The sequence below is a fragment of the Cynocephalus volans genome, chromosome X (genome assembly GCF_027409185.1).
Source record: "Cynocephalus volans isolate mCynVol1 chromosome X, mCynVol1.pri, whole genome shotgun sequence".
NCBI classification, from domain to species: Eukaryota; Metazoa; Chordata; class Mammalia; order Dermoptera; family Cynocephalidae; genus Cynocephalus; species Cynocephalus volans.
This window is the reverse complement of record NC_084478.1, coordinates 68174461-68246549: the sequence shown is the minus strand read 5'-3', so window position 1 is coordinate 68246549 and position 72089 is coordinate 68174461. Positions and strand designations below refer to the sequence as shown.

The following is a 72089-nucleotide window of genomic DNA, read 5'->3' as shown; positions in this document are numbered from 1 at the left end:
TGTATACTGCCATGTCATGAAAATTATTAACCAGCTCTAAGAGTTTTTTGACAGAGTCCTTAGGTTTTTCTATATATAGGATCATGTCATCTGCAGAGAGAGACAGTTTGACTTAGTCTTTTCCAATCTGGATGCCCTTTATATTTTTCTCTTGCCTGATTGCTCTGGCTAGTACCTCCAGTACTATGTTAAACAGGAAGTGGTTTGGCCCATTTTTTAATAGGGTTGTTTCTTTTCTTCATGTTCAGTTTTAGGAGTTACTTATGCATTTTGGATAACAGTTCTTTATCAGATATGCCTTTTGCAAGTATTTTCTCTCAATTTATGGCTTGTTTTTTCATTCTCCTGTAAGTGTCTTTCACAGAGCAGAAAATTTTAACTTAAATGAAGTCCAGCTTATCAATTTTTTTCAATGCATTGTGCTTTTGGTGTTTTATCTAAAAAGTCATCACCAAACCCAGGGTTGATTTTCTTATTCCACTTTAATTTAATTTTTTAAAAATTTTATCATTGCACAGTGTAAACATTTTTTGTGTCCCTTTACCACTTTCTCCATAACTCCCCACCTCTCCCCCTATCCCACTTCTGCTGGTCTCAGCTGTATTCTCTCTTTTTGAAAGCTCAAGGAATTATTACGATTGTTGTATCTTTCTTTCTTTTCCCAGCTCCCACTTATGAGTGAGGACATGCAGTATTTCTCTTTCTGTGCCTGCCTTATTTCACTTAACATAATTTTCTCTAAGTTCATCCATGTTGTTGTGAATGGCAGAATTTCATACCTTTTTATGGCAGAGTAGTATTCCATTGTGTATATATACCACATTTTATAATTCCATTTTCTTTCCTTTCTTTGCATATCAATTATACTTTTTTTTAATGGTTGCCGGAGAGTTTGCAATATATGTTTACAAGTAATCCAAGTCCCCTCTTAAATATCACTATACCACTTCATGGGTAGTATCAGTACTTTATAATTTTAAAATAATCCTAATTCTTCTCTCTGGTCCCTTGTATAGTTGGTGTCATTCATTTATCTTATACTTAAGAATATATACATGAGAATACATAATTGAATACATTGTTGCTATTATTGTTTTGAACAAAATGTTGTCTGTTACATTAATTAAGAATAAAAAAAATAAAAGTTATTTCACAGACTTGGATGAATAAAAGTTATTTTACTTATTCGTGAGTCATCCAAGTCTGTGAAATAACTTTTACTCACCTTCACTTATTCCTTCTCCAATGTTCTTCCTTTTTTATGTAGATCAGAGTTTCCAAACCTGAGAGAAATATGAGAGGAGTTCAGTGAAGCCTTGAGGGATCACAGTCCAAGTGCATTGTTGTTTGTTCCACGTGAAAGCAAAAAGACAGTGGAAGTCAGCATAAGGAAACACTAAAGAAAGCTGAACAGAGATCTACTACTATGCTGAATTTGGAGGTAGAAAAGCCAGGATAATATTTGGGTTGAGGACCACAGGGAAACATTATGTGATTCATAGCCCTTAAATCATATAAATTTACTCACATCATTCAGACATTTTACTGGAAGATAGGAATGCTACAGAGACTAGTACAAAGAATGAGTAAGCCCTTAGCTATAAAATCTGCAACAATGGGTTGTAGTCCCTCACATGCTCTGGGTTACAGGGGATATTGGGGCCATTTAGGTGGAAGGATTATACTGTTAATATTAGCTTATAAGGCTTCAATATTACTTATATACCCGATATCTATAGATGATATGGACCAGAAAATATGGGGCACTAAAAAAATAAATCATAAATTTATGATAATTCTAAGGGTAAGAGAGTTGGGCCCACAAGAGTGCAGGGTAGTCAAGGGAAGCCATCGTAACACTGGGTACTGGGTCATCCAAGTCTGTGAAATTAAAAAAAAAAAAAGTCTTTCAAGTATGCACCTAACAGTGGCTCCTCATTGAGCCAAAAGGTTTCATCCTGATAGGTTAGTAGGGGTGGAAGTAATGAGGAGAAAGCCCTGTTGAGAAGTTAATGGGCTCAAAGAGATAAGCAGAGCAGTAGAGAGAGAGAATGTATTCAGTTCATAAGCCCCAACACTAAAATCTCTTTATTACTTAATGGAAAGTTGGAAGAAAATTGAGAGGAATTATTGGTGGAGACTGTGTCTCCAATGTCTACAAAAAATTAAATTGGTGACTGTGATGGTTAATTTTATGTGTCAACTTGGCTAGGCCACAGAAACACTACTTCACATGTTGCTGTGAAGGTATTTTTTTCTATGAAATGAATATTTAAATCAGTGAACTTTGAATGAAGCAGATTACCTTCTATAATGTGGGTGGGCCTCATCCAATCAGATGAAGGCCTTAAGAGATAAAAAACCTGACATTCCCCAAGGAAGAGAAAATTCTACCAGCAGACAGCCTTTAGATATGAGCTGCAAGATCAACTCTTCCCTGGGTCTCCAGCCTGCTGGCCTACCTGCAATTTTGGACTTACCATCCTCCACAATCATGTGTCAGTTTCTTAAAATACACACACACACACAGAGTATTGGTTCTGTTTCTCTGGAGAACCCTGACTAATACAATAACCATATACTAATCTGGTTACTTCCCCTGGCTAAACCAAAGGTAACCAGGGATACTGAAGAGTACCTTCCTCGGAAGGGAGTCATTTTGTTTCTAATTCAGCTGCTTTTTGGGGGCTGCTTGGGTCCCAGCCAAAGCAATACCATTGTAGGTCCAATGACTCCCTCCCAATACATGCAAGTATCCTTATCTAGTTGTATTGTATTTGTGGAGGGAGGGCCTTTTGTTTCCTCAAGTTGTTTGAGTTGTTGTGCTATAAGTTTGTGCATGTAGTTTTATCTTTATTTTTCAGGCTATCCTCAAAATGCTGGGTAATTGATGTAACTCATAGATGGACATGGTCTGTCAGCCTATTTTCTGTTTCTGAACAGCAGCTACTATTTCAGACTTAGGGCTATTAACAAAGAAAAAGTGTAGATCTCAATGGTGGTTTTAGCATTAATGTCCAACTCTGGGCATTCTTTAAAGAGGTTCATCCTGCCCCTGTCAACAGAACTGGATTGTTCCCCAGTTAATTGTGAGAGGGTTAAACTACAAGATACCATTTAAAAGACTTTCTCCTATCTCTAGGGCTTTAGCAGATACAGGGGGTGTTATTTCTATCAGAGTTAGCTAAATCCTCATTTATGGTTACCCATTTGGCCTTGTCACACCACGTTCTGGCACCTCCTGTTTCTACTAAAAGGTATGCTAACTGATATAGATCTGAGAGCCATTTCACTCAGTCTCTTTGTGGGAAATCCTCTCAGATTTTGATAAGTAGCTGGAAGCCAATTGTAACTCTGTGGTTACTGTGAATTCTCATTTGTTTTTGGTCTTCAAGGCATTTTAGTGGGGAATGTAGTCTGGGGCCTGGAAGCACAACATATAGATATAAAAATAAGTAAGAGGACAAGTGGGTTGCGAAGATTTTTCAGCTTTATACCAAAGAATGAAGTTATGTATGAAAAGATGAGAAGAATTGGCTACCTAAAAATAACATTACCTATGCATCTGAAAACCACAAACACATATAAAAAGCAAAAACCAGGAAAAGTACTTGCAACAAATGTGATAGAATGAGGGGAGGGAGGTCAGTATATTCACATATAAATGTTAAAATTAATAAAATTATTTTCATAGCATTAATAAATGCTCTCTGCCATAAAAAAGAATGAAATACTCCCATTTGCAACGACATGGATGAATCTGGAGAAACTTATGTTAAGTGAAATAAGCAAAGCACAGAGGGATAAATACCGCATGTGCTCACTCATATGCAGAGCTAAGAGAGAAAGAAGGAAGGAAAGACCACACTAGTGCATTGGTCTTGCAGAGGGAGAGAACATTCCTTAGGCTACAAAGTGGAGTGGCGGGGGGAGGCTGGGGATAATTGGGTGGGGGACACGGGGTACAAATGCAATTACTAGTAATGGGTATGCTGCCAGTATGAATCTGGCCTTCACATCATGGGCACGAGGGGTGACAATTAGCTTTGTATCTAATGAATACTGATAAAAAAATTAATAAATGCTGATGAGGGTATGAAAAAACAAGAATTGCCACAGAATGTCAGTGGCGATACAAATGGCTGTTAAGTTTTTTGCAATATACACCAAAAGAATTAAAAACGTTCACGCCTTACAATCCAGTAAATCTACTTGTGAAAATCTGTTATAAACAATAAGATGGTGAAAAATACGTACTTGCAAAAATATTCTTTTTATTTAATGGAGGGATAAACTTTGAGGAAGTGTCAAAGTTTATCCCTCCATTAAAAAGTACATTGAAAGTGTACTCTCGTCCTGCACATTTCCTTGACTGAATTTCCATAGAAATTACTAGTGTGAGTTTTCTACCAGAGTACGAAATGGGAAGTTGAAGAAAAAACATCTGCTGTAAATAAATCTAAAGACTACATTTTATCAAACTCAGTCTCATGGCTTGAAAATCTGTACCTAATACATATGTTATAGCAAATATTGGAGATAACAACAACGATAATTATATGATATCTACAATCACCAGGAACGAAGTAAGAACCTGTTGTGTTATTCATGGTGACCACTACGCCGTGAAGCAGATGTTTCATTTATACATGTGGAAACTGTAGTACAGAAAGAAGCAGTAAATTGCCAGGGGTCTCAAAGAGGGCACCAAAGTTCATGTCCCTGGTCTGTTAGTTTCTAGATTACACAATGGTTCACAGGATGCTTTCCTGACCCCAGTACAAGAGTGAATATGACACACTGGGGAAGAGTGTAAAACAGCCAGCAAAACTTTTATAAGAATTATAATAACAAAGTTATTGCTCACAATAAAGTGCCACATGAAAGGGAAAAAAGCCTCATAGGTTCGTACAGCACCATCCCAATATTATGAAAAAATACACTATATTTACAAAGATAACCTAGACATTGTTTCGTTGGTGGGCCAAAAATGCAGTGGTGAGTAAAAACAAAGTAAAATAATCATGGCTCCTGTCCTTAGCAAGTTTACATTATACTTATCTTTCAGATGGGGGTCAAGGGTTATTTCTGCTTTCCATCTCAGTTACTAAATAAATTTCTATTCTTCTAGACTATGTGTAGTTTTAGGAATACAAAAATTAAGAAATCGTCAATCTTTTTTCAAATTATTTTTAAGACAGGATAACTCATGCCAAAAATCTGAGTTAAAAAAAAAAAAAGATTTTGAAGTCAGGATGCAATTATGAACCTCATTGTATTTAAACTACACCTTAATGGAAAAACCTCTAAGGAAATTTATCACAAAATATTATTAATGGTAATCGCTGGGTGACGGGACTGTGTTAAGATTGCCTTTCTTTATTACATCTCATCCAGCTTCCAAAATTTCTACAGTGGGGTTCAGCAGCTTCTATCATGAAAGAATATACTGTATTGAAATAAAACCAGGTCCATAAAACCCAGTACAACGTGGGAAAGAAGGACAAATCCATTCACAGAAACAGAAATAAAAGTTGCTAAGGGGTCCATTTGGCTGTGAGTTTTCGCAATGGAACCCCTCAGAAAGGAACCAGCCCCAGGACCTGGAGGGCACAGCAGAATCTGCCTCTTTTCTAGAAAAAGGCTCCGAGCGGTTTTTTCGAGCACAAAGGGCGGGGCGAGAGGCAGGCACGCCGTTCCACGCAGCAGCACTGCCATCTACCGGCCAGCGAAACTGAGCGCCAGCAAACGCGGAAGAAAATCCATTTCTTCCGTGGCCTTTCTGCCCAGAGCCCCGGAGATCTCGGCGGGGGAAGCCACGGGGAGTGAAGGCGAGGACCAGAAAATGGACTAGTACCGGGCTGAACGGCCCCGGAGAACCGACCCCTGCCCGGAAGCATTTCCTAGATCCGCCCTCGGAACCATGGCAACAGCAGCAGGACGCCCCTGCGCAACCGGAAGAACCCGGCCCGGGGGCGGTGCCGGCCTAGGATTGGCGGGTTCTGGTGCCGCGCGTGGGAGTCCAGAGAGGTCGCTGCTAGTCTCCGTGGCGGTGTCGGCCGGAGGTTTCCTTCCCAACGCCGTTGTGAACTGTGGGCTAAGGGGTGGGACCGCTGAGTTCCAGGACCCGCTGCCCGACTGCGCCTGCGACCCACCCCAGCCTTTGAACACGGTTCGCACGTGGCACCCTCACGGTCTTCCTCTCAGCCCTCACTTTACTGACCCTTCCTCGTGAGCTCAGCGCCCGCGAGGCCATCCCGGCCACCACCAGAGCCTCTCCGTCCCCAGGGAGGTTCTCCTCCTTCCCAGGTAAGTCTCCCCTGCCCGCACTCATGCCCTGGACGGCGGGAAGACAAAGCCCTCCTCCACGTCCATTACTTGCATCCCCCTCTCGTCACCACCACCACCACCTCCTGTTCTTCCAGCTCCCGCTCTCTAATGCCCCTGCGCTCACAGCCTTCAACCTCACGGAGGTCTCCAGTCCACCCGCCACCGCGTGTTCCTCACTGTCCACCAGGCCTTTCTTTACCCAGCTTACCCAGACTATAAACTCTCCCCCTAAAACACATCTCTTCTGCCCCTTTCTCCTTCCTCCCTACTCTCCAGACAACACCCCAATAATGGATAAGCTATCTGTGCCCTTCACACCTTCCTTTTCCTACACTATCCCTCTACAAGCACCAGCACCTACCCTTTTCATGTTATCTACTAGTCATTCATTGGGAAAACAAAAGCCATCAGATAGGACCTCTAACCACTTCCCAAGGACACTAATCTCTGCTGCCCCTCTGGAAGAAGTCACAGGATCCTACTTGAGGCCAGGCCCTCCACCTGGGTCCTATGCCTTCCACCTTCTCAAGGAGTAGGCTTTTGTAACGATCATTCCTTTTTCTCAAATTGTCACATTCCTCATTTCTTCTGGATTGTTCTGTTGTCTACAAACATGTTCTTCTTTCTCACCCCTTATAAGAAATGAAATAAAACATAATGCCGTCCCTTATCCCATATGGCTTCTAGGTACTGCTGCAATTTCCTGATGCTCCAAACAGCAAGTCTGTCTCCTCTTCTCATCACAAACCACTTCAGTGGAGCTTCTACCTGCTCACCGCCTCCCAACAGAAAAATGCGCTCATCAAGGGCACCAATGGCCTTCATACTGCCTGACCCTATGATCACATCCTCATCCTCTTCCTGCTGTATCTCCAGATGCCTTTAGTACATTTCATGGTTCCCTCCTTCTCTAAGCCTAACGCCTTCCTCCTTCCTTCCTTTCCTCCCTCCCTCCCCTCATTCATCCATCCATCCATCCATCCCTTCCTGCCTTCTCCCCTCTCTTTTTCATGTTATATTTTAAATTTTTGGATTTGTGAGCATAACTCTCCTGGTGTACCTCCAACTGTATCAGCCCCTCCACTCATTAGTATCCATTGCTTGCTCCTCTGTTTCTGCTCGGAGTTCAACCAGTCCCCCTCTCAGGCTACACTCTCCCCCTGGGTTATTTCTTCCATGTTGCCATCATACAGCAGTTTCCTTATCAGTCTTAGGGTTTCTGCTTCATTATTACCTTCTCAGAGAAGCTTTCCCTGACCACCCTGTGTAAAGTAGTTAAGTTTCTAGACTAGCACCTAGATTATTTTCTTCTTAACACAGTCTGCCCTTATTTATTCGTTGCTTGATCTTCTCTTGCTCCCCAGGTCAGTGCTAAATTACCTGCTCATACAAGAGTACCAAACACCTGTTAAGAGAGGTTCCATACATATTTGGTTAATGCCAAGTAAAGGGTCATCTGAGACTTACTGCTTCGTCCAGTGTGGGGCCATTACTGAAGAATCTCTCTTCAACTCTACAAGTAATTTTGCAACGTATATTACCCCACAATAACTCTAGAAGTGTGCATTGAAGCCTTAAGGAATACCTTGCCCTGCCTTGTTTTTCTTCTCAATCCTAAAATTATCGTATTGCTATTTTGAGTGACGCATCCATGATAAACTTGAGGGAAAAGGGGGAAGATGTCAGCTAATCAAAAGGCCACCTAGGCCTCCAGGAAGTTTCAGGACGGATACAGACATGAGCACACACCCAAGCTTGCCCCCATAACTCCTAGAATACATCACAAGCTTCAGGATAATTCATCTCTGCTGCTCAAGTATGTGTAAGATTTACCAGACAATGGTGGAGAGTTTGCTGAGGAATGAAGCTGTGTTAAGAAAGCTGACTGTTTCTTATACGAAATGAGTGTGTATGTCCTGTGATGGAGGTGGAGGGTAACTTCCCACGTTCTGTCAGTGCAAAGATTTAACAGCTGTTGCTGTCACGACACCATTATTTATGATTAGGAGGACGTTAGAGACATTGTGCGTAAAGTACATGACATGTGGACACCACTTAAGGAGAATCTGCTACTAGAGGCAGAAGAGAATGCTGTTTTAGGTCAGGACACCTAGAGTCAGAAAGTGCAGTGTGTGAATCCAGGCTTTGCCATGGACTCGCGGTGGGATTCTGGGCGAGTTGTCTAACCCCTTGGTACCTAGGTCTCCTTATCCACTGGTCTATTAACAGAATCAGAGTTGAATGTGGGCTGTTGCAGTCATTCAAAGGGGAGAGTGTCTGGAAGGAGGTCATGAAGGATCAGCTGGGCCCAGGGGCAGAAAGTCCCTGGAAAAGGAGGCCTCAGCGTGCCCCGCCCTGCAGTGTGGGGAGAGGTAGGCGTTGCTTGATCAGCTTTGGACACGATCCTGCAGGTGGCTCAGAGGTCCCTGGGGGATGGGATGGGTTCCCCCAGCCCACAGGACATGCACAGGGAGGATTAGCTCACTGAGACTGAGTGTACTCTGAAAATCTAGTCTTTCCTCAGCACCTTGTGGGGACCACATTTCTTTCAGGGACCATGCAGGTGGGGTCTTTGCTTAGCTTTTGCCACCTTTGTGCCCGCAGTGGCTTCTGCTGTCACTGACACTGCTGTGGAATAAGGCACAGCCAGCGGTTATGAACAGGAGCCCTGGGGCTAGACTGACATGGGTGTGACTACTGGCTCTGGTGAGCTTGAGTAACTTAGTTAGTTGATGCACACACAGTACCTCAGTTTACTCATCTGTAAAATGGTGATTACTAATAATAACCCTCTCTCAGAGATGTTATCAGTATTAAAAGAGTTAACCGATGATTAAAATAGAGCATCTCTGGAAAAAATAATAATGACGAAAACAATAAAAATACTGGGTAATGTTCATGTCACCTTTATTCTGTGCCAGTTCCCCATGAGAACTCTTACTGGGGTCATCTCATTTACTCTTCACTATAGCCTGTTAGGACTGACACTATTTCACAATGGAAACAACTGAGGCACAGAGAGGGTAAGGGACTGATCCCTAGTCACACAGCTGATATGAAGATCAGTTGGGATTTGCACTCAGGGAAACAGCAGAAGCCAAGCTCCTGACCACTAACGGGGTGGGAGGAGTGGAGCGTGGAGGGGTCCATCCCAGTGGGGGCTCTGCTGGGGCTGAAAACTGAGAGGAGTCAGAGTAGTCTGCTGTGGGCAGTGGGTACTGGGAAGACACACCAAGTGGAGGGAAGGGGCCGGAGGGCAGGTGATGATACCTACCAGGTGGTGGGGATTGGAGTGTTGATCCCTAGGATCAGAAGAGAAAGAGGCCCAGGGGACAGCACTGGCTGAGAATAGGAATGCTTCTGCAGGTCTGGATTAATTCATTAAAAAGGCATTTCCAGACCTTCTGCTCTCTTCCAAAAGGGCTCCAGAAGGGTTTCTGATAGACCTGCCTCAGAAAGAAGCCCCCAGACACAATCCCACTCCCAGACATATTGTTTTATATGGCTTATACAGAGGTGGACTGAACCACAATTTTTGTCAATTTAATTTGTTTCTATCATTTAAAAAACATGGGAGATGACAAGAACCCAGGCTTCCACCTTCTCTGGGAAAATCACAAGTCCTGGCTATGCGGGGATCTCATTCCTACACAAGAATAGGGGGCACTAGGGGCCGAGCCCGTGGCACCCTCGGGAGAGTGCGGCGCTGGGAGCGCAGCGACGCTCCCGCCCCGGGTTCGGATCCTATATAGGAATGGCCGGTGCACTCACTGGCTGAGTACTGGTCATGAAAAAGACAAAAAAAAAAAAAAAAGAATAGGGGGCACTAGCTGCACTGCAGATGGCCCCGCAGATGGGGTGTGGGGTCTGGAGTCTGCACCAGCCTCATCTCTACTAGTACCCACTCCAGAGGCTGATTGGCAGGGGACATTTATCCTACCATTGTGTTGCTCTTCCTCACCTTGAGAGTAACTGGGTTCTCTTATGCACATTCACTGTCTGGCCCCCGGGGAATGTAAATTTGAGAATCTCCTTCCTGAGCACTCCAGATACCCTCACGCGAAAGTGCTCTGTGGTGTGGGTATTGTTTTCATCACATGACTTTGCTTTATAAAGAGTTACTCAGATAATACATGAATATGGGCCTGGGGCAAAACATCAGTGTAGAGACAATGCAGACCATCCCCTTCCTGAACGTGCTCTCCCTCCCCAGTTTACCGCTGGGGTAAGATCTGGGCATTTTCTTGTTTTCTTTCAAGCATATTTCTCTGTATTTCTCAGTATTCTCACACACACAAACACACACACACCCCGGGGTCCACCATGAGCATCTTCCCCTTGATTCCCCCTCCCCCCATGTGAACAGCATGTCATAAAGAAGATCCCTTTGGTCAGCACAGACTGGTCCCCTCAGTCTGTTCCGTGGCCAGTAGGTGCTCCGTAGTACAACATGAATCCCTCATGATTCATTTACCATCCAATGATCATTGACTCTTAATGGACATTTAGGAGTTTTCCCCAATTGTTTGCTACTACCTTCCTTTTACACACAGCTCTGCACATGTGTGTCTTCCTTTATTATACACTCTTTTAAGTGGAATTGCTGGATCAAAGAGTTTAGTCATTCAACAATCATCCAGTGAGCGCCTACTATGTACTGGGCACTGGAGAAACTGAGGAAACTGGACAGAAAAATGTCCCTACCCTCATGGACCTAACATCCTAAGGGCTTAAATCTAAGGATTTTTCATTTTGATAGACGCTGCCACGATGCTGTCCATCAGTGGTGCAGGAGAGGAAAAGCTTATTTACTGGCGTCCTATTACTACTCATGGGGCAGGAGCTCTGTGGCAGTGGGCTGGATGCTTAGACCTTTACTCCCTTGAAAATATTCAGGGTCTACCGATAGACAGTTCCTCTGGGTGCTTTGGGGGTGAGGGAGGGAGGGAAAGATGGTCCGCTGGTAATAAGGTGGAGGGGGATGGGAATAAGTCCACAGTTGTGTGAGAGGGAGGCTGGGCATGGTTAGAAATGCAAATTGTTGGGCCCCACCGCAGACCCCCTGAATCAGAAACTCTGGGAGGTGGGGCCCAGCAGTTGGCCATTTAACAAACTCTCTACATGATTCTGGCGCACAGTAAAGTTTGAGAACCACCAGAGAGGAGGTGTGGCAGCTGCCACCAGGAGAGGGAGTTTGGAGAAAGGACGGGGAGGTTCAGAGGGTACCTAATGGGGGTTGCCGTAGGCAGTGTGAAGGGAAGACCTCTCCTCTCTCTCTGTGATCCAGTACTGCACAGTGACTGCTGAGAGACGGCGGAAATGACTGGCTCCATGGGTCTCCTCCTGTGTTCTGAGATTCACTCTGAAGCCTCCATGGGGCAGGACACAAAAGTCTCCATGACCAGAGGTGACTAGGGTTGGTCAGATGATGGCCATTCCTAGGACCCAGGTACGCGAGCTCACTCTCAGAACCCCTCAGTCCCAGAGGGTCCTCCCCATCCCTGGTGTGAACCTGCCTTCCTCATGGCAACACGGTGGTGACTGCAGTCAGTGGGGAATTGCAAGACACGAGATCTCTCCCCAACAGGCTTGGATGGCACAGAGACCAGTGTCACTGCCCACACAGCAGCCCCGAGCTGAATATTGGTGGGTCCGTGTCCCTGGGTGCAGCCTGCAAGCTCTTTGGGGGTTGGTGTATGAGGTCTCTGAGCTGTTGGGGAGCTGTTACCTTACAGGTAGGAATTCTCTGAGCTGGTTGGGGATCTGTGTCCTCAGGTGTGGCATCTTTGAGCTGTTTGGTGGTTGGTGTCTAAGGTGACAGGTCTCTGAACTGTTTGTGGGTCTCTGTCCCAGGACATGAGGTCTCTGAACTATTTGGAGGGTCTTTGTCCAGAGAGTTAGGTCTCTGAGCTGTTCATGTATTTGCATCCCAGGATGTTTTCGTGAGAAAGGCAGGATGGACCTTTCTCTCCCAGGGCCTAGAACGAAGCCTGTGATGTCACATTTGATGTGATTGCTCCCATTCCTGGCTTGGTAACACCGCGGTGAAAACACAGGATCCTCATCCTGATGGAGGACAAGTCCTCAGTCATGTGCAGCACGTAGGAGCCTGTGGTGGATTGAATTATGTCCCCCTAAAACTCATTGCAGCTTGAGTTATATCCCCCAAGTTTCATGTATTAGAAACCTGGCCCCCACTGTGACTGTTAAGAGGGTGGGAAATCCTATTATGGTAATTGAAAGGTGGAGCCTTGAAGAGGTGATTGGACTGAGGGACCCCGCAGTAGTGAACAGATTAAAAATGGTGGTCGGGCTTGGTTCTGAGGGCTTTCAAAGAAGAGGAGAGTCTGTCTCTCTTGCTCTCTCTGCTCCACCATTTTTGCAATGTGATACCCTGCTGTCACTGTCGCCACCACCAAAGAAGGCCTTCACTAGATGTGTTCCCTGGACTTTGGACTTCCTAGCCTCTGAAACCGTAAGCAATAAATTTCATTTTCTTACGAAGTACCCAGTTCCGTGTATTTTGTTATAAACAACAGAAATGGACTAATATAGAGCCCGTGGTAAAAATGCTAATAACAATAACAATATCTGCTGACACCAACCCCATCCCTGCTCGGAGCCAAGCCCCGTGACAAACTATGTACATATATTAATTCAATTAATCTTCCCAACACTCTTTGAGGAGGTCACCATTTGCAAATAAGGAGGCTGAAGCCAAGTGAGGACAGGTGATATGCTCACAAGCCTCAGCTCATGAAGAGAGGAGGAACTGGATGTAAACTTGGACTCCCCGGAGGAGTCAGGGGACGGCTCAGGCATAGCCAAGGACAGGCGAGGGATGACAAGGAAGGGGGAAAGGGAAAGGTTCGCCCAGGGCCACAAATACCTTGTAACTGCCTCACTATCAGGCTGTCTGTCTCTCTGTCTCTCTCACACACCCTGCTTGGTACTTGATGGACAGAATGCATGCCTCACGTTACCTAATGGAGGTGGTGGCATTAGGTAGAGAGAAAGAGCCTCCACACGGGTGAGGACATACCTCAGATTCATCCATTTGCACGGGCTCCACAGCAAATGTAGGGATCCCTGCCTTCCCTTCCCCCTTTAAAGACTCTCTGGGCACTGAGAGTCAGCAGGAGAGCAGTCAAGGGCTTGAGGGGTTGTGGGAGACTCTGTGTAGAGCATGAGCCTCCCCATAACCAGAATGTGTCCTTGTCCTGATGAGTAGAGGGTCCCAGTGTGTGACAAGGCAGTGAGGAGGGCTTCCTTCATGACTGAGGCCCTGGGTAAGAGCAGCTGAGTCAGCCCCTAGACACGGTCCCTGGGGAGGGGCTTCCTTTCCCCTGTAGAGACAGGCAGAGCACCCAATACCGTGGATGGGGGCCAGAGCTGTGGGTGCTAATGCAGCGGGGACAGTGGGCTGCCACAAGCAGTCTCTCTATCCCTGTCTCCCTACTGCTGTCTCTCTTTCTCTGTCTTCTCTGTGTCTGTTACTTTGTCTCTCTCACACGTGGGGCTGGGTGTGACCTCATTTATGCTATGAGGGTCCTTGCTCAGCTTCTCCTAATGGTGTCATTTGTCCTCTGACATAGATTTTCATGAGGAGCAGTTGCGGGGGGGGGGCGGGGATCTCCCTGAGTCTAAGGGGTTGTCCAGGGAAGGCATGATCACCTTCAGGGGGGCTGGGGAAGGGGTCCTTCCTTGGAGAAAACCAGGATCTCCTGACTCTATGCATCAGGTGACCTGGGCCTCTGGCCTCGGAAAGAGGCATAGGGGCTTCTCTGCTAAAAACCCTCTGATGGGCCACTCAGTAGGTCAAAATCTTCACCATGGCCCTACATGATCTGGTCCTCATTAGTTTTCTGACCTCATATCCTACCCCTCTCTCCTTTTGTCATGCTGTCCCAGCCACACTGGCGTCCTCGCTGTTCCTCATGCATGTTGCATTAGTCTGTTTTCATTGCTTATAACAAAATACGTGGAACTGGGTAATTTATAAGAAAATCAAAAAGTATTGCTTAGTTTCTGAGGCTGGGAAGTCCAAAGTCCATCTGGTGGTGGCAACAGTGACACAGGGGTCTCACATTGCAAGATGGTGGAGGCAGAGAGAGCAGGGAGAGAGACAGATAGATTCTCTTCTTCTTTTAAAGCCCTCAGAACCACACCCCTGACCACCATTTTTAATCCATTCACTACTGCACTGTCCTACAATCCAATCACCTCTTCAAGGCTCCACCTTTCAATTGCCATAATAGGATTTCCCTCCCTCTTAACAATTGCAGTGGGGGCTAAGTTTCCAATACATAAAGCTCGGGGGACACAATTCAAGCTTCAGTGAGTCTTCGGGGGACAAAACGCAATCCACTACACACGCCAAGCAGAATTCCACCCCAGCACCTTTACACTGGCTCTTACCTCTACCTAGAATGTTTTTCTCCCAGATATTCAGCTCTTACAGGTTTCTAATCAGATGTCACATTTTCACAGAGACCTTCTTTGACCACTGTTTCTGGAAATGCTCCTGCCCTTTCTATTTTGTTATCCTGACAATTTCCATTACAGTGATTACCACCACCTGACAAATTACCTACTTACATTTTTGTGCTGTATGATCCCAATAGATTGTACACTCCATGAGGGCAGAGGTTTTTGTCTCTTTCCACACAGCTGTATTCCTAACACCCATAGCACTGCCTGGCTCATAACTTGGGCAAAATGAATGAATGAGCAAATAAATAAACAAATGCAAAGTTGTGGTGAGGGACGTGGCTATACAGGTCGAGGATTCTACTAGGACATATGTTCAGGAGTGACAGGATTTCTTTGACCCACTCAGTGTCCTTGGGGCCCCCAGAAGATGGACCTGTCCCTAACCAAATCTGAAGGTCCTGCTGTCTCTCTCACCCACCACTGGCAGTCAAGGCCAGAGGCCTGGCCCACACCAGGCATTCTTGACTCCAGTCGGGAGCTCCATCCTTCCTGCCCCTTGGGGGACTCTGGCTGGGTTCCCAAGACGGCAGGTCCCCCATTAGACCTATTCTGCATTATCCAGCCTGGCACAAGTGAGTACAATGCCCGGGGCTTAGTAAGCATTTCATAACTCTCCCTATTACAGTGGTGAGCACTGCAGGGAGGTGAAAATCAGCTTAGGAAGCCTTTTCCTCGCGTTCAAGACTGCAGCGAGCATGCAGTCAAGGTTTTTGTCCTGACCTTGCCCTCCCACTCTCTGGGGACCTGCCTGGAATGGTCCATGGGCATCTGCATCAACCAGCTGTTCCCTGTTTGCACCACCAAGGGGCGCGCGGGATGGAACAGCTCTATCCTGGGACGTACCACTGAGGGGCGCACAGGTAGGACAGTGCACTCTGGGAACTACCACTAAGGGTCTCCTTAAACCCGTGTGGGGCATCAACCACAGTTCCCAACGGTGGTACTAATGGCGCCGTCCTGTCCGTCCCTACTCCCACCATTCGGTTCTCCTGGCCCATGAGCCCGCTGCAGCCATCACATTCACTTCTCCAACTGCACCCCTTCGTTTCTCCATAGTCAAATCCAGCTGGCGACCGCAGAGGGACAAGTGATTGGCTCTGGGATGCGGAGGGCGGGGCCAAGGACCATCCTGGGCGGTGATTGGTCACCGCGAGAGTGCCCGACTGAGCTTTTCTGGTGTGCAGAGCGGCTCCGGATGGACCCCCAGTCCCTGCCTCCCTCTTAGCCTTCCTAGGCCTCTTTGGCCGTCTGTTTGGGCATGCGTGATGGTAGCAGAGCTGGAGTTCAGGCAGCGGGATGAGGGGTGTGTGCGGCTTTTCAGACTGTAGAATTCTCTGGACTCCCCACCAACTGTCGCCAAGGGGCTGAAGATGCGACCCCGGCAAGTTTCGCCGTCATCACTTGCTTGTAGCCGGAGTCTGACGCTGTGTGCACGGGACGGCGGGTGCTTTCTTCACGTGAGCTCTTCCAGTCGGGTTTACCTGCAACTCAGTTACAAGCCTAGTCAAGGCGCTTTGGGCGCCGCACCATCCTTCCTACAGACGCATTCAATTAATGTCCAGGGGCGCGTTCTCTGAGCTTGTTTGGGGTCTCGCCTAGGAAGTAAAGTGTGTAAGGCAGTTTTGGGGATGTGAATCGCTAGGTGTGACACCTCAGGTGCTGTTTGGGTATATCGGATCACTCTGAGCCCTTTGGGGGATTGTGTCTGAGTGGGATATTTTATCTGAGTGGATTTTGGATGGCACGGTATGAGATCTCTTAGGCCTTGTGTGCCTGTGTATGTAGGTGTGCATTTTCTGAGCGTTTTCGGCATTTGTGTCCCTGGGTGTGAGATCTCCATGTAGGCGTTTGTACCGCAGGTGGGAAGTCTCTGCACCTGCGCTGCTTGGTGGGGAGGAGGGGAGGGCGACTTTGTCTTCTGGTGTAAAGTATCTGAGCTTTTGGGGGGGCGGGGTGTCTTTGTCCAGGGAGTAGGTTCTCTGATTTGTCTGGGGACTTTATCTTAAGGTTAGGTGATGTTTCTGAGTTATTTGAACACATGTTTCTGTTTAGGGGGCGTTTGTATGAGGTTGGGAAGTATCTGAGTGGTTTGGGGGGTCTGTCTCTAGGGTGTGCGGTATCTAAACAGTTTTAGTTTGCTTCCCAGGAGAGAGAACTTTGGTGTATTGTATATGGGGTGGGGGGGAGTGTCTTTGTTGTAGTGTGTGTGGTCTCTGTTCTGTTTGGGGGTCTGTGGTTGAAGCTGTGAGGTTTCTGTGCAGGCATTTTTGGAGTCTGTCTTAGGTTCTGAGTTCAGTGAGCTGATTTTGGTGTTTCTGGGTATCTGAGATGTTTGAGGGTCTGTGTCTCAGGAGTGAAATATCTTACCTTTTTGGTTGTGAGGCCTCTGTCCAGAAACTGTGGGTTTTGGCGACTGGCAGAGATAATTTCAAAGCCTGGAGCCCCTAAGTGCTGATTGTGTGGTGTTGGGCAAGCCGCTTGTCTTCTTGAGCCTCAGTATGTATCACAATCAATAAAATGGGGCCAATACCCATCTTGAAAGGTGTCTGTGCATCTTAGCAATGTGGGTAAAGGCCCCCACTCCCAGCCATCCTTCAACAAGAATCTTCTGAGCTCCTGCTATGTGCCCGAGTACTGTTCTAGGTTCTGGGGATACAAAGAGAACAAAACCGACAACGTTCCTGATTTCATTGAGTTGGTCAGTAAATATATAGCACATCACAGGGTGACAAGCTCTGCATAGAAATTTCAGGCGGGGTCAGGGGAAGGGTCAGTGGACAGGATGTTGTTACTTTATACAGGGAAGGCCTCCCTGAACAGGTGATGACTGAGCAGAGCCCTGGAGGAAGTGAGGAAGCAGGCTGTGCGATTGATGACGTGGGGGAAGAGCATTCCAGACAGAAGTCACAGCACCCGCCAGGCAGAAGCCACAGCACATGCCACAGCCCTGGGGGGCGGGGGGTGGGTGGGTGGGAGCGTTTGGTGCGTTCCTGGATATCAAAGCGTCCTGTAGTACCGGGAAAACCTCGTCCTAAGTTTTGGCGTGTGGTGCTCATTGAAGAGTGTCTGGTGTCCCCATTTCTATTTGTCCCACAACCTGTGAGGGAAGTGGGGTTATTCCCATGTTGCAGATGAAGGGCCTGAGGCTCAGAGAAGAGCCTTGAGCTTGCTCCCCTGCTCACACCCGAAATTCCTAAAACATGGGCTACCTTCTCCTGGCGTTATGGGAGACAGAGGGCTCGAGCATCACGGCTAGAGGGAGAATGCCATCCACACTGAATGTCAGCCAACTAGCCGGTGTCAATGATAAATTATAATACGGGAACCACAGCCATCAGAACATTTCTACTTTTTTCCATTTTACTGAATTTATTTTTTCTTAATAGACACATAATAATTGTATATATTTTGGGGCACATCGTGATATTTGGGTATGTGTGTACAATGTGCAATGATCAAATCAGGATAATTAGCATATCCGTCACCTCAAACATTTGTCATTTCTTTGTGTTGGCTTTGAATCAAGTTAGGCGATGTTCAGAGCCAAATGGTGATAAGAATCCATGAGAAGGGTGAGGTAGACTAGATGCCCCCCGCCCCCCCCCCCCCCCCCCCCCGCCCAATGAGGCTTAATCCCCACTGTTAACTGTTGAGGGTGGGAAATCCTATTATGGTAAATGAAAGACGGGGCCTTGAAAAGATAGATTAGATTGTGGGACCATGCCACAGTGAATGGATTAAAATAGTGTCCAGGGGTGTGGTTCTGAGGGCTTTCAAAGGACAGTGCATGAGGAGCTATCTCTCTGCTCTACCATTTTCTACAAAGTGAAACCCTGCTGTCACCATTGCCACCACCAAGGCCTTCACCAGCTGTATTCCCTGGACTTTGGACTTCTAGCCTCAGAAACTAACCCTCTCTTCTAGCTGTTTGAAATTACACAGTAAACTGTTGTTAACTGTAGTCTCCTGACAGTGCTATAGAATTGATAGGAAGAATCAGTCATAATATTTCTACTTTTAATAGAAGGCAGGACTTTAGGTTTGAGAAAGGGACTAGGGTGGAAGAGAGAGGCAGAGAGAAGATGGGAACAGTGAGGAGAAACATACTGACTTCATGATATTGCCTGGATTTGGCCCAATTCACCTTAATAAACTGATCCTTTTAAGATATAGTCACTCTTTCCCTTTCCCTGCGCTTTCTTCCCCTTCCCCTCCTTTTTGTGCTGGAGCAATGCACACCTAAAGCCATTAGGTGAGGCAAGTGCATGTGTGTAGGGGCATCCCAAGTTGGGCAGTCAGAGCCCAGGCACAGTGAGGAGGGGATCTTTATACAGGGAGAGCCTGGAGTGGGTGTCATAGCCCAAGACAGTAAGGAGGTGATGGAGTTTGGCTGTATTGTCCTCCCAGAACTCATGTGGAAAGTTGATCCTCAGTGTGGCAGTGTTGGAAGCTGCTTGAGTCATGGGGGTGGATCCCTCATGAATGGATTAGTGCTGTCCCTGGGGGGTGGGGGTGTAGTGAGTGAGTTTTTGCTCTATTAGTTCCCTCGAGAGCTGATTGTTTAAAAGACCCTGGCGCCTCCCCACCCCTTGCTTCCTCTCGCCATGTGATCTGCTTGTACCCACCAGCTTCCTGCCACTTTCCACCACAAGTAGAAGCAGCCTGAGGCCCACGCCACACACAGCTGTCCTAAAATCGTAAACCAAATAAACCTCTGTTCTTTACAAATTACCCAGTCTCAGGTATTCTGTTAATAGAAACACAAAAACAGACTAATACAGGAAGATGTCCCTGAAGGTTGGGTGTGGGGAGGGCTAACTGGCTTAGGGAGTCAAGGCTGAATGGGGTGTGGAGGTCAAGGGTGTGGGAGAGTTTGGCAGAGCCTGTGCGGAAGACTTCTGTGTGGGGGAGGGAGGGATGGCTTATATATAGTGGGATTCATCAATGAGGTAAATGTATTAAGAATAACAGGAGCTAGGTCTCTCACATTTGGAAAAGGGAGTTTCAGATATGGAAAGGAAGAAAATTAGAGCTCTGAGGTGTTATACCGGAATTGGAGGTCTCCAGGTGAACTCAGTACACACGTGTGTACCGTTGGCCCTCTGTATCTGCGGGTTCTAAATCTGCAGATTCAACTAACTGCAGATCAAAAATATTTTTTGAAAAAACAACAATTAAAAAATGCAAATAAATGACAATACAGTATTGCAACGACTTACATTGCATTTACATTGTATCAGGTATTATAAGTAGTCTAGACATGATTTAAAGTACACAGGAGTTGGTGGGTAGGTTACATGCAAACGCTGTGTTATTTCATATCAGAGACTTGAGCATCTGTGGATTTTGGTGGAGTTCTGGAACCAACCCCCCGTGGATACCGAGAGACAACTGTATGTGTAGGTAGACTGATAGATATGGATGTGCATGTGTACATTTGTGTGTGTACATACATGTATTCCAAAGTTGCTGGAGAAAGCAATACCTCAGCAGCAGTAGGCACACCTAGCCCCCACATCTTGGTCTCTAAGTGCCATTACCCAGTAAGGGGAACCAGGACTCCTTTGAGAAATGATTGGTTCCAGGGTTGGGGGAGGGAAAGGATAAGATGAACCTGGAACAACTTGTGGTGCCAGTTATTACTGGACATGTAAGAAGGACACAGCAACTAGCTCGAAGGGACTCCTGCTGGCCAAACAGGGGACACTTTTAGATTAGATCAAAATAAATAATGGTAGTAATGAGTTCTAGCCCATTGAATAAAATAAGAAACCCTTAGTCCATATCGATACAAATTGATTACAGGATTGATGAAGAATGGAATACTTAAATGATTTCAAATGACTTCCCTGTAAAATACTTCTTAATCACAGATGGGAAAAGTATAACTTTATAGGCAGACACTACCTCAATGAAGTGATCAGAAACGGGACAAATGAAAATCATGCACCACATGATAGCAATCAGTGAGAAGAGCAGAGCATCGCTTATGTGACATTCCTGCCAAAGAGGCATCACCTGAACCTCGTCACAAGGAAACACGGGAGAAACCCAAACTGAGGGGCATTGTACAAAATAACTGGCCTATAGTTTCCCAAAATGCCAAGGCCGTGAAAGTCAAGGAAAGACGGAAGAACTATTCCAGATCGAAGAACACTACGGCGATATGATAACTAAATGCAACACGTGATTCAGGAGTGGATCCTTGTGCTGCATATAAACTGCATTACTGGGAAAATTACTAAATTTTAATGGGTCTGAGGGTCCGATGGCAGTACCGTGTCAATGGTAATTCCTGATTTTGATGGTGGTATGTGATCATGTAGGAGAATGTCCTTGGTTGTAGGAGTGACAGGGCATCTTGATGGCATCTTCCCCTCCAATGGCTCAGGAGAAAAAAAAAAAAAAAGGTCTTTGCTACTTCACTATGAGATATCGATTCAGCACAAAGATTATGGAAAAATGATATATTTTCCTTTGGAGAAACATACGTGTTTGTAAGAATATGGCCTTTGAACCAGTGAGAGATGCTAAGGATGGTTTGGATGACATTTTATATGTTTTATAGTTGAATTTCTTTACAAAAGAAGATAACTCCATAAAAATTTATTAATTGAGCCATTACGGAAATGGACTTGTTATTTTTTCCTTTTTGTCAGCTGTCCGGGAAGGGGATCTGAACCTTGACGTTGGTGTTAGCACACGTTCAACACCTTGCTCTAACCAACTGAGCTAACTGGCCAGTCCACTAGTAGACTTTAGAACAGTGAAACATAAAAAAGCTTATCCTCCGCTCCCGAGGTGTTTCTTAGATGTATTTTTCTGTATCGGCAGAATAAGACTCATCACCCTGGTCCACCAGCTCCCAGTTGATAGAACATAAGCTTCTCTAGCTCCTGTCCCCCATAAGCCGTATAAGTTCCAGCAGTTCCTCTGCTCTGCCCCAGACTTGTGGGGCTCTTGTTTCCTTTAAGCACTCACATTCATTCTCACTTTGCACACGATTTCTCAATCAATGGTATCTCTGAGAACTGTTTAATCACCTCCTGGAAGTCCGTGGGATGAAGTAGAGAAAGCAAATGTGGTTTGGAGTCAGGCCGATCTCGGTTCAAATGCTGGCTCTGCCATTTTACAGCTGTGTCACCTTGGGCAAGTCACCTGTCCTCTCTGAGCCTCAGTTTCTCCTTCATAACAGGGTGCTGATGCCCACCAGGTAGGGTAGTCGTGGGCTTTGGGAAGACACACCTAGAGTCCCGTCCTACGACCCCACATTCGCTGCTCTAGTAGCCGAGGCAGTGTGGCAGGGCCGGCTAGCTCAGGGCTGGCGTGCCATGGTCCAGGACGGAAGTGCCCCCATGTCACGCCATGGGCTCGTTCCTTCAGCAATCTGTGCCTCCCTTTGATCATGAGTCTTCAGGGGCAATAACGTACCCCCATAATGGGCTAATGCGCAAGTGAAATGAGATGACACGTCTGTCACCGAGAGCAGAGCCTGGCACAGAGCAAGACCGAGGACATGTCGGCTGTTACTGCCCTTGCCAGAATAGGTTCTGGGGATTGGGACATGGATGTGTTTGGGGAGCCATTATTCTTCCTACCACACTCACCCTCCCTTGGCTAGACTTTGTGGTGACTTCCACTGTCCCCACACTGGGCCCACAGAGGTGGACAGATGGGACTTACCCTCAAAGGGAGCGAGACGCCTATCCTGTAGAAGAGAGCAGCATGCCAACAGTCAGTTAACAGAGGGATTCCTGTTCCACTATTGTGATGGTCAATTTTAGATGACGACTTGACTGGGTTAAGAGATACCCAGATTGCTGATCAAGCATGATTTCGGAGTATGTCTGTGAGGGTGTTCCCAGAAGAGGTTGGCATTTGAATCAGTGGACTGAGTGAGGAAGACCCGCCCTCACCCAATGTGGGAGGGCATCACCTGGTCCCCTGACCGTCTGGGTAGAACAAAAAGGCAGAGGAAAGGCGAATTTGCTCTCTCTTCTCGAGTTGGGACACCCATCCTCTTTTGCTCTTGGCCATCAGAGCTCCAGCTTCATGGGACTTGGGACTCCAGCACTTACACAATTGGCTCCCTTGGTTCTCAGGCCTTTGGACTCAGACTGAATTCCACCACTGGCTTCCCAGGTTCTCAAGCTTGCAGATGGCAGATCGTGGGACTTCTCAGCCTCCATAATTACACGAGCCAGTTCCCTTAACGAATCCCCTCATATGTATATATCTATATCTCTCTCTCCTATTGGGTCTGTTTCTCTGGAGAACGCTGACTAGTACAACTGTCTATAACAGTAGTGTCAGCATTTACCTCATCATGGTTCTGTACTGGACACTGGCTGAGCACTTTGCATGAATCATGCTTTTCCCACAACTCCATGGGTATAAATTGTGCTGTTTCCACGAGTTTACAGATGAAGAAACTGAGGCCCTGAGGGCCTTCTGTGTTCTCATCATCTCTGAGCACAGTCCTTTGCAGGGGGCCTTCCAGATCTTTCTCTCCTTACTCTTCCTTGTTACTAGGCCCAGCATCTTAATCTCACAGTGGCCCCTGCTCTGTGTGTTCTCAGCCCTCAGCCCAGCTGTCACCTGACCACATCGTACAACCTCTCCACTTCCCCTGTAGTTGTCTTGTCCATGGTCTAGGGTGAGGCCAGGTCCAAACCTGAGCTTCTCTGCTAAGTCAAAGTGACTTTTCCTTTCGTTCAGGAAAGCCTGACTGAAGCGTTTGGTCCCATGGTAAAGTCTTGGTGACACCAGGCACAGCTAAGCCATGGACTGTCCACGTTACAGTGATACCTGCCTTTTCCTTGCTGGGGTGTCTCATCTCTGAAAAGAAAGCCTCAGAGAAGACCGAGGAGGGAAAGAGAGTTAAACGTTCACTCCTCGTGAAGGGGGGATGGGGGGGAGGCGGCCATAGGTCTCAGGGGACATGACCCCAGGCTGGGGTGTCCTTTGGGTCGTCCCTCTCTGCATGTGGACAGGTGAGGGCAGCCTAGGGCCGGCTTTCCCTCCCTCCTGAAGAGCCCGGGTTTTAGCCAGTGCTGTTCGGTGTCTTCTGCAGATGGCCCTGCTCCGCCTCCTCCTCTGCCTCTTGCCAGGAGCTCATTTTTGTGGTTAAAGGGAAGTTCTCATATTTTACATATTCTTTTTCAAGCTTAAAGGCTGCAGTATATGCGTTTTCCACAAGATTCACTGGCTCTCCGGCCTGGACCCTGGTCAGGTTAGGTACAGCTTGGCCAGTCCTGAGGCGCAGGTCTGGTTTCTGAAGGCACTGGGGATAATCCCAACAGAGCCTGGGGTTTAGGAAAAGGCCACCAACCCCCCAGGCAGATCCCGGCCAGCTGCCAGCTCTGCCTCCACCCAGTCCCCTCCTATGGCCTCAATGTTGGATCTGGAACCCCTACTTGGAACGAGTAGATGCCCTGCCCCAGGCCTGGTGGTTGGTGGGAGGCACACTTCAGGAGGGCTCCTCAGAGGAGGCGGCAGCAGAAAATCTCCACGTGGCTTGAGGGCATGTACGGCTGTGCAGTAAGGGGCGGCCAACCCCCACCTGCCCACTGGGCTGCCGGGCAGCTGCAGACCCAGCTCCTGCCCTCTGTGGGCCTCAGCCTCCTCACCTGCACGGTGGGCATAATTACACTCCCAGCGTGCAGGGGATGCTCACGAATGGAGGGGAGCTGAAGTGATGAGAAAGCAGATTTGGCCCAAGAGGAGGAGGAGCCAGTCAGAGTCACTGGGGAAGGACTTACTTGGACCACCTCAGGCACAGCCAGGGACTGCCTTCCTGGAAGAGCTCAGGGCACTCAGGCCCTGCAAAGCTCTGAGGCGACTGGACCCCTGGCCCAGGGACCAAGTGAGTTCATCTCTGTAGCTCTCTGGGGCGGCCATCCACCAGTGTCACCGGCTCCTTCCTGTTTGTCCTCATCTCTGCTCCTGGGGACGTCTGAGATGAACCCAGTGAGTGCACTGTTCCACTGGTGGCTGGGGCCCACATGCAGTCATGAGCCATGAGCCATTGCAACAGCCACCCGGTTAACACTTGTGTAAGTTATCCAACAGTGGCTCACACATTCTAAGATGCTTTGGATGATATGCCATTATTTAATACAGCTAGTGCATCCAGTCATTCTCCTACTGCGTGGTTAGTGTTTGCTTTACTTTCTGGCCATCATAAACTATTTGTGGTGAGCATTCTTGTAATACCTAGTGTTCATATAGTAACCCTATTTGTAATAGCTAAAAACTGGAAACAACCCAATTATATACCAATAGAAAATGCAGAAATAAATTGTGTCAGATACACACTATGAATGACTGCACAGTTATGAGAAAGAAGAAATGAAACCACATAGTGTTAAGTGAAAAAAGACGTAATGTTAAGTGAAAAAAGCAAGACACAGAAGAAGATATGCTATATGATTCCCTTTATATGTGGCTCAAAAGCAAACAAAAGGAGTGTTTAGGCATTCATACACCTGTGTTCAAACAGTTTTACAGAAAACAAGGATTCTCACCTAATAGGCAAGATTTATAATTTTTTAAATCAAGTATTAAAATTGACATTTGGGGCATAGTTCTACAAATTTCAACACATTATATAGATTTATATAACCACCACCACAACCAGTATGCAGAATGTTTGCCTCAGCCCAAAGAACCCCTTGTGTTCCTTGTGCTGCCCCTGTACTACCACTGCCTTTCCTCATTCCAACCCCTGGAAACTACCGATCTGTTTTCTGTTACTATGCTATCGTCTTTTCAAGAATATCATGTAAATGGAATATTACAACCTGTAATCTTCTGAGACTGGCTTCCTTACTCAGTGTAGTCTTTGAGCTTCATCCAAGTTGTAGAGTGTATCAATAGTTCATTCTTTTTATTCTGAACAATATTCCATTGTATGAATGTATCAAATTTTGTTTCTCCATTCACCCACTGAAGGACACTTGGGTTATTTCTAGTTCTTGGTGATTATGAATAGAGCTGTCATAAGCATTTGTGCATGGTTTCTTGTGTGACCATAAAATTTCATTCTTCTAGGATAAAAATCCTAGATGTCCAATTTTTTCGTCACCATTTGATGAAAAACACTGTCCTCTTTCTACTGATTTCCAAACGTGGCCAACTGATTTTTTACAAAGGCGTGTCTACCTCTTGGCTGTGTATGACGTTGTCACAATTATTCTAGTATTATAATAATTCCTGAATTTTGTTCTTTTAAAGAATTATTTTGGTTGTTCTAATTCCTTTGCTTTTACACATAGATTTTTGAATTGGTTACTTTGTATCTACAAAAAATCCTGCTGGGATTTTGATTGGAATTGCATTTAATCTGTACCTCACTTTGAGGGCAATTGACATCTTACCTATGTGGATTCTATCGATCCATGAACACATGTCCTTCTCTTTATTTAGGTCTTCTATTATTTCTTCCATTAGTTTCTGATGGTTTTCAGCATAGGAATCCTGCACGTTTTGTTAGATTTTTAATTAAACTATTTGGAACTCAGTGCTTTCTGGAAGTCCCTCTGAAACCAAAGACACAAATGGATTGTTTGGACTGGATGGGGAAACCTAGAGTGAAAGTTCCCACGGTGGGAGGCCACACGGGGGTCCCTGGTCAGCTGTCCTACCTGAGGAATGCATGTCCTGCGCCGGTGCCCTAACAATCGTAAACACTTGGTTTCCAGGGGGTCTCACGTGTGCCCCCTAGGACTGTACTTGGGTCTGCACCCTGACTATCTGACACTACCTCAGCCCTGGAAGGCATTCAGATCAGCTTCCACGTACTGGCCAGAGTTGTGCTCAGCCTCCCCTGGTGACTTGGGCCAGGCAGAAACGGTTAATACAGAAACTTAAGTAGGAAGTCACCTGCCTTTCTAGGACAGAACTTCGGGTTAATAGGATTTGTATCAGCTGACTGTGATGGTTAATTTTATGTGCCAACTTGGCAGGGCCACAGTACACATGTATTTGTTCAAACACCAGGCTATATGTGTCTGAGAAGGTATCGTTTAGGTGAGACTAGCATTTAAATCAGTAGACACTGGGCAAAGCAGATTGCCCTCCATACTGTGGGTGGGCCTCATCCAATCTGTTGAAGACCTTAAGAGAAAAAAGACTGAGGTTCCCCCGGGAAGACAAAATTTTTCCTGCAGTCTGCCTTCGGATTCCAGCTTCAACATCATTTCTTCCCACGGTCTCCAGCCTGACCTCCTGCTCTGCCAAGTTTGGACTTGCCAGCCCCCAGAGTTACTGAGTGAGTTCCTCAAAATCGATCCCCCTCCCTCTCTCTGTCTCTATCTATCCACACATACAGGTATACGTATGTATATACATATACACACACACAGTCACATGTTGCTTAGCAATGGCGATATACTCTGATAAATGGGTCATTAGGCAATTGCTTCTTTATGTGAAAACCTCAGAATGTACAAACCTAGAGAGTATAGCCTACTACACACCTAGGCTTTATGGTATAGCCATTAGTCTTATTGGATCACTGTTCTACATGTGACCCATTGTTGACTGAAATGTCCTTATGGAGAGCATGATTATTGGACTATATATGTATATATACACATATACACATACACAAGGTATTTCAAAAATTCACTGAAATATTTCTGTGAAATATGTACACTCACACACACGTACGCACACACACACACGCACACACACACGCACACACGCACGCACACACGCAAACCCGAGGGCCCTGACTGGAAACAGTTCTGTGAAATATGTGTGTACACACACACACACACACACACACACACGAGAGCCCTGACTAATATATTAGCTAAATCTAGGACCCTTAAAGGGCATAACTGAGATCAATACTGCAGATTGGTCTCACTCTGCTGCGTGGGTCCTAAGACAGAGACCTGTGGCATTCGCCTCCCACCCTCTGCAGACTGTACACAGACGTTCCTGTGGCTCATTATGATGCTGGTTTTGGTCTTATAACCATTTAAAGCTTATGTCAGTTCCAGAAGTGTTGGCTAGCCCCCTACTGTGTGTCAGGTTGTCTGCTCTATCATGGGGACGTAGGGATATACTGGGCATGTTTCCAATATTCCAGGAAGGACCTAAGAGTCTGGTGAGGAAGACAGACATGGAAACAGAACATCAGGGCAGTAATAGCAGTGGGCATAGCTGGTTTTGTCCATCTACTCATGAGACATCACACTACGAACATCTCCCACCTCATTTTCCTTTTCAGTTAAGAGCTAATCCTGGAACAGAACCATCTGGTCGTTAAGCTGGATTCTCTTGCTTCAGTTTCCTCCAGGCATGCACAGCTACAGAGTAAACTGATGCTGCCGTGTTGTATCACACTGGAATCCAGGCATAGAATCGCCTTCGGTGATGCGATTTTCCACAGTGGTCAATAAGTCTTTGTATGTTTCCAGGTGAAGCAACATACAAGTTTCCTCAGTTTACAGGGAGTTAACTAGAATGTATGGAAAATGCAGTTTCTTTAAGTCTCTGCAAGAAAAAGTTTGCATTCCTGTAACCCTGAACCCCCAGATGCCAGTATCCCCCTCCAATCATTCCGACAACCAAAACTACGCTCCGAAATTTCCAAAATGCCACAAAGTGGGTGGTATTGTACTGGCTACAGACCACAAGTTTAGTTTTTAAAAAAATGCCTCCTCTCATTTTATTCACATCAGATGGACGGGAACGTGGCCCTCGGTGCGAGGATCCGGTGCCGTGAAAACAACAGAGCAGCGTGGAGGAGGACACAACATTCCCCAGGTAGCACCGTGGGCACCTTCTTCCTCTGCTTCTCTTTCTGTGCTATGAAAACGGCACAGGACAGCAGGGCTGTGCGGTGAAGCTTCATTTCAAAGGTCAGCTGCTGCCACGGGACATGGTGCTCAGGACGGTTCTGTGGTAGGCATGACTCTTGGCTCCTGGGACAGGTGTCCTTCTCCTCGGCGAGGACAGCCATCTCCAGGCTAGGTCACCAGAGTAAGGGGCCGTGCTGCGCCTTGAAGCTACCAGGGAAAGCTGTCTGGTGTGGGATAGCAGAGGAGGTCAGGAGAAGAACCGCTGAAAGGTGAAAGGAGGACGATCCCCTCGGGTGAGGGGCAGGTTTCTGTCGGGTGAAGGGGACACGTTTGCCCTAAGTCCTGGCATTGCTCTAGGCTTGCGTGGAATGGCATGGTGGTGCAAGAAAGACACAAAGGCTGTTGGGAGGCAGGGATGGTAGATGGCCTCACCTCACCTCATTTGTGGTAAATGGTCCCTGAGAAATGCCCATGCCCTGTGGGGATCAAAAAGGTCATCTCCTGTCACCACCTCCATCCACTGCCCAAGAAGAGAAGGGACTCGAGGTAAACTGAAGCCTTCGATGCGAAGGTCCAGACAGGCCGTGATGTCTTCTTAAAAGAGCCACTGCCATGCCCTGCCCTCCCCTTCTTCTGACTCTCACGCTGTGTTCTGTTTTGTCGTCCAGCGTGTTTTGAGGTTGATTTTGTCAACTGCATGTCTGTCCCAGGAAGAGTCACTATCTTGGAGTCAGTCTTGCTACCAAAGGGATCTAATAAATCCCTGAAAGTTTCCTCATCAAGGCACTACAAAGCGCAGATTCTAGGGCACCATTGTGGCCGCACCAAATGAATGTCGGTGGGTGTGAATCATGGAATCCACGTTTTAAAAAAATTTACCTGGTTCCAACCTATATGGAAAGTTGTCTGAGAACTACTCGAGCGAGGGATTAGTCTCATCTTCCCAGCTACCAGGCTTCTTTCTCCATTGTGAGGGTGTAGACGTGGCAAAGGTTTGATGTTCTTTGATGCACAACCTCAAGACCTTCAGGTTAGGAGACTGACATGTAGCCTGTCATGTATACTAAAGAGGCTCTCAGATCATAGTCTCCAAGTAATATGCAGATTCCAATCCTTTCAAGTCTCTGTCTCTAAAAGGTTTCTGAAGAAATCAAATTTCTCTTAACTGTGCAGTCCCGTGCTGTAAAATTGCAAATATTCTGCAATCGCCTTTGCATCTTAACCTTGATTGAATAAACACACTAGAATTTTCTACAGTGCCTCTGACCTGTGGTTCCAGCACTTAACTGCTGGGTGACACTGAGCAAGTTACTTAACATCTCTGTGACTCATTTCTCCCTTAGTAAAATGAAAGTACTGCTAGTAAATCCGTCTACTTCTTGGGGGAAGTTTAGAGCACTGACTATGTTAAGACATGTAAAGTTGTGCCTGGCACATGCATCCCAATCAATTCTATCTGTTATTGTTTTGTGTGTGTGTGTGTGTTTTTCGGTGGATGGCCGGTGAGGGGATCTGAACCTTTGGCCTTGGTGTTAACAGCCCCGCACTCTAACTGTGAGCTTCCAGAGAGACAACGTGAGGACTACCTTTGACTTGTTGGATAGTCTTTGGACTATCACTTCAGCTCTTCAGGGACTCAAGAACTAAATCTCTGGGGCATATTTTTATTAGCATAATGAATATTCAACTCTCCTTTTAGGGTTCTTGTGAAGCCTAAATGCAAAGCTGATGTTTCATGGAAAATTCGAATGGAAACATTCCTAGGAAATTAGAACTCTAACGACCTCTTCATATGATTTTTGTAATGCTTAGAAAAGTAAGTGGTCGCTGGATAATGATAGACCATAAATATATAAAGCTTTTTCTTTCTTTTTCTTTTCTTTTATCTTTTCGTTTATTTTTTCTTTTTGTAAGTATATAAATTTTTAAAAACATTCTGAAGATTGAAATTTCAAGGCCAAGAGAACCTCGATATATGGCCTATGGCTTCTTTTATTGTCTGTATCAAATTGTGAAGATCTGAATGTGATGAAGATAAGTTTCAGTTAGCAGTCAAATCTTACATCAGTGACAATTTATTTTTTGTGTAGTTCTCACATTGTCAGATTTAACTGGTGGTGATTTCTTTCTCTTTTTTGTGACCGACCAGTACAGGCCTCCGAACCCTTGACCTTGGTGTCATAACACCACACTCTAACCAACTGAGCTAACCAGCCGGCCTGTGTAGTGATGTTCTTCTCCCATTAACATTTATTGTTGATCTAATAAAAGACTGATGGTATTGATATTTTCTCAGCTAAATCATAAGGAGTTGGTAAACCATGTTTTTTTCAGATTAAGAGTCTGAGGAACAGGGCAGAGCGGAGGCTGAGAGGGGGAGGTGAAGGTGTTGGGGAAGCCGGGAGGCAGGTCTGAGGGGGCAAAAGGAAGGGAAGAATAATGGGGAAAAGCAGTTAAGAGGCGTGAGAATTAAAGGTCACACTTGCCTGTACTTACTATAGGCCAGACATTGCTTTTAGCTCTCCCTATAGACATATAATGTTAAAAGTCATTTAGTGCTATGAGGTAAGTATTATTAATGTTATCATCCCATTTTACAGATGAGGAAACTGAGACACACAGAGGTTAAGAGGTCAAGTAAGTTGCCCAAAGTCACCTAGCCAGCAAGGGCAGAGTCAGGTTTGTACCCAGGCTAGAGAGAAACATAAGGAGATGTAGAATCTGACCCCAAAACCCTAGACTGCACTGCAGTGTCAAATGTCCTCTGGATCAAAAGGCAGGTGAAAATATCCAGCAACATAGATCAGATTGTATGTGCGTATGGAGTGAACATGATGTGCCTAGAGTGTATTAAATAACGTGGGACAATGAGTCAATACGTGGAAAGCACAGAGAGCGGTTTCATATCAAGCTTTACATATGTGTTTGCTACCGTCGACATCAGCAGCAACAACCTTGTCATTGCCATTATGGAAAATACCTTTGGTATAATGTTAAACGCAACAACAGATGCAATATTATAAAGATACTACCTCCCCCTCCAATCTCGTAATTTTAAAAGATTCATAGAAAAAAGCCCAGATGGGAATACACCACATAGGAAGTGTTTTTCTCTAAGTGTCGAACTCTAGATAATTTTCAAATAACATTTTTTTCACTGTTTTATTTGGTTTTTCTTCATTATTATTACTCAGCCAGTGTTTCTATTACAATTTTTTAAACGTTTTTTCTGAAGACTCATTCTCTTAGGTGTCTTGATGTTTCAGGATGAAAAACTGTTTTGATATCCTTTTCAGTGACCAGAGGTAGCATTTAAAACAGAAGACAGATTTGAGGTACAGTAGAAAGGAGCAGTGGGGGAAGCAGAGTGGCCCAGATGGAAGGTTCGCTGAAATCTGCAGGCATCCTGAAAAGTGCCACCATCCATGCAGGTAAACAAAACAAAACAACCACACAAACACCCTGCATGTCCATAAGAAGAGACTGTTGTTCTGTCGAGATAAATATCTCTATTAAGTCTCTTAGACCTTTCCTCTCTTTTGGCTCCGGTATTGCAGTTGGGTAGCACATGGTACTGGTGAGACAGAACTGCTTGTGGGCTATGCTGAGCCTGAGTCCCAGACTCGCCTACAGCATCATTCCTTCTGTTCGTGATCTGGAGCACTTTTCTTGATGTCTGGAAACCTACAGATTCAGAAAGGGAAAACAGAAAGAAAATACACAGTGCAATAGTTAGGCCCAACTGTCCCCCAATAAATCCATAAATAGAAAGGGAGATGCAGATACAGGTTGTTGTAGTAATTAGTTCAGAATTAGCAAGGCCAGATTGGGTCACTCAAAGAAGAAAGTGGAAGTGAACGCAAATTGATAAAGTACATGAAGAGTGAGTAAACAGCTAAAATTCAGTTTTCTGGACTTGTTTTTCTGCTAAGAAGATAGAGTGCTTCATCAGTGTGGTGAGAAGCCTCCCTGGTCTGAGGCCTGTGAGGGAATTAATGGCACTTAGTGATAGCATTCTGAGGATTTGCCATAAACTGTGGCAAGGGGGCGCTGAGCATATGAAGGTACGAAGAAGGTTCCTGTCCCTCAACGTGTTGCACGTACCCAGAAAGCTTTTTTATTTTTAAATATACAACATTGGTTTTAATAGCAAAAATTTAGAGACCATTCAAATGCTCATCAATAAAAGAATGTCCCAAACACTTATGAACAACTCTACAGAATACATCACACAGCCATTCAAAAGAAATGACTATCTTGTTCATTAACATTACATGTAATTACCAGTAAATGTGACATTGTTTTAACCATTTTCAACCAATTTGACATACTTACTCTTTTTTTTCATTTTTTATTAGCATATTCATTATTACAAACCGTAATTATTCTCTCTGCCCCTCACCCAACCAATTCCTCCCCAGCCCCCCTCCCTCACCCCCCATCTCCAGTATCCTTATGTTTATTCTCTCCTTCTGAAAGATCAACGTATTATTGTGGTTTTCCCTCCCTCCCTCCCTCCCTCCCTCCCTCCCTTTCTCCCTCCCTCCCTCCCTCCCTCTCTCCCTCTCTCCCTCCCTCCCTCCCTCCATCCCTCCCTCCCTCCCTCCCTCCCACCATCCTTCCCTCCCTCCATCCCTCCCTCCCTCCCACCATCCCTCCATCCCTCCCTCCCTCCCTCCCTCCCTCCCTCCCTCCATCCCTCCCTCCCTTCCTTCTCTCCTCCCTTTCTCCATCCCTCCCTCCTAGCACCTCGTTATGAGGGAGAACATGTGCTACTTCTCTGTCCTTTTCTGGCTTATTTCACTTAACATAATTTTCTCCAGGCTCATCCATTGCCTTCAAATGGCATAATTTCATTCTTTTTTTTATGGCTGAATAGTATTCCACTGTGTATACCACATTGCCCTTATCCAGTCATCCATCGATGGACACTTACGTTGGTTCCATATTTTGGCTACTGTAAATAGAGCTGCAGTGAACATGGGAGTGCAGGTATCTCTTCAGCATGATGATTTCCATTCCTTTGGTTATATACCCAGTAGTGGAATTGCAAGGTCATTTGGTAGGTCTATCTGCAGTTCTTTGAGGAACCTCCATACTGTTTTCCACAATGGCTGTACTAATTTACAGTCCCACCAAGAGTGTACAAGTGTTCCCCTTTCCCCGCATCCTCGCCAGCATTTGTTATTCTTGGTCTTTTTAATAATGGCCAGTCTAACTAAGGTGAGATGATATCTCATTGTGGTTTTGATTTGCATTTCCCTGATTAGTGATGTTGAGCATTTTTTATGTGTACCTGTTAACCATTTTTATGTCTTCCTTTGAAAAATGTCTCAACTCCTTTGCCCATTTTTTAATTGGAATATTTGTTTTGTTACTGCAAAGTTGTTTGAGTTTCTTATATATACTAGATATTAATCCCTTGTCAGATTTATACTTTGCAGTATTTTCTCCCATTCCATAGATTGTCTTTCGGCTCAGATTGTTTCCTTTGTTGTGCAGAAGATTTTTAGTTTGATATAATCCCACTTACTTATTTTTTCTGTTGTTGCTTGTGCTTTGGGAGTTTTATTCATAAAGTCCTAGCCCAGTCCCACTTCCTGAAGTGTTTATATTATGTTTTGTTTTAGTAATTTTATGATTTCAAATCCTATATTTAGGTCTTTAATCTGCTTTGAGTTGATTTTGGTGTATGCTGAGAGGTGCAGGTCCAGTTTCATTCTTCTGTGTATGGATATCCAATTTTCCCAGCAACATTTATTGAAGAGGCAGTCTTGTCTACGGCCATACCACCCTGAGCGCGCCCGATCTCATCTGAAGAGGCAGTCTTTTCCACAGTGTATGTTCTCGCTGCGTTTGTCAAAGATCAGTTGGCTGTAAGTATGTGGGTTGATTCCTGGGTTTTCTATTCTCTTCCATTGGTCCGAGTGTCCGTTTTGTGCCAGTACCATGCTGTTTTTGTTACTATAGCTTTGTACTATAATTTGAAGTTGTGTAGTATTATGCCTCCATCTTCATTTTATTTTATTTTATTTTTTTGCTCAGGATTACTTTGGCTATTTGGGGTCTTTTGTTGTTCCATATGAATGTGAGGATTGTTTTTTCTATTTCTGTGAAGAATGTCACTGGTATTCTGATGGGGATTGTGCTGAACCTGTAGTTGTCTTTGAGTACTATGGACATTTTCACGATGTTAATCCTTCCAATCCAAGAGCATGGAGTGTCTTTCCAACTTTTTATGTCCTCTTTAATTTCTTTGTGTGTCTGTGTGATTTTTTTTATTGCTTATGAATATTCATGAGATACAAAGATGATTGTCACCCCTCATGCCCATGATGTGAGGGCCAGATTCATACTGGCAGCATACCCATTACCAAAAATTGCATTTGTACCCTGTGTCCCCCACCCAATTTTCCCCAACCTCTCTCTCCCTCTCCCTTTCCACCCCACTTCCCATTTCCCCCCCACTCCACTTTGTAGCCCAAGGAATGTTTTCTCCCTCTGCAAGTCCAACGCACCACTGTGGTCTTTCTTTCCTTCCTTCTCTCTCTTAGCTCCCACATGTGAGTGAGTACATGCAGTATTTATCCCTCTGTGCTTTGCTTATTTCACTGAACATAAGTTTCTCCAGGTTCATCCGTGTTGTTTCAAATGGGAGAATTTCATTCTTTTTACTGGCAGAGTAGTATTCCATGGTGTATATATGCCACAGTTTCCTTATCCAGTCATCCATCGATGGACATTTAGGTTGGCTCCATGTCTTGGCTATTCTAAACAGAGCTGTGATGAACACAGGACTGCAGGTATCCCTTTGACATGATGATTTCCATTCCTCTGGGTATATACCCAGAAGTGGGATTGCTGGATCGTGTGGAAGATCTATCTGTAGTTGTTTGCGAAACCTCCATACTGTTTTCCATAGTGGTTGTACTAATTTACAGTCCCACCAACAGTGTAGAAGTGTTCCATTCTCTCCATACCCTCACCGGCATTTGTTATTCACCATCTTTTTGATTATAGCCAGTCTAACTGGGATGAGGTGGTACCTCCATGTAGTTTTAATTTGCATTTCTCTGTCGACTAGTGACATTGAGCATTTTTTCATGTACCTGTGAGCCATTTATATGTCTTCCTTTGAAGAATGTCTATTCAGCTCCCTGCCAATTTTTAAATTGGGTTATTTGGTTTTTTACTGTATAATTGCTTGAGTTCCTTGGATATTATGGATATCGACCCCTCATTGGATGCATAGTTAGCAAAAATTTTCTCCCACTCTGTAGGTTGTTGTTTCACTCTGTTGATTGTTTGCTTTGCTGTGCAGATATAGTCCCATTCATTTATTTTTTTCTTTTACTGCTGGTGCTTTTGAGCTCATGTTCATAAAGTCTGTGTCCAGACCTAGTTGCTGAAGTGTTTCACCTATATCTTCCCTTAGTAATGTTACAGTTTCAGGTCTTATACTTAAGTCTTTAATCCATTTTGAGTTGATTCTAGTGTATGGTGAGAGGTGCATATCTAGCTTCATTCTTCTGCACATGGATATCCAGTTTTCCCAGCACCAGTTGTTGAAGACGCAGTCTTTTCCCCAATGTAGATTTTTGTTGCCTTTGTCCAATATCAGATGGCTGTAAGCCTGAGGGGTGATTTCTGGGTTCTCAATTCTACTCTCCACTGGCCTGAATGTCTATTTTTATACCAGTACCATGCTGTTTTTGTTACAATAGCTCCGTAGTATAATTTTTTTTTTAAGCAGGAATTCAAATAGGTTATTTGTACACCACTGTTCACAGTGGTATTATTCACAATAGCCAAAAGGTGGCAACAACCCATATGTCCATCAGTGGATAAAAGGATAAACAAAACATGGTATATACATACAATGCAATGTTATTCAGCCTTAAAAAGGAATGACATTATGATGCATGCTACAGCATGAATGAACCATGAAGACATTACAGAAAGTGAAAGAAGTCAATCACAAAAGGACAAACATTGTACGATTCCATTTATATGAGGCACCTAGAACAGTCAAATTCATAGAGACAGAAGATAGAATGGTGATTGGCAGGGACTACCAGGAGGGAGAAATGGGACTTACTGTTTAATGGGTATGGTTTTAGTTTGGGATGATGGAAATGTTCTGAAGGTGGACAGTGGTGATGGTTGTACCACTTCTAAATACGCATCATTTTGTTATGCATATTTAACCACAATAAAAATGTTTTTTTAAAACAAGCAAAAAATGGGAGAAACTCTTTGTTGGCCCACTGCAGAAGTATGGTCTGGTAGAAAGACACCCTCACGTTCTACTCTATGTTAAAGATGCATTAGAATATACCCCCTTTACTTAAGAAGCTTCCCAGGGAGGGGTAATCATTAGGAAAAGCCAAGTTTTCATCAAGGTGAGGTATTCTCAAAAAGACTGAGGCTATAATTAAATATAGAAACACAAAAGGAGTTTTAAACTACACAGTGTGAAAGAATGTCTGGGTTGAACAATATGGGGATGAGAATACATGACTGGTGACTTGGAGAATTCAACTGGGAAGTGGGGGAGCAAGACTGACAATCAAGAAGAGGAGAGAGGAAAAGAAGCTGGTGGGAGAATTGACCCTTAACAGCCTGAGGACTCCAAATGGACTTGCTTTATAAATTATAAGTAGAGAAAAACTTTTATATGTTAACTTCTATTCTAAGCATTTTACATGTATTACAAAAGAGGCTTTGGAGATGGAAACTGCCTGCAACTAAACTCCCCCTCACCACCAGCCCATGAAATGGCTAACTTCATTTTTATATAGTAAATAGTTGTGTCTAGGTCTGGGATTTCTGAAACCAACTGCTCTCAGGTATTTGAGAAGGGAGCTTTTCTGTTACACAGTTAATTCCTTTTCCTTCAACTACATCCCTCCAATATCACACCATATTCATACACAAATACATAAAAACTGCATTTGAATAGTGGAATAAGGAGATAATCGCACACTAATTCTTGGTTGTCCAGCCCTAGAATTAGAGTGTTTTCATTTCTAGTCCTTCTCCCATCACCAACCCCTGACTTCTGACTCCAAACTAAAATAACCTTATTGGTTTTTTGGATCATTAAAAAAAAGATGTATGCTATCATTAAAAAATATATACAAAATATTAAAAAACCTAAAAGTTGCCTCAAATGTTTAATAGTTAATGTAAATGAAAAAATCATGGTATGGACTACCCCCAGATAACTTAAAAAGCCATGCAAATTAAGCAATAAATGATATACTAACTGTATTAGCCCATTTCTGTTGCTTATTACAAAATACTTGGAACTAGGTAATTTATAAAGAAAATGAAATGTATTTCTTACAATTTTGGAGGCTAGTCAGGGCCCCACCTGGGGGCTTGGGGCATGGAGCTGAAGACCGGACCCCCCACAGCCCACACCCAGGCACACCGCCAGTGCCTTGGGGCTTTGCCCGGGGGCCCAGGGCATCAAGCCGGGGACCGGACCCACCCCCCACCCACAACCAGGCACACCACCAGCACCAAGGAGCATGCCAAAAACATCACATCCATGTGGGTGGCCCACCACAGCCACCACAGTAACCACGGCTGCCACGAAAGTGGCTAAATATCACAACCACCACACAGATGGTTTACCAGCCACTGGAGTGCATCGACACAAGAAGAGTCACCAGTAGAGACCAAAGAAAAGAGAAGGATGTCTCTCTCCACAAAGCCCATTCCAGAGTGACAGAAGAAGCATCTGCTCTATGATAATATTGGGGGACCTGAACACACCTCTCAGCATTGAACAGATCGTCTAGGCAACAAATCAACGAGTAACCATTACTCTTTCAGAGGGAGAAAAGAAATCTACAGTTATCAGTGATGGGAGGGGAGAGGGAGTGGGGGACAGAGAGAGATTGGACTAGGGGCATAAAGAATAAGTACAATTTGTAACAATATACATACTTGTAATACTGATTCGATCAACATATGTCAATACTATATCCCCAAAATATGTATCATCAATTATGACTCAATAAGAAAAAAAAAAAAAAAAAAACAGTTTTGGAGGCTGGGAAGTCCAAAGTCCGGGGAACACATTTGGTGAAGGCCTTGGTGGTGGTGACAGCGACCCAGGGGTCTCATGTGGCAGAAAATGGTGCAGCAGAGAGAGACTAACCTCTCATGTGCTCTTCTTTTAAAGCTCTCAGAACCACACCCCTGAACACCATTATTCATCCATTCACTACAGCATCGTCCTACAATCTAATCACCTCTTCAAGACACCACCTTTCAATTACTATAATAGGATTTCCCACCTTCGACAGTTAAAGTGGGAATTAAGCTTCTAATATATGAACTTTGGGGGACACAGTCAAGCCACAGCATTCTGTCCCTGGCCCCCAAAGTTCATGTCTTTCTCACAGGTAAACACATTTATTCCATCCCAAAGTCTTAACTTATTTCAACTCAAAAGGTCCCATCTGTGAAATCAAAATGAGTTATCTACTGCCAAGATACAATGGTGAGACAAGCAGAGGATATATATACCCATTCAAAAAGTGAGAAATAGGCCAAAAGAAAGGTGTAATAGGTCCCAAAAAAGTCCAAAACCCAGCAGGGCAGGCATTAAGTCTTATAGCTGGTGAATCATGTACCTTGACTCCATGTTCAATGACCTCTGCATGCTGGCTCAGGGGGTATGTCCATAAGTCTTCAGGCAGTTCCACTTCTATGGCTTTCCTGGCCTCAGGTGATGCTTTAGCTCTTGCAAGCTGGTACTGCACGCTGGTAGCTCCAAATACTGGGTCTCCATGGTGGTTCTGCTCCTACAGCTCCACTAGGCATAATGCTGCTGAGGTTTTGCTATGCAACTCTGACCCCATGTTTCTGCTCGGCATTGCTCAAGCAAAGGCTATCTGTAGCCCTTGCGACAGATCTCTTCCTGGGCCCCCAGGCATTTCCACACATCCTTTGAAATCAGGGTGGAGGCTCTGCCAAGCCTTCACAGCTCTGGCATTCTGCAAGCCTGTAGACTAAACAACATGTGGACATTGCCAAGGCTTCTGGTGCAGGACCAGCCAAACCTGAGGCCAATTTAGGCACAACTGGGGCAGCCAAAGCAGCTGGGGTGCTGGTGTGGGGAGCAGCATTCCAAGGTGGCCCTGGGCAGTTAGCCCATGGAGGGCACCTCGGGCCTGTTCCCATAAGACCATTCTGTCTCCCTAGAACTCTGGGTATGTAACGAAGGTACAGCTTCTCAAGATCTCTGAAATGTCTTCAAGGTCTTTTTTTATCCCTTCTTTTCATAATCCCTTTCTTCTGTACTGATCTCTTTAGCAAACAGTCCCTGGGCTACACCATTGAATCGTTCTCCTGAAAATGCTCTCTGCTTCTCTATCCCATAGCCAGGATGCAAATTTTCCAGATCTTTACACTGTTTTTCTTTTAAATTCCTGCTTTGTGTCATGACTTTGCCGCCATAACTCAGCATAGGTTGTTACAAGTAGCCATGCAGGTTCCTTAATGCTTTGCTGCTTAGAAGTTTCTTCTGCTAAATACCCTGGGGTCAGCACCTTGAAGTTCCACATTCCACAAAACTTTTGGGAATGAACAGAATGCAGCTAAGTTCCATGCCAGCTCATAGCAAAGGTGATCTTTGCCCCAATTTCCAATAAATTCCTTATTTCTATCTGAGACCTTATTAGAACGGTCTTTATAGTCCATTTTTCCATAAGCTTTCTGGTCGTCACCATTTAACCAGTCTCGAAAACATTCCAAACCTTCCTGGGTTTTCTTGTCCTCTAAATGTTCACCAGCATCTAAGATTTTGCTAGCCTGTTCCTCCAAATTCATCCAGCCTCTGCTCAACATCCAGTTCCAAAGCCACTTCCACATTTCCAATTATTTGTTATAAGCACCACCCACTTCTCTGGTACCTATTTTCTGTATTAGCTCATTTCTGTTGCTTAAAATATAAATACCCAGAACTGGGTGACTTGTAAGAAAATGAAATTTATTGCTTACAGTTTTGGAGGCTGGGAAGTCCAAAGTCCAGGGAACATATCTGGTCAGGGTCTTTTCCTGGTGGTGACTTTACAGCAATGCAGGGGTCTCACATGGCAGAAAATGGTGGGGCAGAGAGAGGGTAGTATAATTTGAAGTCAGTTAGTGTTATGCCTCCGGCTTTATTTTTTTTCCTCAGGATCGCTTTGGCTATTTGGGGTCTTTTGTTGTTCCATAGGAAGAGTGACATTGTTTTTTCCATTTCTGTGAAGAATGTCATTGGTATTTTCATGGGGATTGCACTGAATCTGTAGATCACTTTGGGTAGTACAGACATTTTCCCGATATTAATTCTTCCAATCCAAGAGCATGGAATATCTTTCCATCTTTTTATGTCTTCTCTAATTTCTTTCACTAGTCATTTGTAGTTCTCATTGTAGATGTCTTTCACCTCCTTGGTTAAACTGATTCCTAGGTATTTTATTTTTTCATTGACTATTGTAAATGGGCTTACTTTCTTGATTTCTTTTTCTGCTAGTTCATCATTAGAGAGTAAAAATGCTACTGATTTCTGGGTGTTGATTTTGTATCCTGCAACCTTACTGAAATTGTTAATCATCTCTAAGAGTTTTTATGGTAGAGGCTTTAGGTTTTTCTATATTAGGATCATGACCTGGAAAGCTTTTTAGCCTGGCTGGGAGGAGTGCTGTGGCACCTTTGGGAAGCTGCAAAGCCACCCTCTAACTAAAGTATCAGTGCTCCTCAACCTCCTAATCTAGGTCAGGGTGGCTGCCCAGAAACTTCTCATTGATCTAAATAAGTAGGATGGTAATATGTGTGTGCAAGCACATGCATGAGTGTGTTTAACAAAGAGGGAGGGAGAGATTTTATTCATTTAACAATGATTTACCACACTCCAACTATGTTCTAGGCTCTGTGCTGGGTGACTAGGAGTTACAATTAAAAACAAAGAAGACATATCTCTGCCCTCATGGAGTTTATGTCAAGTTGTAAGACAATGGTTAATATAACAATCCCACAGATAAATGTAAAAATTACTGCCAGACTTCAAGTAATATTCTACCACTTCATATATACCATACGAATCTTACAACCGTATACTTCCATTGTCTTTCTCCCATTCCTTGTGCTATTGCTGTCTTACATTACCTGTCTGCATATGTCAACACCCCACAATACATTGTTACTATTTGACAGTCAATGTTCTTTCAAAGAGATTAGCTGTAAGAAAAATTTTGTATTTTCTGAAAATTTTGTTTCCAGCACTATTCAAATCTTTGTGTAGATCCAGGTTTTTTTCTGACATTTTCCTTCTGCCCAAAAACTTCCTTGAATGTTCTGTAGGGCACAGTTACTGGCAATGACTTTTCTCAGCTATTTTGTTTGTTTACTTGCTTGTTTAAATGTTTTTATTTCACCATCATTCAAAATTTGTTTCTGCTCATTAGAAAATTCTGGGTTGCATAGATGCTTTTTGTTTAATTCAAAATATTTTAACATTTACTTGTACTTATTTGTGGGGTACAGTATGTTGTTTCAATACATGCATATGCTGCACAATGATTCACTTAGGGTAGGTGGCATAATTTTGTACCCGTCATCCCACCACATTTCCTCCTCCGGTAAGGGCTGCATAGATTCTGATGAGAAGTCTGATGAATTTGTTTCCATGTATGTAACGTGTCTTTTTTGCTTTTCTTATTCTTTCAGGGCATCAGTGTTAGTGTTTAATATATGTGCTGCCGACGTGAGCACTACAGTGTTAGTGTTTGAATCAATCTTTTCAGTAGTTGAGCTGGGCTTCAGTTCTGTTGTTGCTATAGTTATTTTCAATACAATACAAGATTCAGGTTGCAAAATATAAGATCAGTATATAAAAATCAATTGTATTTCTGTACACTAGCAATGAATAATAGAAACAAGATATTAAGAAAATTTCAGCTATAAAAGAATCAAAAGAATAAAATACATAGATATTATATATATGTGTGTGTGTGTGTGTATAATTTTTTTTTTTTTGGCAACAGGCCAGTACAAACATCTGAACCCTTGACCTTGATGTTATAATACCGTTCTCTAACCAACTGAGCTAACCGGCCAGCCCCCCGTAGGAATTAATTTAATGAAGGAAGTGCAAGAGTTGTACACTGAAAATTACAAAACATTGTTGAAAGAAATGAAAGAAGACTTAAATAGATGGAAAGACATCCTGTGTTCACGGATTGGAAGACTTAATATTGTTAAGATGGCAATAGTCCCCCAATTGATTGACACATTCAATACAGTCACTATCAAAATTCCAACTGCAGTTTTTACAGAAATTGACAAGCTGGTTCTAAAGTTCATATGGAAATTCTAGGAACCCAAAACAGCCTAAATAATCTTGAAAAAGAAAACCAAAGTGGAAAGATTCACACTTTCCAATTTCAAAACTTATTACAAAGCTACAGTAACCAAGACGGTGTGGCACTGGCATAAAGATAGACCTATAGACCTATATAGATGTACAGATTTATAATAGAATCGAGAGTCCAGAAATAAACCCATACATATATGGTGAATTAATTTTTGACAAGGATGCCAAGACAGTTGAATGGGAAAAGAAGAGTATTTTCAGGAAAAGTTGCTGGGACAACTGCATACCCAGACACAAAAGAATGAATTTGAACCTCAACCTCGTATCACAGACAAAAATGAAGTAAAAACGAATCAAAATCCAAATGTCAGAGCTAAAGCCATAAAACTCCTATAAGCGAGCATAGGAGTAAATCTTTGTGACTTTGGATCAGGCCATAGATTCTTAGATATGACACGAAAAGCACAAGCAATAAATGAAAAAATTAGATAAAACTGACTTCATCAAAACAACAGAAAATTGTGCTTTATTTTTTACCTTAAGAAAATGAGGGAAATGGCCCACAGAATGGGAGAAAATATTTGTGACTCATGTATCTGAGAAGGGCCTGGTATCCAGAATGTGTAGAGAACTCTTACGACCTAACAATAAAAAGACAAATAACCCAATTTTAAATGGACTAAGCATTTGAACAGACATTTCTGTAAAGAAGATATGCAAAGAGCCAGAAAGCACATGAAAAGATGTTCAAAAATATTAGTCATTAGGGAAGTAAAAATTGAAAACATAATGAATTACCACCTCACTCCTACTAGTATGGACAACATTTTTTAAAATGACAAGTAATAAGTGTTGGGGAAGATGTGGAGAAATTGGAACCCTCTTACATTGCTGGTGGGAATGTAAAATGGTAAAGCTTCTGTGGAAAACAGTTTGGCATTTCCTCAAAAAGTTAAACATAAAGTTACCATATGACCTAGCTATTCCACTCCTAGGTATATACCAAAGAGAACTGAAAACGTATAAGTCCTCACAAAAACGCGTATACGAATGTTCACGGCAGTATTATTCATAATAGCCAAAGTGTACAAACAACCCAAATGTCCATCAACTAATGAATATATGAACCAAACGTGGTGATACATCCATACGATGGAATATTATTCAGACATAAAAAGAATGAAGTCCTGATGTATACTATAAGGTGGACGAAACTTGAAAATCATTATGCTAAGTGAAAGAAGCCAGACACAAAAGGCCACATATTGTATGATTCTATTTATATGAAATATCCAAAATGGGCAGATCCATAGAGAGAGAAAGCAGGTCAGTGAATGCCAGGGCCTGGGGGGTCGGGTGGGGGGGATTGAGAGGGACTGCTAACGGTGTGGGGTATATTCTGGAATTAGATATTGGTGATGGTTACACGACCTTGTGAATATACTAGAAACCACTGAACTGTACAATTCAAACGGTGAATATTTCAGTATGTGAGTTATAGCTCAATAAAGTGAAATGTTAACAAAAGGAAGAGCACACACGATTGGACGTATTTGTGGCAAGTACACTCTACTACTCTCCAATGACATAATAAACAGTCCGAATCTTGCCCCCATCAGTACAATTATCAGAGGAGACCCTTGTAGTGGGTTGTGGTGTTTCCATGTCATTGTTTTCTGCATTTACACACTTCACATGCAATACACACACAAAGACACACAGTTGGTGAGTATGAGAACTTCCTACTTGCTAGCCCCCATTAGCAGCCTGTCATGGAGAAATGCTCTGTGGCCAGTACAAACTGGTTCCCCTCATTCTGTTTCAAGGGTAGAGGGTGCTCCATGGCATAATATGAACACTTCGTCTCTCGTTAACCTTCCTATGGTCGGTGGCTATTAATGGGCATTTACCTCTTGTCCCCCCAGTAGTTTCTTCCTACGATTACTGTACACACAGCTCTGTGCATGTGTGGGTGTTTCTTTAGGACACATTCTTAGCAGTGGACTTCCTAGGTCAAAGGATTCTTTCCTTCAACAAACATCAATGGAGTGCCTACTGTATGCGTGACATTGTCCGAAGTGCTGAGGAGAAATCATACAATGGGACCGACAAATATCCATTTCTACTGAGGGGGAGGTGGTAAGAATTTTAATTATGATAGGTGCTGCCCCAGAGCCCTGCAAAGTTGTTTTTACCAATTCACACTTCCATCAGCAGGGCAGGGACTCTAGGCGGGAGGTGGGACTCTTTATCCTAGACTTTCTTGAAGATCATCAGATCTGCATGTGGAACTATCTATCAGGGGATTTGGGGAGAAGTGAGAAGAGGATGGAACAGTCCCCTGAGGTGTGTCAGGGTCATGAAGGCAATACCCACAAAGATGTATTGGGCGGGGAGGGGTGGAGCTGGGCATGAAATAACCGACTGGAAATAGCCGTGCAACTGTCCCACCTGGGTGAATCACCAGAGACTGTAGCCGATACAGGGGAGGGGGGATGTCAGTCCATTCCAGCTGCAATAACAGAATAACATAGACTGGGTGGCTTCAACAACAGAAATTAAATTCTCACAGTTCTGGAGGCTGGAAAGTCCAAGATCAAGGTACCAGCAGATCCTGTGTCTGGTGAGGGCCCACTTCCTTGTTTGTACATGGCTGCGTTCTCATTATATCCTCACGGGGCAGAGGGCAGAGAGAGAAAGCAAGCTCTCTCCTGTCTTTTTAAAAGGGTACTAATCCCATTCATGAGGACTCCACCTTCACAAACTAAAGAACTCCCAACGGCCCTACCTCCTAGTACCATCACATTGGGGGTTAGGAATTCAACATACACGTTTTGGGGGGACACAAACATTCAGTCCGTAGTAAGGGGAGAGATTGGATGAGGAGTGGTGGGTGGTACCTTCCTCTACTGGAATGTACCATGAGAGGTCCAGAGAAAGCTGTCTGCTCCGTGAGGTACCCCTGGGAAGGGGAGCCTTGTATTTCAAAACAAATCATCCATCGTGTGCTGGGCGCGGGGGGCTCCCCACCACGCGGGGACCTCCACGCTCCACTCTCAGGGTGAGGCCTCCACCTCCCCTGAGGTCAGCGTCATCGCATTTCTGGCCCTAGCCCTTCAGCTCTACAGATTCGAGTCAAGTGGGAGCTGGGGATGAGGGCAAAGGAGAACGCGAATGGCTCCAGGATGCATGAGCAGGGCAGATGTTAAGAATGACAGGAAAAATCTGTGGTCTAGAGGGGATTGCCTACCCAGGATCTCCCAGGGTAGAGAACTCTCATTGGCTGGGGAAGGGTGTGTGTGTCCTGCTTTGGGAGTTGATACTTATAGACCTGGGGCTTCAAATAGTGGAGGTGGAGGTGGAAGTGGAGAGTTCAGAATCCTGCCCAGGAACTGCAGCCGACTAACCAGTCAAAGAGGCTGAAGATGCTGCCAGGGCAGTGGGATCACTGGCTTGTTCTATTTTGTCTTCTGCTGTATTCATTTTAAAAAATGCTTCTTGGATCCCTTCGTATTGACTTCAGACACCAATAATGGTTCACAAACGCACTGAGTTCACAAACGTTCGTCTGGCGTCTGTCCACCAGAATACCCGGGGTTCCAGATGGGCAGAGACCATTCAAAGAGGTTTCCTGACGCTTCCCCAGCCCAGATTCCTCCAGGGAGGTAGTGATCTGCTCAACAAACAGAAATAAACGATTAAATGACGGGATTTTAGGCATCACACAGGGGGAGATGTTTGGGTGAGCGTGAATAAGTAGGAAGTAGGTGAATTCTCAAGCCAGAGAACTTCTCACCAAACATTTATTAAGTAAGCCCTGACTGTGTTCAGAGCTCTGCAGGAAATGCTGGAGATGGGAGACCGGGTTCCTGTTGCCCTGGGAGAATGCAAATCCACCAGAGCATCAGAGATGGGCTGGTGTGCGTGTGCCTCCAGGAGGACATCAGCCTCAGTCCCCAACTCCCACAGCTTTGCCACGGTTTTGCTGCTGTGCCTCCTGGATCCACAGGCTCAGGAGGCTGCAGCAGCGTTGTTCAGGGTGAATAGGATGTCGCCCAGCAGTCCGTGCGGCTGTGGAAGGCCTGGCCTCGGCAGCCTCCAGCACGGCTAGGAGCAGCACAGGACCGTCCTGTTCCACCTGGACACAGACTCGACTTCCCCACACGGAGGCAGCGGCTCCCCTGCAGAAGGGCCTTGAGGATGGCATGAGCCTTCCAAACCTGCAACGCATCCCCACATACCCATTGCAGGGGGAAGAGGGCTAAACTGGGTGTCAGGACCGGGTGCTTTTCTCCTGGGTGTGGCCTGGGCCCATTGTAGCGGAGTCACTGTCCAGGAACAGCCTCTGATGGCAGAAGCTGGGGGTCTTCCTTTCCCTGGAAGACAAGGGGAGGTTACTCAGATGCCCGGACCGGGTTCCTGAGGTAGGGACTAACTCAGTGGAGACAGCAGGTCTCCAGAAATGGCCTCCCTAATTCTCATTATCTCCCCCTGCCCCAGCCCAGCTCTCTCATTCTGTCTCTCCCTAGGTCTGTTTCTCGGAGTCTCACTCATGAGGCCAGATGATGCCTCACGGTGGCTCTATCTGACGTGTGTCCCGTATGGGGTGACTTTTGGGGTGTCTGAGGCAAGATGTCATTTCTCTGAGCTGTTTTGGGGTCTGCGTCCAGATTGCGAGATCTGTGCCACAGGCCATGAGGTCTCTGAGCTGTTTCGGGGTCTGCGTCCAGGACACGAGGCCTCCGAGCTGTGGGAGGCTTGAGTCCAGGCAGAGAGTTCTCTGGGCCCCTCAGGGGTCTCTCTCCCAGTGTGTGAGCTATCTGCTCTGTTCCAGGTGCTGTGTCTAGAATGTAAAGTATCTGAGCATTTCTCATTCTGTCATTCAGGAATTAGGGTTTGAGCTCTCCTGAGGGTCTGTGTTGAGGATGTGATATATTTGAGTCCCTTGGGGTTCTGCAATGTAGTTCGTGAGACCACAGAGGTTATTTGAAACACAGAACAGGAGGTGTCTGACCCTTTTGGGGTTCTGCAACCTGAGTGCGACCTCTCTGACCTGGTTATCACTCTGCGTCCCAGGGACTGAAGTTGCTGACGTTTTGAGGGGTTGACCGTGTCTCACGTTGTGAACTCTGGGCTGTATGGGAATTTGTGTAGCACACTCCGAGGTCTCTTAGATGTCTGTTGCACGTAACATTGTGCGGGAGGTCTCTGTGTTCCCCGTACCAGTCCTCTCAGCTGTTTATGTGTCTGCGTCCCCGGGTGTGCCCTCTATGATTCTGTGGGATTGTGTGTCCAGGGTGGGAGGTCTGTGAGCTATCTGGGTTTCTATGTCACAGGTTAAGAAGTTGCTAAAATGCATGTGGGTCTGTATTTTAGAAGTTGACGTCTCTGAGCCGTTTTTGTGTCTCTGTTGTCACTGAGTTCTCTGAGGAGTTTGAGTTCTGTGACTTGTTCAGTGTCGTGTGTCCAAAGTTCTAAGGTCTGACCGCTCCTTCCTGGGTTGGTGTCTGGGTTCTGTATGTTGTTGGGGCATTTTGGGCTTTGCTACCCACAGTGTGAGGTCCCTGAGGTATTTGGGAGTCTGTGTCCAGGCTGTGATGTTTCAGAGCTGGTGGGAGATCCGTGTCCCAGAGTGAAGTCTGGCCTGTCTTTGCTTTTGTGTTCCAGGGTTTGAAACATCTGAGCTATCTGGAGTTTGTCTCTAGGATGAGAGACACTGTCACACAGCAAAGTTCAGACATGAGGTGTTTGTGACCTCCTCCTGCTTCGGTCTGACAACTCTCCAGAAAGACAATGAGAGTTTGTCCCAAGTTGACTGTCTGTGAACTTGTCCACTCCAGCTCTGAACAGCCCGGCCTCCTTCTCTAGACCCTGGAGTTTAGGTGGTCGGCGTGTTTCAAACCCGCCGCCCCGCCCCACCCCCAGGTCGTAATCATGCCACTGTTTTGAAAGTCACAGGGTCTTCCTTGGCCGGCCCCAATTGTGGAATCCCATCCTGGGGAGGAGTTTATTCTGCATCTCTAACAAAAGACACAGAGCAAGGATGCCCTCTCTCTCTCTCTCTCAGGGGTGGATGGGATCTGCCCATCTTGTCCTCAGATGTTGTGGTCTGTCTGCTCTCAGGCCTCACTGATCACAGACAATAACCTGGACACGTCCATGTTGCAGCTCTCCAGGCGGCACATATGGACGGACCCCTGGGCCCTGGCGGGATAGCAGGAGATTCTAGCTCTTTGGGGTTTTTTAAAATATATATTTAAATATATATACTTTATTTATCTATTTGTGTCCTTCTTGGTAAGCTCTTTGCATCACCTTTCATACCTTAACTTGACCATTACCTGATGAGGTTTTACAGAACCCTATCTCAGCCCCTTCTCCAATCACACACATCTTCTGACAGCAGAATTCAGGGTTGGGGGAAGCAAAGGGATGCAGGTAGATACCATCTCTGGCCAGCGGGAACGTGTGGGCCTGAGACTCTCTCAGTGGATTGTAGGAGAAATGTGCACAGACCATTTGAAAGAAATGTGTGTGGGGTTGAAGAAAGGAAACTACCCCTAGAATGTTATCTCTGTCACTTCTAAGACACACATGCGTTAATGCTATTATTTTCTGGGACCTCTGTGATAACACTCTGCACCATGAGTCAAGGATTCAGAGTGAGAAAACCCACTGTTCCTTTTCTGGAAACTTACAACCTGGTGACAAGACAGACAGGTTTGTAACTTTCCTGGCTATTGCAAAAACTGCGCACGTTGGGATCACATGGCAGGTGGAGGTGAGCTTCTCTTCAACCACCGGGGCTAGTGTTTCCGGCCGATGTCAACAGAGCAGGAAGCTTTGCCCTCCCTACTGAGGGCCATTTTCTAATATACCCTCTGTCTGATGTCAAGCAGCCTCTCCCTTCATCTTCACGTGTTCCCAAACCTGGAAAGGATCGACACCTCTGTGGCAAGGCTGTCAGACAAGAGTACCACTGTCTACGCAGTGCTGGGGAAACTTCCCTGTCGCTGCCTCTGAGACCTGCTTGCTGTCGTGGGCCTCACTGCTCAGTTCTCTGGCGGGGTGAAGTCTGGGGAGGTCTTCTCACCAGACGAGGCAGGGGAAAGGGAGGTCACACCCCAAGAGGAAGATGTCAGGAAGTCAGGGCAGTTCTAACTTTTCCCGACATTCTCTCTAATTCCATACTGCCCAAGGGGACTTCCCGTAGGTTGATGAGTTATTTCAGTGCTATCTCTTTACAGCCTTTTAAATTAGTGCATGTGGAGCCTTTGTAATAGGCATGGAAATCATCCTGCCGCGAAGTGTCAGGCCATGGGACATTGAATTCATTGGAGGCAAGTCAGCTGAAGCACTGTGGAGGGGGCCAGGGTGTAAACCTTCCCCTTGTTTTCGAAACAGAAAGAGGTTGAAAAGTGAGACTACGAAAAGAAAAAGAAAACAAAGCAGCAACACACTCCCTGAGACTGAAGCACTTCATATTGGCCCAAAGAAATTAATCACAAACATTGACCTCCTAAGTGTTTCATAAACCACCACAACTTGTTTTCAATTTCACACGTCAAGAAGTAACCTCAGAGAGAGAGAGAGAGAAAAGACATAACTTGAGGCTCCAAAAGGAAGCCAAAGCATTGAATAAATCTAAATTCCTTAAAACTAAGTGTTTGGGGTTAGAAATAAAACCAGGTGGCCCCAGAGTCCCAGATCACAGACCTGCTGGGCAGCAGTTGTGCCTGAAACGGATGTAGCTGCGGCCAGATGGGGACCGTGCCTGTGTGCACGGAGGGCTCCGTCACATGGGGGAGAGCAAGACCCGCAAGGGTCTAGCAGTCGAGTGGTGGACACAGAGCCATTCCTTCAAGCAGCAAATACTTACTGAGTGTCTTCTGTGTGCCAGCTGCCGCTCCAGGGGGGGGATAAATCAGTGAACCAAATCGACAGAAATCCTTGCTCTGGATCTTACATTCCCTGAAGGGAAGTGGTAGGTGGCCGACACGAAACCCTCAACATGATAATTTAATAAACACTACTGTAGGTTAGAGGTGACGGGTGCTGTGATAAAGAAGAAAAAATATGTCGGTCACGGTAACAGGATGGAGAATTGGGGGAGGAACCGGGTGGACTGCAGGTTAGAATGTTAAACAGAGCGACCAGGGTAGGATGCATTGAGAAGATGACATTTTGACAAAGACGTGAAGGGGGAGCGGAGTCAGCCAAGCAGATATCTGGGGTCGGGGCTTTGCAAACAGAGGAACAGTCGGAGAAACAAAGTATGGGAGGCAGAGTCTGCCAGACACAGTGCAGACACCGCAGGGAGGCCCGTGCAGCGGGCAGCGGGAGTGAGGGCTGAACGGAAGGCGGGAGGGCCAGGGTGATAGGGACAGGGTCCTGTTGGGCCGGGTAAGCTTCTGCTGTCAGCTAGACAGCAAAGGACAACCAAGGGTCAGAGGTGGTGAAGGCAAGTCTGTGCGGGCTGCAGAGTTCCGGCAAAGCAGGGACACAGGGCAAGGGCAGTCAGACAACAGGAGGGTTTGAGCAAAGAGCAAGGACGACAACCGGCGAAGGCTGAAAGAGCTCAGCTGGACTTCACATGCATGTTCACCGTGTGCTCGTGTCCTTGTCGCCGTGGACAGTTGGGCTGTAGCCACAGACTCACATACTCAATTAGCAGGCCCGAATTTATTCAGCACTCCTTCTAATGAACAGATCTTTGTGGGGGGCCTACTGTGGGCCCTGGCCACTGGCTACTTGGGAGTGTTTTGGGGAACTGACCAGTGCAGTTCCACTGGGAGGCCAGATCTGAGCCTGATGGCGTAACAGATTGACCAGCATGTAGTTAAAGAATTATGCAGCTTCTTTCATCAGGAGTTGGGGAATTAGGGATGGGACGAAAGATACAATCCTTCTCTCCCACCCCGACAGAAGAGCATCTGACTGCAGAGATGTCCTCTGTTCACTCAATTCTCTTGTATCATTTCAAACGCAGAAAGAACTGCTACAATAATAACTACCCGTTATTGATTAAGAACATGCGTCAAGGTTCTTCATTCGCTGAGTAAATGTGTTCTCAACGCCGAGTGGGCAGCACGTGTCTACATACCAGGCACAGTCTGGGGATGCAGGGATGATTTAGGCCGTATCCTTGCCAGCGGATGGCCCCCACACTGATGTGGTGTGAGGACAGAGAAGGCTGAATTTAAATCATGGTACCCTAAGGACACAGCAGAGGGCACTCTACCCCTCGCCGGAGGGGGTGTGTGTGAGAGGGTTTGGTCAGGACAGACTTCTTAGCGGAGGGGAGGTTTATGAGGTGGACACTTTGATTATGCACATTTTCAGTCGAGAGAGCTGAAGAACAGGAAGATGAACACAGGAACAGCCAGATGCCATTCTCGGTCTGTTGGGCTCCAAACCACCTCTGGGGTTCAGTCAACTCCAGAGCTGTATTGCAGCCACTAAAAACACTTCCTCTGGCTCTGTTGCCTCTAAATTCTCACTGTCTGTTAAACAGAGTGAGACTGATGGAGACCTAATCTGGGGGTGCAGGTGGATTGCAAGAGTCTCTCTGATATGACAAAGTGCCTCCCCCAGGGGAACCCTAGAAGTTAAAGTCCTGCTCAGCTGTTGGCTCTGAGGCAAGGCTTTCACACCCAGGGACTCCAGGGCGGATGGCTTCAGGGCAGCAGACACAGGCGTCTTAGAACCTTTCAGGCTGGCTTTGCCCTGCGGGTGCCTGCGTTTCACAGGTGGACATGGCATTGGAACAATGATGACTAGCCAATCGTGGAACAGTACCTGCATCTCGGCAAGTGTAACGTAAGCAAAGTGTACCTCCTGAATGGAAAGAAGCCTGGCTTTGGAGGTGGACAGAACCGGGTGCAATTCCCACATCCACCCTTTTCTGCATCAGGGACCTAACCTCTTTCAGCTGGTTTCCTTGTCTGGAGATGGGGTGTCTGATACTTACCTCTCTGGGTTTCTGGGAAATAAAAACTGTACACGCGTGGCACGGGTAGGTCCTCAACAGCCAGGCTCCAGGAAGTGATGTGTGTTAGGGACACTTCAGTGTGGAGAGAAGCATGCCAGGGCCCCTGGGAGTCTAGTCTAGCCTCCAGCCAGGGTTGGGGGTTGGGACTGGTGCCATTTCCATCTTTTCTCTTTTATTGTTCACATATCCAAGGCACATAGTTCATTTCATACGTAGGTGTGTTGTGCTAAGAGGAGTTAAAACAATAGGCTGGTGTGAATGAAGATCATCCTCACAGTTCACTCTGTAGCAGGCAGAACCAGCTGTGGGTGCGAGCCCTCCACTGGACTTTGTGAACCCGACATAGTTTCCTTCAGGGCTTTATGGCACCTATTGAGACACCTAAGGAGCTGCATGAAGGCACTGCACATTCCCTCAGAGGGTCCCCCTTAGTGAGAAGGCAGCTGATCCTTGCTTCCCTGATGATCCACAAGAACCAGTAAATCAACCCGCTTGCAAAGGGGGGACAGCGCAGCTAGCATACTTTCTCTTGTCATTACAGAAAACTCAGACTGTAACTCACTGAACTTATAGCGAAAAATCACCTTACCAAAACAAAGTGCGCGGAGGGCAGGTCAAGACCTGTTCAATTTACTGGGTCAATGACACCATAAAGTGACAGATTCCTTCCATGTTTCCGTTTATCCCTCTATCGCTTATCCCTCTATGCTGTGAGGCAGGTCCTCAGCCTGGATCCCTTCATGGTACGAAAACTGCAGCCACAATTACAAACTCCAAATTCAAACAACAATGGGTCCACGTGAATTAAGGGGAGATCTATGTTGTGTGTATCCTATTCACTTTTTTCTTTTATAGCTGCACGCCTTTATTGTTTTTTAAGTTTATTTTTTACCGTATATATTTAAGGTATGCAACATGTTTTGTTACACACACACACACACACACACACAGAGTGAAATGATTACTACAGTCAAGCAAATTAGCCTGTTAACTTCCATAGTTACCTTCCTGTATCCTATTCGCTGCAAGTAAACCTTGCCCTGAAAACCCTGCTCTCAGATTACATTTCAAATTAGTTGGTCCATCTGGGGAATTTGTAATGAACCTCCATCACGTGCCATTCAGTAAAAACATCAAACTCCTTAAGTTTGCCTTTTCATCCAGGTACTCCATATACAAAATGGGAGTGGCTCTACTTAACCTGAGAGCTGAAGGGAAGTAGCACATGAGGAGGGAGGAAGTGCATGCCAGGCAGAGGGAACGGCACATGTCAAGTTGTAGAAATCAGAGAGAGACAGAGAGAGAGAGAGCGAGACAGAGCGCACGAAAGAGCGAGCACGCGCGTGAGCACACACTTGGTCCATCTGATGAACAGAAAGAAATTTAGATTGGCTGGAATACTGAGTGTGGGGTTCAGTAGAAGGAAGGGTCTGCCCCACATGAGGCGTTTTGGGATAGGCGGGGCTGGATGTGCCCAGTCCAGGAGGCTGAATGTTATCCTAAGAGCAGCAGGCAGCCCCTGCAGTGTTTGAGCACAGGTGAATGAGTCAAGATTGGTGGCAGGAGGACCAGCTATGAATTGGTGCTGGTTGTCAAGGAGACGGGAGGGTGACTGGAGTAGGAAACTAACTGATGGCGATGGAGAGAAGGGTAAAGAGCTTACACAGGAAGACTTGGGAGGTCCAATTGGCCGGGCTTGGTGATTGTGGGGGTGGTGAGAAAAAGGCCGCAATCAAGGATGGCTTTAAAGAGCTCTGGCCTAAGCAGCTGGCTAGAAAGAAGGTGGTGATTTCACCGAGTCAGGCAACATTGGAGGAGCGGCAGGTGTACGGAGAGCGGGGGTGGATGGGTTCAGTTTAGGACATGTTGAGTATTAGTTGCTGTGGGACTCGAACACTTATTACCTGAGTGACTTTGGAGAGCTGACCTAACCTCTCTGTGCCTAAGATACCTCATAATAGGATAATGATAATAAAAACTGGGAAAAATAACTAGTTTGTTTCATTCATTTAGTCAGGAGAACGTTCTGATTTTATACAGCAGAGTGGTGGTATTTTTTATCAGGTACTGCCCAGGTAAAATGAGAATCTCTCTACTTACTCATGTATCAGCTTGGTTTTACCTCTCTGCTTTTTTCACCATATGATAGATATTGCCAATGCTTAAAAAAAAAAAAAAAAAAAAAAAAAAATTCAGTAAATAAACTAAAAGTAACAAATGTTTTATTATCCCGTGTCCACAGTCTTTTCTCTCAGAGAAACAACCTCCACCCAACCCCCTTTCAGATCCTCTGATCTTCCTCTTGTAGCCCCTCTGTCCCTCCAGGGGCTGGGATAGGGCCTTTGGGACTCGGGTTCTCTAACATTCACTTCTCCGTGAAGTCATCTCCACTGCCCCGGAGGTCGCCTAGGACTCCTTGAGTGCAATCTGCCTGTGGGGTTGCCAGTTGGCTCAGGAGGTCTGTTGTTGAGGACACAGGATTGAGCGGGCTATGTGGATCTGGAAATGATGAGTGTATGGCTGCAGAACAGGAAGGTGATGAAGCCACAGATATCTGTATCGTCAAGGATTCACCACTTACTGCTTGTGGGACTGTGGGCAGGTAACCTGACCTCTCCGTGGCCCCGTTGATGATAATATTCTGGGATAATCACTCATTTTTGTGTCACTTAGACCAGGAAAATATTACCTTTTGAAAATTATAAAGTGCTGTTCATGGGTCGGTTACTTCCAGGGTAAAAAGAGAATCTCTCCACTTATCCATGTATTTGCTTGGGCAGGCATCAAAGATGCCTTGCTTATTTTCTACCTTGTTGACGATGTTGAACTTACCCTGACTCCTGAAATCAGCCGCGGTAAAGAAACCTGCACACTTTCGTGTCTGGGAAATGGCTGAACACAAAGGCCCACCCTTCCCCGTGTGACTTAAGGCTCGCTATCTGTCCACTCTCTGTCATGACTCCCGGAAGACTTGCGGATGACAGACCAACCCACTACGTGTTCTTTGTCTCATGAATGATTCACTCAGATTGGAAGTTTGTCCTCCTGAACCTAGATAGCCACAGAGATAAACATGCCCTGTTCAGCTGAGGCTGTCCCTGATTACAAAAGCAACCCCTCCCCCCCCCAGAAAATCTCCCCACTATAACTTTTCTACTCCTCCCTATGAAAGTAAAAGGCAAAACCACCCCGCCGAGAGACACTCATCTCCAGATCGGGGGCGCTCTCCCTACGGCAGTAGCCTGAAGAAACTGAATTTCTTTACTTGTTTTGTTCTTGTCTTTCCCAGTATGCAGGTATCGCTCAATGCAAAAACAATCAGTAAGTGAACAGAATCAAGGAGCAGGTATCGACTCTCACGTGTACACTCTAGAATAACCAGCCAGTCCCTCGGGGAGTCGGCTTCCTCCAATCCCTGCAGCCCAGCTCCCACGTGCCTCGCCAGTGAAGTCACCTCTACTGCCCGCAACCTCTTACGGCCCGCGCAGGAAGCACTGGTCGCGTCCCGGAGCCACGCTCCCGGGAGGGCCGCCGCGGGGCACCGCAGGGAGGGGCGGCCCCGGCGCCTTCTCTCCGCGGAGCTGGGCCGGACGGCGCGGGCCGCGACAGCCCACCCACACGCTCAGGCCGAGCTCCCACCGCCCTGGCCCTCCGGGCTTGCCCCGCAGCCCGCGGCAGCGAATTGAAGGTCCGGTTCCTCCCAGCGTCCCAGCGCTGTGACGTCTCTTCCCCTTCCCGGGGGCGGGGGCTGGGGGGCATCTCTAGCCCTCCGGAGGACGGCTCCTCTCGGTGGTCTTAACCCTTCGATGCCCCGTGGGCCGCGCTGCGTTTCCAGAGCGGCCGCAAGGAGGCAGCGCGCAGGCGTCTGGACGGCCGGAACCTGCTCGGGAGAAAGAACGCGCGTGAGAGAGCCCGGGAGAGAATGAGCCCGAGAGAGAGAGGGACTGAGAGGGAGAGAGAGAGCGCGCCCCAGAAAGACAGAGAGAATCTCCCTAGAGCTGGCCAGGTGCGCCTCAGTATCTTGGGGCTAGAGTCCTCCTGGCTGGCCCACTGCGAACGGTGGTTTCTGAAAGAACAGTCATTTTTCTCAGACGCCCTGTCTCTTCAGCATCAGAATGGCGGTGGTACAATCTGCGTGTGGCCTATTTCTCTTTCTCTAGTTGGGGGTTGCCAGTTTTAAGCGGAGAAATGTGATACTGAAACTTCCTGTGGGCATTGGTAAGCACCCGGGATATATAAGTGGGCTGGCATCAGTGTTCAACAGGTGCAAAAAGAACCTGTTTCCTTGGCATCCCGCCCTCCCCACCTCACCCCCCACCCCTCAATATAAGGCAAAATAACTGAAGCGTTTTCAAGGAAAGGGACATTTCCCGTATTGAAACCATCAGAGAAACTCTTTCTAGGACGTGTGAGAGATGGGTCATGATGTGATATATGAATAGGCATGCTTTTACTAGGCTCTGTGATTCCTGCATGAGTAAGCAATGATTTAGACCATTTTTATCGAGTAACTGTACAAGCTGCAGTGTGTGATATTCAGAGAAGGAAGGCGTCTTTGTCCAGTGTGCTGGCGTCCAGCCGATCCTGGGCAGCAGGCCTCTCTATGTGCTCGGCAATTTGGTGTTATGACCGGTCACGGATTCCCATTTGCATTTCCCATACAATTTCCCTGTATTAACATACCCCTATCGGATGTGTTGGATTTGTGCACGTCGCTCCGTGTGTATGTGTGCGCACGCACGTGGGTTGTTTCGCGTGCTTGTTTTATCGAAAAAGAAAAGCGGGTGGCCTTGCTTGGTCGAGCCTCTCAGGGTTCCAGCAACAGAGAGAAAGGACATAAAGAAAGGATTTCTATATTTAAAGGAGCAGAATTTCAACAACTCCCTGTCAAAGCGCCAGTGTTTCCTACCTGGAACGTCGTGGCATTTAATAAAATGCTTTGTAAATAATTTTCGTAGGGGAGCAGTGGGTTTACTGTTTTTAGTTGGATATTGATTCCATTCAAAATTGTGCTTGAGATTGCGTGCAATAGCTAAGTTAAAACTCTAAATCGCAGTGATCCATTTTCCTTACCCAGCGTGTGGGTGGACTATAAACCTTCAGTTCCGGGCTGGGCCATCGCGCTGGTAAAATAAAAGGCCTGATGCGCTAAAACGATATTTCTACTATAGTTAGCAGATTAGGGGAATTTAAAGGTAAGGAGAGCCACGGGTGAGTATAAGGTGGTGACTGCAAATTAAAACAGGTGACAGTATTAAGGGGGAGGGATTGGTGTGATGAATGGTGCAGAGACCTTTGTATTTTGACAGACCGACGTGAGAAATGGTCACCACCGCTGCCTGGCTGTGTGACCTCGAGTGAGTTGCCTAACCTCTCTGGTCCTCAGTTCCCTCATCTGCAAGTGGGGATAATAATGTTATCCAGTACACCATGGCCTGGGAGAAGCCGTCCTGACCACCTGGGCTGTGGGGCCCTTCTCTGTGTTCCCAGCCACACCCCTGGCTCCCACCTGCATGGCTGTCATCGCTTGTCTCGTCATTATCTTCAGTGCGGCTCCCTGCCCCGCAGACTGTGAGCCCTTTGAGGACTGTTATCCTGCAGGAAACATTCCCGTGTGCGCAAAGTCTAGCAAAGCACAGGTCCTGCAGCCTGGTGCTCAGCAGGTGCCCAGACACGCTTGTCGTGTGAGTGATGATGATCACTCGACGCAGCGTAGCTCTCGTTATGCTGTCGGTTTGTTTACAGGAAATAATATTTTGTCAACAAGTGACTGTGGCAGACCCTCTGCTCAAAGTTCACTGTGTCTTCTATCCCCACTCTGTCCACAAGTGTCTAGTATCGGTGTCTTTCCCGATTTGTTCCCCTTATAGTATGCCTGGGACAATATTTTACTGCCTCAGGATGGGGCTGCATCTGATAATTCACCGAGCAGGGCGGGCCCTCAGTAAATAAATGCTTGTCTGATGAATTGACCCCAGTTATTTTATTTTGTAGGTGAGAGGTGTAGATGTCACTCAGGCCGACATCGGCAGAACTGATGCTGTGAACCCAGTGATCGGTGACCTCGGTTGAGTCTAGGCGAGCTCTTCATGCACAAGAGGAGACTTTCTCCTTGTATTCTCCTTGCTGCTTTGGCCACTCCTCCTCTCTACCCTTCCCCGTACCCCTCCTTTGTACTCCCGCTGCTGTTCTGTGTCTATGTTTGGCCCACCTGCTGTGATATCCCTCATGCAAGGACCATGTTTCATTGGTCTCCTCATTTTCTTCGTTCACACTCTAAAGTGGGCACCACTGGGTGTTTACTGATTTAAATGTTCTTTTGTGATGACGCTGCTAAATAGAGTCTCCCCCTCCATTCTAGACCCAGCATCATAGCGGTTATCTGCATAGGCATCAAAAATATGGAACGCCTGCGTGCCAGGTGCAGCACAAACTCTCTTTTTAAAGTCTCTGTCGCGTTGCATGGTGTGATGGTTACTTTTAGGTGTCAACTTGACCAAATTAAGGAATACCTAGAAACCCGGTCAAGCATTATTTTGGGGTGTTCTGTGAGGGTGTGTCCAGAGGAGACTAGGGTGAGAGTCTGAGTGGAATAGGTGGGGAAGATCCGCCCTCAGTGTGGGCAGGCACCGTCCCATCAGCAGAGGCCCAGAGAGAACAAAAGCAGAGGAAAGGCGAATGTGTCCTGAGGTGGGATGCACTCTTCCTCTCCTGTCCTCGGACATCAGAACTCCAGGCTCCTCAGCCTTTGGATTCTAGCACTTACATGAGTGGGTCCCCCGGGTTCTCAGGCCTTTGTCCTCAAAATGAGGTTATGCATCCGCTTCCCTGGTTCTGAGGCCTTCCACCTTGGCCAAGCCGTGCTACTGGTAGCCCAGGGTCTCTAGCTTATAGACGGCCTATGGTGAGACGTCTCAGCCTTCATAATTGCGTGAGCCAATTCCCCTGATAAATCCCCTCTCATATATCTACTGTACATACATATCCTGTTGGTTCGTTCTCTTTGGTAAACCCTGACTAATACACGTGGCTGGAACTCGGACTCCTTTTTCCCTAGCATTGCGTGAGGCTAGGAGCACAGTTTCCAGCCCCCACCGTCCTTGCACAGATCTCAGTCATTTTGCTTTAGGATTTTGCCATTTCTGGAAAACAAAGTCAAACCATTATTTCTTTGACATTATTACATGAAATCCGATTCTTTGAACTGAAATAAATTCATTTTATAAGGGTACTTCACATCATTACGGAAAGTTGAAGAAAGGGTCATGTAGCACCGTTTTAATTGTCAAAATAAACACAACTCTCTTCATAGTGCTCATCACCCTGACATAGTGTGCATTTACTTGTTTAGCTGTTTACTTTCTCCTCCCCCCACTACAATGCAGGGTAATGAGAGCAGAGAGCTTGCAAGGTTTGTTCTGTGGAGCATTCCGGCACTGAGAACCGAGCCCGGCACTAGGAAGTGATAGTACATATTTCCTGCATGAGTTACCTGATCCCTGGACCAGGTCTGGACCCATGAGCCAGCGCCCAGGACTTTCCTGTCTGGACTCTCTCCCTCAGGATTTCTTGCTAGCTTAGGCTTCCCACGAGGCTGAGAATCCGGAGGAGCAGTGCCGCCAAGGGTGCGTGCATCTGGGGGCAGGCAGACCTGGGATGGGATTCTGTCCCTCACCGGTTGTGTGATCTTAGGGACTTTACTTAGCCTCTCAATGCAGGAAGTTCCTCCTCTGGATTGTGGGAAGATATGGATTCTGCAGGGTTGACATACTAAATGAGATGTTTATTAAGAAGGCCCCAAATTCTCCCTCTTTCACTTGATAGATATTTGTGAATGCCCGTTGGGGTCGAGGCTCTGTGACGGGTGGATGAGACCAGGTCCCTGGCCTCTGTCAGCTCCCAGGCAAGTGGGTAAGACAGTCTGCTAACCATCTGCTGGCCGCTGAGTGGGGTTGGGGCCAGGATAGGGGAAATGCAGAGTGTTGCGGGAGCTCAGAGGAAGGTCCCCTGTCCAGGGCTTGGAGAAGAGGCCAGAGAAGGCTTCCTGGAGGAAGTGCTGTGTAAGCTGAGTCCCAAAGGGTGAATAGGAGGTGCAAGTCTTGCAAGGAGCCATTCCATTCCCAAACCTTTCATCTATGACTGCCATGGTCATCCCATTCCACTTGCTCTGGACTGATTGAGGAATGGAGATGTGACCCAGCACTGGCCAGTGTGACAGGAAGAGAATGTCTATTGATTGTAAATGTTAATCACATCCACAAATACCTTCACAGTAGCATCTAGATTGGCATTTGACCAAATGACCGGGCAGCATAGCCTGGCCGAGTTGACACGTAGGATTAACCATCACAGTGGGGAAACAGTACACTGAGGGATATCACCTCCCAAGCTGAAGCTCTGACCGGTAAACATGCGTCTCCCAAAGTCTTTTCCCTCTCTTCAGAAGCCGTGTGTGATGATGAAGGGAACTTGAGGCCGTGCTGTTTCAAGGCAGAGATTTGATACAAAATCTTTATCCCTCTGGGGCAAGTGACTGTCGAAGGAATGAAATGGGGCGAGATGATGAAGGAAGGGAAGTCACACTTATTGCCCCAGCTGCTCCCTTACCCTCAACTAGGGGACTTCTCTAGGCCTCATTGTCCTTCATGCCTCTGTAGAGGATTATGAATAACCATGTGTGTGGTCCGAGAATCTTGTGGTGCACATCGAGATAGGACAGTAAAATATTTCATTTCACAGAATTGATGGAGGGATGAAGAGAGAGAAAAGAGTGATTAAAACATGGGTGAGTTGTAGGTTGATGTTTCTAAAGTCTCAGTGTTTCTTCATAAAAAAGTGTCTGTGAGATCTTTTTCTTTCTCTGAGAATTGGCTTTCTACATGAAGAAATATTGATCCTGAGGGAGTCCTTGTGACATGTGAGAATTGATTGGGAGGTAATTGGGTTAAGAGCATTTTCCAAATGTTTCACACCTGAGTGCTTGCGTAGGATGGTGATGGCCCAAACGATGTTACTGAACTAACTAGTTGGAAACATAGATTTCAAGTTACTGAAATGTTAAGAGACTCTCTTTTCGGGGTGTGTGTTGGTGTTTGCATGTGTGCACAGCCGGGTCATATGATCCGAAACATTTCTAATGTTGTTCTGTGTTTCCTGACGCAGCACGAGCTGGTAGCCACAATTTGGTTGATAAAAGTTTCTAAGTACGGGTACCCGCTGAAGAAAACTAGGGAATTCTTGGTTTCCAAGTTTGCTGAAAGAACAGAGCCTGGGCTGCTGATCTAAAGTTTCAGTTTAGCATTTAATGTAAGTTTTTTTTTTTAAAGATTCATCCAAGATGTGTTTGTTGAAATAATATAGAGAGATGCCCTCACTGCAAAATCTACCATTGGGTTTTTTCAGTTAGCATACAGTAAGATTGACTTATTTTTTCTTTTGGAGTACACGTCTATGAGCTTTAACGCATGCATAGATTCTCGTGACCACCACCACGATCAGCATACAGAACGGTTCTATCACCCAAAACACCCCCTGCTGCTACCCCTTTGCAGTTACCCCTTCCCCACCCCAATCCCTGGCAAAAAGTGATCTGTTTCTCCTTCTCGATAGTTTTGTTTTGGGGGAGAGTGTCATATAAACGAAACCATACAGTTTGCAGCCTTTTGAGATGGGTTTCTTTCCTTGAGCATAATGTGACATCTTGGATGAATCTCAATGCCTCTATCAGTCGTCTCTTCGTGTTTAATGCTGAGCAGTCTTCTGTTGCACGGAATACCACAGTTTGCTTATTCGTTTATCCGTGGAAGGACATTTGTGCTGTCTCCAGTTTTGCGTGAGTTTGGATAGAGTTGCTTTAGACATTGATGTACAGGCTCTTGTGCGAACCTAAGTTTTCATTTCTCTAGGGTAAATACCCAGGAGTGGGATTGCTGGGCCCTATGGTAAATGTCTGTTTAACTTACAAGAAACCGCCCAAGTGTTCCTTAAAGTGGCTATACTACTTTGCTTTCCCACCAGCAAAGTATGAGAATTCCAGTTGCTCAGCATGTTCTCCAGCACTCAGTATTGCCAGTACTTTTATTTTTAGCCATTTTAATGGGTGTGATGGGGCATCTCATCATGGTTTTAGTTTGTGTTTCGCTGATGGTTAATGCCGTAGAACATCGTTTCATGTGCTCACGTTCAAGTCTTTTCCCCATTTTCTAATCGGGTTGTCTGATTTCTTATTGTTGGGCTTTGAAAGCGCTTCACATATTCTGGATATAAGCCCTTCGTCAGATCTGTGATTGACAAACATTTTCTCCAGATCTGTTTTTCGTTCTCTTAAACACACTGTCTTTTATAGAGCCAAAGTTTTAAATTTTGATGAAATCCCGATTTGTCGATTTTATTTCTTTCATGGATCATGATTTTGGCGTCAGGTCCAAGACTTGCTCCCGTATTCTCTGGTCACAAAGATGTTCTCCTATGGTTTCTTCTAAAAGTCTTATTATTGTACTTTTGGCATTTAGACCTCTTGCACACTGGGAATTCTGAGATGATTTTCACAGGCATGAGCAGGCTTTTTGACTGGATGCCACGCCAGTGATCACAAAGTCGAAAATTCAAAAGGGTGTGTCTCCATGGTGCAAATGCTTACAATTTAGTGAAAGCGTACCTTATGAAAGTATATGAATGCTTACGAGAAGAGCACGGGTTAGTCACGCATTGATTGTTTTTAAAATTATACCTGAGAATGGGTTGGAAAAAGTCAGCAGGGAATTAACCTTGTTGACTGCATTGCATCATTTTGCATAACATGCCACATGGATGCAAGAATTGGTATCCTTTCTAAAACCTTTATTACATGCCATGCACTATTCTAAACTCCCGAGATATATTCTGTCTTGTAATCCTCAGCACTGGCCTGGGAGGTGGGTGTCATCATCATCACCATTTTACACAGAGGAAGAGGAGGGACGGAAAGGCTAAGTACAATGAATAATCCTGGTTTTCTCTCTTCCCTTATCACCCTTGGTTGCAGTCTGGGCTCTCCTGGCCGCACACATTCCTTGCTCCCTTCTAGCTCTCTGTGAAGCTCCTTCCTGTCTAGACTCAAGGGCCGGGCGGGGCTTCCAGCTCAGACTAGACCTCCATGGATCCACTCCAGAAATGGAACCCGGCGTTGATTCCTGAATGTTCCCAGGTGACCGCCACGGAGACTTCCCAGGAAGGCACAGCAGCCTCTCGGCCTTCCTCCTCCAAGCAGCTAACGGATGGGCCTCAGTAGCTTGAACCCCAGTCCTGGCACCGACCCCGCTGCGCCTCTACCAGAGGGGCAGCTCCAACAGCGGTACAGAGAGGAGAAGACCCTGCTAGAGCGGCGGTGGGGAAGGCCGGCCTTCCCGGGGAGGAAGAAAACGTTCCTGGGGCACCTGAGGCGGAGACACCGTGATCACATGGCGCCTTATCCGATAGAAAGGGAAGCCAGGATCTCTCCCCGAGGTGACAGAGATCAGAATCGATTCCGATGTGAATGTCGATACTGCCAGAGCCACGGGGTGAGTGTATCCGGGATCCCTGGGGAGAGGAATGGGGCCCCACATCCTTCCTCCTGGGACACGCTAGTGCAGGGCCTCAGCGGCTTGACCCTCATCCTGGGTACCAACCGGCCCGGCCCTCTGCCAGAGTGGGCACCCCAACAGCAGGAGAGAGAGGAGAATGCCAACGAGAGAGGCAGCAGGAAAGCAAGAGAATGTTTCAGAGGCTGCCGAAACAGTGGTTGGAAGAAAACTGAGGTGCCCATCGTCACGTGATGGAGATCTGAAGGGATTCAGGCATAGATGCTGTGCTGCCCGCTGCTAGGTAGCCTTGGGCTCCTTTTGGTGACTGGACAGTCAGCTATAGTCGTAGGAATGCCAAGACCTGTGTTGTGACTGGATGTCCCACCAGCAGGGGATTCGATCCAATCCCAGGAAGGTCCTAATCTTTCGTGCCTGTCATTTTTGGATGGCCGTGAGGTATTCCATGGCAAGGGAGACTGCATACCAGTGCTCCTTACCTCGTCTCATATGGCTCCCATGATGCATGTTGTCACTTTCCCACCCTGGATCTCCGTCTTTCCTCCCTACCTTGTTGTCAGTAAGGTATAAAATGTCTATGTAGTGTGAATGCCTTGTTGATGTCCATGTGCTTTTGTGCCATTTTATTGACTGCCTCTGAGAAGCAGCACTAGGTCTGTTTGAAATGCACTGCACTACACTGAGGTCCAGCATAAAGAATCTGAAACGAAACACAGTGTGGGAAAGGGATGTGGAATTAGAACTTGGTGGTTCACCATTGTACTGTTTTTGTAAACTGTTATGAATATGATAAGCGGAATGTGAGTAAATGTTTTCCCTGCTCTTTAACACTTGAGTACTATTCTCCCTCGCAGGAATGTCTGACGGGTCAACTCATCGTCAATACCAAATAAATATACATATGAAAGGAAAGTACCTTTAGACTTATCATTAGTGGTTTGTCTCTTGTTAGATCTGAGATCACTGCCTTTAAATCCCTGACCAGCGGATCAGAGTGGATCAAGAGGAGCTCTACGCTGCGGAGATTTGGAACGGGGGAGGAGGGAGGGCACCAGAGAACACAGTCAAGTCACCATTTAAGACCCTGCAGTGCAACCAGCATTCAGACCAGCCAGGCAGCGCAATTGGAAGACAGTCCTCCTGCCCACAGGAGAGCTGGAAGCAAGGTCTACTGCCCACGGTAGGAGCCCCTGCGGGTTGGTGCTGGTGCCCTGGCTCAGGGGCTCCAGGGGCCATTGCTCGTTGTCTGGTGCACCTGGGTTGATGAACGGGAACAGCAGTTTCATGCCTGCTTCGTGAGCACCAGAGCATCATTGAGTTATTTCAAAATCGTATTGGGATTTAGACATGTCTTTTAATTTCAGGAGGCACAAATGATTAAATCTACCTTTTCTTCCCCTACAGAATCCTGTGATGTGTACCCAGCAAGTGACTGTGAGATTCCCAGGAACTGAAAACAAATTCTGCTTTGTGTCAGTCTGTGTTTATAGGTAGTCCCCAGAGCTGTATTGCTGCAAAAATCGACGTGTCTCCTGCCGACAGAAGAGAACAGCTTGAGAACAGGTAAGTTTCTTAGATTCGGAACTTGGGATCCCATCAGAGAGCTTGAGAGTTAAATTGACCCTGCCAGGATCAGCTGCTGTCTCCGAGCTCCAGGGAAGAAGGTACATAAAGCAGGACTCTTCTTTGGCTTAAATTTGGACTGGTGACTCGGGCAGCGTTAAGAGGGGTAACATGGGATTGCACTTTTGTTGATGGTTTACCAGGTGTCAGACAATATTCTACATATTTCCATATCTTAGCACCTTTCATCCTCTGCCACAGACCCATCATTTAGCAGCAATTTCAGTCCCATTTTACGAATTTGGAAAGCAGAGTACGGAGAAGTTAGGGAGCTTGCCCAAGCTCACACAGGCAAATAGGGGTGGAACTGGCATAGAAGGCTAGGCAGGCTGGATTCAGAGTTGTCGCTCTTAACCGGTTCACCTCTGTAAAGGCTGGAGGTGAAGTGCAAAGAGCCAGTGGCTTCAGTGGACATTTCATAGCTGGTAGCCCCAAGTCTTGGTAAGACACATTGTTGAATCCTCACCACAATGCCATGGGGCAGGTATAAGTATCTGCACGTCGCAGAGAGTTTATGGAGGTCGTAAAGTGGTGGCCTTCGTCTGACTCCCTGAATACTGAAACGCTCTCTGCAGACCGTCCAAGTTAGTCCAGCAGCCACACCCAGGTCCCTGCTGCCAACAACCAATCATTTTACCAATTGTCAAGGTGACAGTTTTCTCACCTTGCCTCCACCCATTCTGTGCTACGCTGACTGTTGTGGTGTTATGGTGGGGAAGTAAGGAGGAATTGCAGAGGTAGTCCCTGTCCTGGGGGATTGCATGTTTGATCAGCAGAAAGTCGCATGCTGTCTCAGTCTGTTTTGAGCTGCTATAACAAAATACCACGGAGTGGGTAATTTATAAAGAGAAATTTATTTCTCACAGTTGTGGATGCGGGGAAGTCCAAGATCAAGGCACCGGCATCTGGTGTCTGGTGAGGGCCTTCTTGCTGCGTGCTCACATGGCAGAAGGTAGAAGGGCAAGCAGGGAGGAATGCTGTGTCCTCACACGGCAGAAGAGGAAAAGTGGAAGGTGTGGGGGGAGGGTGCTTCCTGAGGGAGGTCATCGCTGCAGAGCGAACCAATGTCTGCGGAAGGGTGCGTGGAGAATGGGTGGGCAGGTGTGATTTGTGATTAGGGGAGTCGGCATCCCTCCACATCCTCATCTCCAAGTCCTTGCCCCCATACCCGTGTATGGAGAGTAGGAAGGGGTCTGGGAGTGACATCCGAGACACCAATAGTGTCCTAAGTTACAGACTAGGAGCTGGAATCCAGTGCTGTCCACAGATGTCTAGCATGTCAAATTCTAGGTCAGAGACCAACCAAAGGCACCAGCAGGCAAGGAAATATTGGGACAGAGTGAGATTCAAACGTAATGCACAGATAAAAAATCTGGATGAACCTTGACCGAGTAAAGAAATCGAAAGAGTAAATTAAAAATCTTCCCACAAGGGAGAGCCCAGGCCCAGCTGGCTTTGTTGGTGAATTCTATCCAGGATTTGTAGAAGAAATAATACCAATCCTTCACAGACTCTTCTGGAATATGGAGGAGGAGGGAACATTTTCCAATGCATTCTATGAGAATAGTATTACCCTGCTAACTAATGCCAGACAGAGACATCACAAGAATATTATACACCACTATCCATCATGAATATTGATGCACAAAAGCTCCAGAAAATATCAGGAAACCAAAAATCCAGCAACACATACAAAGGATTATTCAGCATGACCAAGGGAGATTTATGCTAGAAATGCAAGATTGGTTTAACATTGGGAATTCAATTAAGGTAATGTACCACATGAGAGTATGTCAAAAACTTCATGGAAAGATTCCTATTGTCTTTTCGTTCCATTTTTCCAACAGCTTTTTGACGTGCCCTAGTATTAATATAAGTAAAGGACAGGAACCAAACGATCCTCTTGATAGACAAAGAAAAATCACTTGACAAAATCCAAGACCCATTTATGATTAGGAAGAAAGAAAAAAGGGCTCAACAAACTAGGGATAGAAAGGTATGTCCTCAACCTATAAAGGGCATCTATGAGAAACCTATAGCTCATATCACATTTACTGGTGAAAGAATGAATGCTTTTCCCTTAAGATCCAGAACAAGGCAAAGATGTCTGCTCCCACCACTTCTGTCCATCATTGTACTACAGGTTGTAGCCAGTGTAATCCTGCAAGAAAAGGAAATGAAGACACAGAGAAATTAGGAAAACGTGTCCACACAAGGACCTGTACTGGCATGTTCATGGCAGCATTATTCATGATGGCCTTAAAGTGGAAACGACCTAAATGTCTACCCGTTGCTGAAGGGATGAGGAAAATACAGTGGAATGTTACGGAGTAATAAAAAGGAACAAAGGTATGATACATGCTACAGCATGTTAGAACCTCAAAAACATTATGCTAAGCGACAGAAGCCAGACAGGATAGACTGCTTACAGTTTATAGGAAATGCCCAGAAAGGGCAAATCTACAGAGACAGAAGGTAGATTAGTGGTTGCCTGGGCCTGGAGGTAGTAATGGGGATTGACTGCTAATGGGCAGGAGGGATCTTTTGGGGGTGATGGAAATGTTCTAAAACTGGATCCTGGTGATGGCTGCACAGCTGTGTAAATTTACTAAAAGTCACTGCATTGTACCCTATGTAAATTATACTTCAATAAAGCTGTTTTAAAAATGTAACGCAAAAATGTGAATGTGAGTCATGGAGGAAAAGGTATGCAGTCGTTTTGTTGCAACGGTAAGGAATCCCTTCCTCCCCCGTCCCACCTTCTGTGTTCTGGGTCCTGCTACATTTCCCACCTCACCGCCTCCCTCCTTCGTGTATACTTGATGCTCCAGCCAGACGGAGTCACTGTGCCCATCTGGGCAGAAGGAGTGCTGGTGAGTGCACCTGTCTACGTGCGTGTCTGTTGTGTGCATGTCTGCGTGTATCTGCACAGGCACCCTTTGCGTGAACGTCACTACTGACTCACAATTCCATGTTTGGGGCAGGCTCCCATGATCCATTCTGCATCGTAATTCCACTTCTGTGTTTTTCTATTCACGAGCCCAAAGGACCCGGCTTCAGTTTCCCCGATAACCAATCTCAGCCCTTAGCTTCAACCTCTAGTCACAGGGGGACATCGAGAGAGAGAGAGAGAGAGAGAGAGAGAGAGAGAGAGAGAGGGGAGGGGTGTTGTCTCACCCACAGGGCCCCCTGCCTTTGCTGAGTGACCCAGTGGGGATGAGCAGCAGTGAGGTTACCAAGACAACGGGATCCCAGATCCTTTTCCACCCATGAGGCCCTTGTCCCTCCCCTCGGCCTGCCTGGGGATCGAGTAGGAAAGGGGAAGCTGTGGCATAAACACACTCCTGAGTCCTTGAAATTGTCCTAAACGTGGCTGCGAAATAAATGCATCAAGGATAGCTCTCGAGAGAGAAGGGACCAAATAAAATGTCTTAAAAATTTAGTAACAACAGACAAGGCCATGAAGTCCAAGATTACAGTTAACCACAAGACAGGCGAAGTGGAGTGTGTGCTTTTGTTTCTCAGCCTCAGCCATGCATCATATCTCCCACGGACCATCGCATGTTTAAAAGAACAGACACTGGGGCGTCATCCCCAGAGATTCTGATTTAGTAGGTCTGCAATGTGGCCCCAGCATGAGTATGACTTTACAGCTCCTCTTATGAAAACCGAGGCTGTGGAAACGGAACCATCGTTATGGGAGGAAAACCAAAATCGGAAAGTTGACGCCTCTCTTTAAAAAGTAAAGCAGGTTTTAATCATTCGGTTTCTTAGTCTAAGGAAATGAAAGCAAAATTCCAAGTAAATGCATGTTTTAAAACTTACACTGTACCTGCTGTTCCCTGAAATCAAAATTTTGATGTCAAAACCCTGCATCTGCTAATGAAACATATTGCTTTTTCTTTCTTGTGATGGTTTCTTACGCTTAAGTTATTTTCAGAGTTAGAGCATTGTATGCATACCTTCATGAGATACAGTGCGATAGCTTTTTGAATATTTAAGTTGGCTCAGATTTGTATCAGTCGATGTGCATGAATCAGCTCTTAGGCTTATTTATTAAGTGTGTTGAGTTGCAATTTTTTCACTTTTCATTATCTTTTGTGTTATCAAATTAATTCACGTGATTCCATAAAAGGCCAAATAGTACCAGGAAATTCATGATGAAAAATAAAATTCAGCAATCCCATGTTTCATGCACATCCATGGAGACCCGCCACCCCAAGCTTTCTTTATTTAGCTATTTCTTCTGGATATTGATCTCTGTGTTTCCTTTTTCTTCTTCTTCTTCTTCTTTTTTTTTTTTAAGAAGATGACCGGTAAGGGGATCTTAATCCTTGACTTGGTGTTGTCAGCACCACATTCTCCCAAGTGGATCTCTGTGTTTCTAAATAATGGGCTTATACTGCTATGTCCTGATTTATCGAGTTAGATGTTAGCTGTTGAGTTCTTACAGAAGACGAGGAGTTCACTGTCTCAGATATATTACAGGGTGCAGGTCTTCTCAGAGTTCCTGTGGGAGCCACCGAAACCAGGGTGTCCACCTCTGCTCTGTATACGTTCAGAGCGCCTCTGCCAAGAACAGAGCCCTCATGGAGGACTTTGCGCACATCTGTGGCAACTTAGAGATCGTGGTTGGCCTTTTCCAGAGCATTCCAGGAGAGTCATGGGAGGATCAAGAGCAAACCTAGGAGCATTCCTAAGTTTTTCATATAAGGGTTTGTGTGGATGGCAGTGCCTGCCCATGAGACAGGGGGCACAGATTTGGTATCACCTGCTGATTTGCAGGGCTTGTGGGACATCTGAGTGGAGATGTCTCACAGGCCGTGGCTTATAAGGTCTCTGGGGCTCAGCTGAGATTTCCTAGGTAGAGTTAGTGATGGGGGAAGCCGTCAGCATGCAAGGGGATAAGGATGAATACAAGACAGATTGGTTAAAGTTCTGGGTGGCGATGTGGTCCCCCAAGATTATGTATTACAGAGTGAGAAGAGCCCAGGGCAAAGGTTGGAAGCCAAGATGTTAGAGGTGATCAAAGGAGAAGGACCAACGAGGAGACACAGAAGTAATGGTCTGAGGGGTAGGAGGAAAGCCGGGGGGGGGGGGGGTGGCTGTCACGGGCACTGAGAAAGCAGAGTGTGTTGATTGAGGAAAGGAGTGTCAACTGCAGCCAAGTCAGCATCGAGTCCTTCGGTTTGGCAGCGTGGAACTCAGTGGAGATTTTAGCTAGGCAATGTTCTGCAGATGCAGGGGGACAATGAGGAGGGAGGGAGAGGAAACCAAATAAGTATGCGCTTGCAGTCTACGCATTTAAGAAGCTTGGCTTGGGAGGAGTCAAAGACCCAGGCTGGGAGAAGCAGAGGGCTGGACTTTTCAGCGTGTGCTATTTTCTGTTTCCTCAAAGTGTGAGAGGAACATAACAGGATGCAGGTGCCAGACATCCCTGATGATTGTGAGGACTGGTGGCTAATGACAGAGACGTAGGGAGTTGGATGAGCCTCACGGTGTTTCTCTTCAGTTGGGGATTGAGGAGCAGTGGTTTCAAAGCAGTGGTGAAGCTGCAGGGAGGCTTCCAGCATCTCCCTCCTGTCCCCATTCTTATCTCTGTGCCCATGGTGGTAGGGGTTGGGAGATACAACATCTTCCATGGAAAAGGCCTAAATGGGTGGTGTCAGGGGAGATTCCAAGATTGAGTTAATTCATAAAAGAGTGCAGTGGAGGGCAGAGGGGCTGGGAAGGTTTGGCAAAGGTGGCATAAGAGGGAGGAGGCATCCAGTTGGGGGAGGGCAGGGCAGTCTTGTGATCAGGGCAGTGGACGTAAGGGCCTTGGGCTTGGAGTGATGGCAGGGGCTGGAGACATGGGTGCTGTGGATTGACTGAATTGTGTCCATGAAGTTCATATATTAGAA

The 72089-nt window shown here is 46.0% G+C and overlaps 1 pseudogene; it reads left to right on the top strand.

Moving 5' to 3' along the window:
* The first annotated feature begins 16198 nt into the window (after window positions 1-16198).
* Window positions 16199-65465, top strand: LOC134367294 (protein FAM156A/FAM156B-like; annotated as a pseudogene).
* The last annotated feature ends 6624 nt before the right edge of the window (window positions 65466-72089 follow it).